Raw genomic sequence first — 69544 nt, 5'->3', positions numbered from 1 at the left:
TGGCCTGTGGTGGCACCATCATGACCAGACCATCCATGAGGTTCGCTCACCTACTTACGAGTTTTTTCTTTCTTTCTTTGTTTCTTTCTTTCTTTCTTCTTCTTCTTGCCTATCATTCGAGAAGGGAAATGCAGTATCAAGCAATAGTAACAACAATATAACGCAGGCATCAATGTATTACACCCATCAGTGCTTTTGACAGCCGGCCGCCTACCTGCTCCTACTGCCGGGTCACGCAACGCAACGCAGCATAGCGCGCCACACCCAGCGTGCGACAATGAACGAACTGCTGCTGCGGATGTGTGCTACGTACCTATTTGATGTGCATGCATCCAATCCAGTAGGCGTGGAAGGTTTAGGCTGTGAGAGACTGAGTGACTAACTGACGCTGGAAGTCCTTCGCTTGTCCACCCACCCCCCAGGGCTTGAGTGCAACCACTGACAGCCCCAGACGGTGACAGTGACCAGGGTCAGTCACCAGCGGGAACTATCTTAGCCTGCGATCCCGAGTCTAGTGAACAGGTACCTTTTAAGAGTCAGACACATGTGCAGTCTTCCCACCTCACCCTCGGACCCTGGAAGGGCTGAGTCCAATGAGGGCCCGCTCCGGCTTTAACTCGCAGACGTGGGCGAACCGGCGGCCATTCGCGGGGCACAAATGGCAATGTACTCATCCCATCTTATCCCATGTATGATGTACCATTGAACATGCCGTCCCCTTTCCTCCAGGTAGCAGTAATAGATGCAGCATATGCGGATAGCGGACAGCCACTCCCAGTCAGCGTCCCTTTTTCATACATCAGCAGCTCCCTGCCCCCTAGGAAAAACCCAACGTTGCCCGCCGTAAGTCCACTTCGACCACATTATTAGTACATATGCACATCCAGACTCCAGTCGCTTTTAACGGACCTCGCCCATCAGAATCGGGACCAACCAAGTCCATCCCAAAACCTGATACCTCTGGTCTTGTCCACATCCAGGTGTTTCATCCCGCCCCATCTGCGGTGCAAATCCCCGTCCGCCAGTTCACCCGTCACCACCATACACACCACCACAAGCAGACAAGGCACAAGGCACCAACCCGTATATCTAAGATCTATCCTCGGTCCCAGTTCAGGCTCCAAAAGCTATAATTTCCCCCAGTTCCACGCGCTTACCGCTCCCTTGGGACTCTACACGCAGACCCATACCCGTCCCACCCCAGCAGAAATACTTATTATATATCTGCCCATGAGCATCCCGCTCGCTCTCGTCTTCCAGTTGCGCACCGCGAAACAAGACTCCCTCCTCACATGAGCCCCCCCCCTTCCAGATCTCATCAGCCACAATGACGCGAAGACAATACACCAGCTCCTCAAATCACACCACCAGCACTCGGGACTCTCGGAGGAGCACCGGCTCTTATGAGTCTCAAAGTACCGCGCCTACCTCTTTTTTCGAAAGCTCCAGACCGTCCACCAAAAACTCGATATTAAAAGCGTCCAGGCAGCAGCCCGAGTATCAAAAGCCAGACCTCTCGCCCTCGACCAGTTTATGTTCTCGCTCCTCGGTCGACACGTATTCGTCCCGGGCCTCGTTGGACGAGCTTGAGGATGTTGACGTGTCGGATGCCAGCGTGGATTATACCGAGATCCCTCCGCTACCCACATATCGGCATGAGATTGTCGACACCACCGTCCGCCCCTCTACGCCCGAGGACTTTGCTGCCCTGTTTCCCTCCATGAACCGCCTCTCCATCCGCCATGACGACTTTACCTCCGACGGCAACATGAACTTGCGGGTCGACACTGTCGTGTCGGGCCGCCGGAGGAAGACGATCCAGCTCTTCCACCTGCGCATGCACGATCTCAACAAGCGCGAGTTCTCCCTGAGGAGGTACTGCCGCGACTCGGGCCGCGAGGTCTGCAACTCGAAGCGGAGATTCACCGAGCCCGCCGACCAGGGCCGCCCCAGCCTGCAACGCTCCGTCTCCACGGCCATGAAGAGTCTTCCGCGGCCCCATCTCGCGAGGACGGGGACTGCCGCGTCCTCCTCCTCCACCAAGAGTCGGCCACACACCAGCCACTCCTACTCAACCGCTGGCGCAGAGGATGAGTTCCAAGCGGCCTGCTTCAGCCAGGCAAGCAAGCGTCACAAGCCGCACGGCGTCGCCACCAACGCCATCAAGCTGGAGTTCTCCAATTACGCCAGAGTCGACATCGCGCGCTGTGGATTGGCGGGCTCGAAGCGGTACGATTTCGAGTGGTGGGGCCACAAGTACACGTGGAAGAGAGTCACGGACAAGCTTACTGGCGTCGTGTCTTTCCACCTCTTCCGAGATGGCCAGAACAAAGCACCGGTAGCCCACATTGTGCCCGAAACCCGCTCACCCACTCAGGTTGCTGCCGATGAGGAAGCCGGCGGTTGGATACCGCCATGTCACATGTGGCTAAGCGACGACGAGCTCGTCAATGCCATGACCGATGTTGCCGAGTGAGTGGTAGCCCCTTGATATCTAACCGCATCCTATCCGGCTTCAACAGACTAACAAATGTGTGCAGTGTCGTGGTCTCAACTGGTCTCATGGCTCTCGTGGACGATTGCATCAAGGAGCGGTGGGATGCTCGCAAGCTTCGCCGCATCAGCATGCCTAAGGCGATGGACTTCGAGTACGTCCGACCCAAAACCTTTGTACAACACATGTTCGCCCGCCGCAACTCCGCCCCACAGAGGCCGTTACACTGGACGACGCCCGTGGCAGCGTATTAGGTGGCGCTGGCAGGGCGCCTGTGACGACGGAATCGTCCCAACCTATTTTGTGCTACCGGAGCACTTGTTTACTTACGCCTTTTTTTTCGTCGTCTCAGAAACCTCTGTTTCGATTCCCATCTACCGACCCAACACGACCCGCCTCCCACTCAAGAGTGGCTTATGACTGATGATACAATACCATTCCCGACTTTGCAATTTTTTAAAAGCTCTCCGACCTGCGCTGTGTCTCAGTCTCGGTGCTCTTTCTATCACTTCATTACATCTTTTTGCGGCGATCAATAATATATATTTGCGAACAACACAGGACCTGCATGTTTTGAGCAGGGCTATATTACAGCACTCACTTCGAAGCGTGGCACTTTTCATTGTCCTTTTCCATTTTCCTGTTCTGTCTGGCGTTTGAGGGGTACTGGACATGCATGCATCTGTGTACAAAAGGCTTTTATCTCGTGTATATATAAATATGGTCCCATGACGACGACCTGGGGAAACAAGATTCTCGCTCGAAGGTTGATTCGTTTTTTTTTGTCTGGTTTTCTTTCTTCTTCCATGGTGGCATTGTCGACGATGGGGTCTTTGATCGATTTGCATTTGCGCGGGGAATTGGGCAGGCGGCTGTGCCACTAGGGCATAGCGCCAAGAATAGGAAATGTATCGAACAACAACAGCAGATTGACATTCTGGCGCATACAGATACGAGCTACAATTAGGCACGCATATCCCATGCTAGTGATATCTATTTTGGTTTTCGTCTACCAGCGGTACATGGGGCTGTGTGACAGATATAGGTGCTGTTGTTGAGAGCTCGCTGTAGGCGGTGTATCGTGATACTGGCATACTCCCAGCCCATCAGGCATGAGAAGTGGACATCAAGTTGGCCTACTCGTGCTCGGCGCCAATGCCACTATTGAACCATCCTCCAAAGTCCAATTTCATCAGGAGCCGATCAACGCCGCCGACTCTTTTTGGTATGTACCGCCCCGGCTCATCGTTCAAGAATTCCTGCGCATCCGAGTATAGCTCTTCGCCTTCCATCTCCGCCAGGAATTTGGAGTCTATACTGAGATTACGTAAAACCCCAACCACGTCCTCCACTCCCTTCTTGACCTTGTTCTCCATCTGGCCGATATGCGCCTTGACTTCGATCTCTTCGGCCTCGAGGTTGGAAAAGGCGTCCACGACGCCTTCGTCCGCCTCAAGATCCAAGGCGGTCCAGATGCCTTGCAGGCGGTGTACTAGAGCGACAAGACGATCTATGTGAACTAAGAGCCGGTAAAGCGGGTCGATAAAGGTCGGCTGTGTAAGTAGGAGACGGCGCGTCAATGCACCGAGATACATTCTGTGTGCTATGGATAGGGTCTGCGGATCCCGGTGAGCTGCGAGGTTCCCAGCCGAGTGGGGATACTGGCGAGACGCAGGTCGGGTGGCTCGGCTGTCCTTCAGCCATGAGTCGTCGCCATCACCGCCTTCTTCAGCCTGCCGATGCTGTTGGGATGTGGCCGGTCGACTTCCGGATGCTTCTCGACCGACAAGCCATCGTTCGAAATGCTCCCAGAGCCCTTCGACAATTTCAACTTGGAGATACGCCTCGGTTTCGGCGAGGAAGAAGATGGCCGCACTACTCGTCGTCCAAGTGCTGCGCATAGTCAAAGACCGCTCTTGCCAGCGCTCCCTGAGAGTTTGTGTCTTTTTCTGCCCGGCCTTCTTCATGCTGAAAGGCGGCCTCGGGGGCGCCGGATGATGGCGACGAAGAGATGTGATCTTCCACAGATCTGTCAATCGAAGATGTGCGCGCCGGATAGAGAGCAGGTATGAGTTAATAGAAGAGTACGTCGCCACGTCCCCAGTCGAGAGAAACAAGTCCAGCGGCGAGGGGATATGCAAGTTCATGATGACAGGCACTGAGAACAGCAGGTTGCCAAATGGCGTGGGAGCTGTAGGGGAGCTGTCATGCTTCTCCGCGGCATGTGTTGCGCCACTCTTGGACAGATTGAGTTGGATCAGATCCCTGGCACGTTCCAACTCTTCGTCTTCTTCTGCGTGTTCACTCCGCATCGAAGCAAGTACAGCCCAGGCCCGGGAAAGGACCGCGGCGACTTCTCCTTCCTTGACGACCGCGGTGCCAAGTTTGTCGCGCTTTTCGTAGGCCAAGTTATCTGCTCGATGCCACCTGTTCCTCAGCTTTTCATCGGCCTGTTGCGTCAGGGCCATGGCGAATTCACCACGTCCAAGTAGAAAGAACTCGCGCAGGAGATGCAGCATCTCTACTACCTTGTCCCGAGGGGAGAAGCTTTTGCAGCGTAGTCTGCGATAGGTATTGCCGGATACTAGTGATTGACCTCGAAAATGCTGCCGTATCGAGAGGGAATGATAGTTTTGATAGCTCCTGCAGCTGTGAAGAAAGGTGGCCGAGACCCCCAACACTCGACTCAGACCCGGCTTTGCTCCGTACATGATTCAACGAAGTACCAATAAATAGCATCGATGATACAGTAGACGCATTGACGAATGCGGGCAAGAGTCTCGCGTCGACACGAAAGCCCTAAATATTTCAATGTCAGCTCCTTGCTTTCACGAATTATCGACAATGCTTCTCAAGAAGGGATGTTGCTTACATGGTCACTCTCTGGATCCAGCTGGATGAAGAAGTCTTGGGCTCCAAAGCTGGGGACTCGACCGTAGAGAACCCAAGCGGAAACCTGCTTGAGCCATGCCGTCTCCGCCACCCTGGAGAGACTCAGCGCCGCCTCCTCAATATCCGCATACCCAGTCTGGATCTCACTCCGCAGCTTGTCCATTAACTGTGACCCTGTGCATGAGCCACCTTGGTCCTTCTTCAGCATGAACTGGACTATGTCCCAAAACCATTCCATCCTCATTGTCCAGTCTGAGAATGCGCCCACCACGGCTGTAAGAGGCACAATGTCGTAGGCCCCGACGAGAGCGGCATCCTTGCGGAGAATGCTGCTCTCCACTTCTAGTATCTTTCGCTGAAACGCAGCCAGGTGAATAGAGCCGATGGCATTAGACACGGCCCGACAGATGACCGAACCATGCGACGCGTTGATCTGGGCCGTAGCCTTGATGAGACTGCGGTGAAGCTCGCTCAGGTGGGCGGCAGTCTTTAGCAGATCCCGCTCCGGGGGCGACAGGATAGGCTGCGCAGTTTCGGCCAATCGTCCCTCCCGCAGGAGCGGCGATGAGTGCCCAGACAGCGACAGTAGGATCTCGTGCAGCATTCTGAGGCTGATGGATGGCACACAGATCGATGGCCAAGCAAGGGAAACTCAGAGCCAAACCTCGGGGGCTTTGGGTTCTTCCAGGTCACGGGGCTGCTTCCGGAACCAGAGTGCGTTGCTGATATCATGTAAGAGGAGAATGATAGACCCGAGACACTCGTACCGACACATCCCTAGACCCAAGACTGTTGGCGCTGAAGGGTGGTTTGTCTACTGTGAAATGCTCATAGCCAAGCCCGAAGGACACAGCACAAGATGTATGGATGCGGGCCAAGTGTTGCGTGGTTCCCCGGAGGCGGTTGCGACTTGAGAATTGCCAGGCTGAGGTCGTGGTTTATACGCGATTGATTACGCAGTGGACTTGGGAAGAAATATCACAGATGAAAGGCCAGCAGCGCCACCGCGGCCGTGAAAAGCATGTGTGACCACCACAGAGCGCATGAAAAAAAAAGCAATGCCTTAATATAATTAGTAACGGCGGCAGTTTCTCAGGCCATAATGTAGCATGGCACCTGCCCGAGTTTCGGACAGAGGGTTTGAATTCGCTGCCTTTTCCTCCCAACGGTTGGCACAGACGCGTTGCCGTTAAAGCATGAATCACGTGACGAGATATGTAGTAGCAGCTACGAGAAAAGTAAACATGTCTACAAAGCCCATACTATACCCCAAACCGACCCAACTGTGTCCTTGTTTCTTTTATTATCCTATAGAAACGCTATGTTGTGTTTACCTGGATGAAAGGCGAACAATGCTCGAATAATCGTGGCCAGTAACCGGTATCCCATTAGAGAAGCGAGTACTGAAATCCGAGTTGCTCCAGTGTCAGTGCACACCTATACACCACAATACACGGCTCGCTATCGTGTTAGAATGCCCATTTCAGAATTACGTCAAAGGCGAAGGCTTCAAAGAAAGTTTCTCATTTTATGAGTCTACCAAATATTAAATATAAATAGCCCTATATAGCCCTTTGCCACCGCTTCAGCTTGAAAACCCAGACCATGCCAGCTATCATTCGCAATACTTCTCCCCACCAGCCTTGCTGGACTATTTTCCGCTAAATGGGCTCCTCCCCTTCACACTTCCAGATGCGCTGCTGGCACCGGACAGATCGGGGCTCGATTTTGTCTTGGGAGCTACCTGATCCCCATCGCCACCCATGCCACTGGTATCATCGCCAACCACAATTTCACCGCCTCCCTTGACCCTACCTACCACCATGCCCTTGCCCACGGCCTTGACAATCGCGCGGCGTGAGACTCCCGTCACGTCAATGTACACCAGTCCGACGTTCTTAACGCTCCCGCCAAGGTGCTTCGACAGCTCGCCGGCCTCGTTGCCCCACTTGTGCGTCACCACGTTGGTGGCAGCGGACGAGCCCGAGGCCAGCAGATTCCGCCCAGCGTAGTCGATGCCATCGGCAATGGTAGAAAAGGCCATCATGCTCTTGTTGAGCAGGCCCGGCTTGTAGGACTCGATCGGCTTTCCGTCGGCTCCAAAGCCCCGGCTGCCATCTTTGCCCTTCTTCCTAGCCAGAGATGCCCCGAGATTCTGCGCAACCTTGCTCACTTGCCCCACCGTCTTGGACGACAGGTCGGCAACGTTTCCAGAGAACTTGCCTATGCGGCGAACGCGATCATGGGTAGTTGGCGTGAACGTGACGGCTTTATCCGCCGGTTTGGTCTTTTGCGTGAAGCTGTCTGCCGAAGTCTGCAGGCCCTTGGTGATCAAATCCGAGGTGGTGACTATCAGCCGCGATGCATAGGTGGCTTTGGAGACGAGGAACGACTTCTTATAGGCAGGGTGCAACTCCATCTCCAGAAACTCCGGGGATGCAGGTGCGACTGCTAGCGTACCCTTACCACCCTCGGTGGGAAGTGTAATCTCGACAGGTTCTAGTAGCTTGCGTTAGATAAGAGTTGCCATCGGTGCCTCTGCCAGCTTGACTGACCTTTGGACCCTGGCTTGATCGCATTGTCGTCGATCTGATACCCTTCACCGAGCTCGCCAATAACACTACCATCTTCTTCGTCCACAAGCACGATCTGACCACCTTTCCCCGGCGCACTGTGACTTCCTTGCGCATAGGCCTCGCCTGGGGCGAATGAAGCCGGGTTGTAGGCCGGCGGAGGATAAGGAGGGACTTCTTCTTTAGTTGCCATTTTCGACTTGCTGCTTGTAGGTGACCCAGCTGCCGCAGAAGTGGCAGCTGGGGGGCTTTTGGCCTTCTTGGCCGCATTGGGGGGCGGCGCCCTCTCCAGGAATGCAGTGCATTGTGCCAGGATGGTTTCAAAGGTATCCACATCCTCTTGGAGTCCCTTGCGGCTGCCGATCTCAGGAAACTCGAGTCTCGTAAAGGCGCCGCTCTCTGGGCCAAGATCCCATCGCGGAATAAGGTAGCTTCGCGGGGGCTGGTGGTAGATCTGGGTAGTGGCCGGGAGAGGAATATCCACGCTCTCGTCAACATGCAGGTGCAGGTAGAAGTCGGACGGGGACTGTGCTTCTCCGTCGATAGCGGCCGGGTCGGCGTAACTCGAGGAGGTAGGCACCATCAACAGGGACAGAGTCTGTGGCCCGGTTGGGGTGAGAGACTCCTCCTTACCGGCAGTTACATGGTAGGCAGACACGCCCTGGATGGCATACTGCGCAATTGGGGTTAGAAGGAGCTGAGGACGGGACGATAGTGACCAGATCACTTACCAGCAGCTTCGGATCCTGGCAAATAGGTCAGTAACATTGTTCACGCGGGAATCGAGCGACAGAGAGTGTGTGGGTGTGCTATGCTCACATTGTGTCCGGACGCCATGATCTAGAGCACTTGCAGCTGGGCAGTATTGTTGCGACAGTTCAAAAACACTTGGAATGCGATCGTTCGTAAGGTTGAAAATAGCCAAGGACGAGATTACCAAGACAAGAAAAGACCTATTGATTCAAGAAGGGAGGGATGGTGATAAGCGCCCTGGTTTGCCGGGCATGTCGCTTTCTATTCCGGATTTCAGACGCTGCATCATATGAGCCAACCATTGATCAACCTCATACGTAGCGAGGCTACGACTCTGCGCATCATGAGAGGCCTCTTTTGCCCGACGTCATTGGGCGCTTGAGCTGTGACAGCCAGCAAAGTACCCCGCGCAGGTCTGGAGCGCCATACTAAAAGGTTGACGTGCGTGTGTGGGATCCCTCGCCTCACAAGGGGTCAGAAGCCTGTTTGATCTGTTTTGGGCCCAGGGCCCAACGCAATGTTTTGCGACGCACCCTCTTTTTGGGCTGTTGGTCCACTGGCCAAACGCCAAGCAAGCATGAGCATGAGCTTGTGGCAGTGCTGACTGAAGTGCTGGGCACTAGGCGCCGGGCGCCGGGCGCTGGGCACTTGTTTTCGTCCATGTGCTTTCTTTCTTCCTTGTCTTTGTCGCTTGCATCTTCTTTTCTCCCACCAGAAGAGGCCAGAAAACGAGAAGCTGAGACATGCATCAAGGTTGCGAGTTGTGTAAAGCTTTTGACACGTAAGAACGTAGGTAGTGCAGGCAATGTTCGTCTCGTCCAGCCTGCCAGCTGAGAAGGATGGTGGTACGCTGTGGAAACATTCATCTTCTCCAACTAACCACATGAAATAGTCTTGGCCCATTTCACTTTTCAGTGGTCTGCCACCTTACGTAACATCATCACAGTTGTAGACTGCATCTTTGCTTGTGCTTGATTCACAGCAGGTCGTTATCAAGAGACTTAAGGTTTAATGATAATGTCGTATTTATTTCAACATCAGTGAATACCCATGCTGGTGTTTACCGGTTCAAATCTTTGAAGAATTGGAATCCCTTCGTAGCAGCCCTTACATAGGGCAACCCGGAACGTCCTCATTTTCCCATTACATCAGCAGCCCGTTGGTTTGGAATAATCACCTACTCTATTACCTTTGATCCTACAATTTCCCCCTTGAATTATTGTTAATTGGTGGATATCGTCTCACACTTCGGATGAAGTATTGACAGGCCATTTTTGTGTAGGGAGTACATCGATGCCTTATTTGAAACATAAAAAAAGAGAAAAAATACCACCGTAGAATTCATGCCACCACCGATCTACGAAAATACGTTTCAGCACGATAAAGGTATTGGTGACGCATAAAATACCTATACAAGGGCCCTTGAACGAGCTTATAGGTCCAACAATAATTCAAGGATTAAACTGTATGCGGCAAGGCTGAATACTTGCTGCACCATGATAAGGTGTGATTTGTTTCCGTTTCACTTTTTTTTCCTCCTCTTTTTTCTCTTCCTTCTCTTCTTTTTTTTTGTTAATCCTGTAATTCAAGCTCATGGTATGTAAGGTACTTGATCATCCGGCAGCCCAGACTCAGGGGCCAGCCTTGAATAAAGCAGGATAATCAGTGCTTAATCACCGGACTGAGGCCATTTAAGGTGCATACTCGTTCATGCTATGGCGTTCGTTCAGTATCAAAGTCCTATATTTTGAAGGGTATCGCTCTCCATGTGTGTGTGTCATGGCAGAGCTGCGAGCCTGGCTGTGATGGGCTTGAATAGATTGCTTCATTGCCAGATCCTGCCGCAGGGTCTCATACTTTTTATACTAGGAAACATACAGTGAGGTAGCAGAAGTATATATTGATTATTATCCAGTTTTGTGATGCGATAACCACTTGGTCATACTCTACCTCGTCTCGTCATACCAAGCAAACAAGGGGACCAGACCGTAAGGGGGCAGGGACACGTCGCGGCAAGTAAACGAAAACAGAATCAAAGTGTATGGCTGAGGGATGATGCGCTGAATCCGTTGTTCGTTTGCTAGTAGAAGCTTCAGAGTCTCGCAGCCAGCCAACACACGCCTATTTGGTTCATATTCACTGGTTCCGGAGCTCCTATTCAGAATTTAAGAAAGTCCATTCACCAGAGGAACTACCAAATGACGTGTCCCTAGCTAGGACCTTGTTCGACCGTTGTGAAGCATTGTTACCAACTGCGTGGCAATACATGTACTAAAGAAGTGTGTATGGTAATTACGTGGTCATTTGTAATATATCGACTGTTGGGCAGCAGAGGACGTGTATACAGCCCACCCCTGAGCCGCGGCAAGACCACCCCGTGATGATTGGTGGCCACAAGAAACAGAGAACAACGGGAACCCATATTTGCCTGATTTTGATTACATCATTCGCTCGCCGACTCGGCAACCGTTCGGGACCGCAGCGTAAGCCATAGCCCTATGTATGGAAGGGTCCCATGGGCCGTAGCGTACCAAGCTGTCGGGACACGATATCCAAACAGACGGGGCTTTGGCAACTGATTCGTTGCCCATACACTGGTAATGGCCCGGTATGTATGGTGGCACAGCATGAATGGAAATTGGCGTTTATAACTCAGTTCCTCTTCACCCTGGCTGTCATGTAGTACTTGCCAGGTCTGGGCATAGTGAGTTGTCACTTGAGCCGCTTTGCTCGTGATACCGTCTTCTCAAATGACATCCAACAAGTAGAATAGGTTATAGTATGATTAAACATATGTAATGAATGTTGCGTCGTTGTAGGAAGAGTATCTTTGTTTCAATGAATAAGCGAACCAACCCCTCGAGCTATCATTGATGCCGTTTGATCAAGCAGTACGATGGCATTAACCCTCGTAAGTACCCTTGGTACCGTAGCGTGAGCATTACCACGGCTGAAACTACAACTTGCCAGCTGGTGTTTGCACCCAAGGCGAACGCACAGTCAACATAGATGTAGATAGTATATTTCTTTATCGGAATGTAGATTCATGACCCCGATGGCCAGGGTAGAATCATATTGATGGCCTCACGATGGAGGCTCTATCCGGGAGTGGGCTGCTTGTCCAGAGCAAACAGAGATTACATACTGCAAATATTACAGTTATTCATACTCAAAATGATAAACCTAGCTTCCGTCCAATCCACAGCTTCTGCCAGTGCCTCGCGCTGTTTGTGCATGTAAAAACCGCCATGGCACCTGAGTTCCCACAACTCGATATATATGCGCTAAACATAATATTCTGTAGATAGGAGCCAAATTCCAGTTGACAACGCTGGGGTCTGAGATCAACCATGGTGCCAAAAGGAGGAGGAATTGCTGTAACCCCCAAGAGTATCCCCTGGTATGATAAGTGCCTTTGGGGATACAACCACGGCTCCCGATACGTAATACTTGAGTGATTTGTCAATCTTGATAATGATCATCAACGTGGATCACCTCAAACATATGATGGGATAGCAGACGGTGCTACTTTAATTCGGCTTACCTACCTACCTGCCTACCGGTATTATCTATTTTGAAGACATCGACCGTCATGATCCCAGGGTAGCTGGATGGCAAAAGGCCGATGAGCGCCAAAAAGGATTGGGGGGTGGGGGTTACGACTCGTTTCTAATAAAAACAACGCTTGCAGGCCGAAGCCGCTGGATTTTAGCGCTCCGGGCACAGCACAGCCCCCAAAGATTACCGTTGATGGCAGGGGGGACAGCGGCTAAATCTGAGGTGTCGGTACTCCGTAGGCTGGGTAGGATTGAACAAGATGTTTTCATTTGGGTTGAGCCATGCCAGAGCCCGAACTGGCCCCGAAGCATCTGTTCTCTCCTCCTTTCCAGCTTCGATCGCATGCATTTATGGCCTGATGGAAAGAAGAGAAAATGTGGTTCTTCCTCACGTGAGGAATGCGCCATAAATACCTGAGACTCGCGTACTGCAAATAGAGAATCAACGGCCCATGATTGAGCAGACCGGACCGAACATGGTGGGTTAGGAAGATAAGCCAACCACCAACCTACAGCGCTGGTGGTGTAGGGTAGGGGTGCACTGCAGCACTGCTGCTACCTGCATCTGCATGTACTTGAGTACCGGCTACGTACGGTACCAGCGAGCGAGACATGGAATGATGCTGCACATGAGGTATCTATCAGCTGTACTTTTTCATTGCGCTGTAAGCGCATATGTACGCGTATCGGCCAGCCGAATTACATAGTCGGGCTTGCGCCCGCCCGGGATGCTACCAAGGTTGTATCCGCACTGTCTCTCCAGACGGACGATTCTCGCACGTTGCGCAACGAGGTGGTTGCGCCTCAACCCATGTTGGAGAGGTTCAGGAGACAAGTGCATAAGTGCATGGAGAGAGAGAGAGGTGGTGCCTGGAAACAAAGAAAAGGTCGAGTATTGATTGACAAGATCCCAGTCTGCAACTGGGCTGCACTTGGCAGAAACCTGTTTACCTTTCCCGGCCAATAAGTCTGTAGGGAAGTCTGTAGGTAGGAAATGCAGTATATGTAGTCGGTACATACAAACGTCCATACTACGTACGGGCTCCCCCTCAGCTCAACGGCCGCGGGCCGGTAATCGACAAAGTACCATGTTCCTGCTGCGCCGCGGACTAAAGTGCCTGACCCTGACACCCTGACACCCCAAGCAGCACCTTACTTTTAACCTCGCCCTAGTGAGGATGTGCACTGGAGAGGAGACCCGGCCCGATTCGGTCAGCGTTGCCGTAGTGTCAGAGCTTATGCCGTGAAGCGTGCTCCAGCGCGATGGTTGGTTGTCCGAATGCGATTTGTCCATGGACAAGGTTACCAATCCTTCGGTTTCCTCTAGGCGCATACTGCCCGTCTTTCGCCTGTCCAACACCGACGAAACAAACATAACAGCCGTATTAGCAGGCTGCAGGCAGATGGTGGCGCAGTGTATGTTAGTAGGCAAGGCATTGTGCCAATGTGTATATACAAGTACCCACCGTACCTACAGGCATCTAAGTAAGTTCTTTTGGGCTTGCGCGAACATGCAAGCACACATACTACGTTGCAGGCATATGTTTTGTTACCCTTGTTAGGTAGAGAATTATCGTTTAGTGGCCGCGATACAGGTGGCGGAAGAGCAATACCTCTTATTTTAGACTGTGACCAGAGCGATAATTAACTTTGGTACTTAATAAGGATAACTAAACTTACCCCTAAGACGTGGTAGACAATAGGCGGATAAAAGACGGCCAAAACACGAACCTACCAAGCTACTGCACCGTACCTCGAGTCCATGTACTGTATCGCTCGCTAACGGGCGCATCGATATATCCTCATATACCTAGCTGCCTAGTTAGGTGCATCGCATAGCGAGCAAGTCCTTGTATGTACAAGTACTTATCCCCTGTGATGGAACCGGAGAACACACCAGCATGGCAAGGGTGTGACGGTATGGTGGGCAAGGAGTAGATTGCATCGATCCCCACCTGCGCGCGTCTGCAGGCAAACACGTACAATGAATGTACGCGTTCCCCAAAAGGGTTACAGAAAGGGCATCTCGGCAGTCGTGGGGTCCCAAGAGCGCCTGTCGCACACATCAATCAGTAGATAGCTGGCTGATGAGAGCAATTGATGCTGAAGCGTCCATCCATGATTTGTTCACGAGTGCATGCCTCTGCTTACCCCTATTGACGAATGAGCAAGAAGATACTGGGATGCCTTTACCCTCCCTTTGGTTCGGATGGGGTTGCTTCATCTATCAATCATTTCTACCCGCTGAAGATTTCTCGATCCGACGAGGTTCCCGCTCTAACCGGCTGAGGATGGGCAAAGTCGGGCGGGAGGAACAGTCGTACCTGTAACTTGGGATTCTCCCTCCTCTTTTTCTTTCTTTCGTCACGTTCCCCTCGGGATGGCATGCCTTGTCATCTCCGGAAAACAACTCCTTGCAGGTCTGTACCTCCACCCCCCCCAGTCCCTCCAAGTCCCTCCAATCCCTTCTGAGAATGGACTGGGGAGGAGTCGAGAGGACCGCCGATCGGGCCACTATCATGCTCACGCCGTCACAGCGACCCTCCTGCTTGCTGTTGTTGCTCCTCTCACGTACAGTGCTGTTGAATACCTACCTACCTACCTACCTACTTACATGCGGTACCTAGCAGGGCTACAATAGTCCTGCACCTGCACTGCCAACGACAACTTCCTGTTCGGTTGAGATAAGAGGGAGCGCCCAGCAGAAGCCCTGGTTGCCAACAACATCCATTTGTCCTGTAGGTATCCAGCCACCGCATCACGGAAGCTAGGCTCCCGATCATTCACCATTAGCACCGCGCCATCGCCTACTTTAACTGCCCAATGCAACACCGGTCAAACAGACCTTATGTGGGGAGGGCACCGTCTTTTTCTTCTTCTTTATCGATTTCAGAAAGGCTCTATATAGGTGCCGAGGCTCCCCAGGTGTCAAACAACAGACATATTTCTACACATCTCCTCCTCTTCCAACGGCGTGCTGTCAGACCAGTCATGCCACGACACCATGGATTGCCCACAGCCGACGGGCGTACTAATGGTTTTCGGTTTCATACGCTCGGCACCCAGCAACGTGGGTTCAAATTTGCGGCCTGCGCGGGCCTGGGCGCCATGGATGGGCCGAGCCGATATGGGCTCCAGCTTGGAACGCTAGGTACATGTACATCTTTGTCGTCCTATCATGTTGGTGGTGAAGGGGCCAGCCAGCCAGCCAGTCTGCCTGCCTGCCTGCCTGCCTGCCTGCCTGCCTGCCTGTGGACCACCTATCAGGTAAAGCGTGCCTAAGCTACATTGGCATTAGCACGCTAGGCCGCCTGGAGGTTCCCAGGGTGTGGTTGTGTATGCTGGTCTATCCGACCCGTCCGGGGAACATTGAATCGAACCCTTGCGAGAGAGCCTTCCTTTACCGGTCCCCAGTCCATGCAGTCCAAGCATGTACATATCAAAGTAAGCAAGTACCTCCTCGTAGACGCAGAGTCGGTCCCATGTCGCCATGCCGTGCGTGTTGGACCAGACAGGACGGACCAGACCAGACGTTCGCAATGTTGGCTTCCCAAGTCCTGCTCCCCATTTGATGCTGCAATCCACCACCATACATACCATCGGGCATTCGTAGCTACCTCGCGTGCATTTTGTGTCTGTCGATCGTACTTCCCTCCCTCCTCCCATTTCCCAACCAACGTCGCCTCCCCGAAGCACGCTATCCGACGAAGCAGAACGAGGACAGGGACAAGACAAGAACGCTTATCGCCAGACTTTGACGAATTCGTGCCGATTTTCTTGATACCTACCTACCTACTCTGCTGCGTTCCATGTCACCTTCAGCCATCTTCGCCGCGCATTTCCTTTTCCACACCAAGCCTACGAGAGCCCGTGTTCACCACGACATCTCATCTTTCGACCAAGCTCGCGTTTCGACGGGCGGATAACCACTCGCGTACCCTCGGTCGTGTCTCTGCTCGTAGACTTGCCGTCCAGCTGGGCTCTTCACGGGTAGCTGCAGTCCCCTTGATGCTGTAGCACCCTCGCTGAGTCCTTGCATCCATCTTGTCCGAGCGCTCTTTGACAGCGGAGCCTGGGGCACCAAGTGCACAAGGAACACGGCTGTAGACGTCGTCTTCAGGATTCTACACCGCGCGCGCCTGTGCCAAAAAGGGAGCAAAAGCCCAGACGCGGCGTTACAGTAACCCAACACCACAGGGCTTATAGCACGAGGCCCAGTCGCCGTTTGCCCACGAGTCTATTACACCAAGTTTCACGGGTCTGTGCCAGACCCAAGCCGCCACAATTACCTCTCCACTCCGAATAGCTTCAATCCTCTCCCCGCCCGACCCCGAATCGCAGAATTCCGGCAGCACGTCTTCTTATCATTCTACGCCCAAGAGGAGGTTCGAGGACGCCTTCGTCCCTCCCGATGCCCACCTGGCCCCGCCTGCCCACCTAGCTCCTCTCGAACACCGACAACACTCGGCAACCACGGAGCGACCGCAGAGTGAAGGGCTAGGGGGTGTGGTGAGGGGCTATGTCGTGAACGATGGCAAGGCCGTTCTGGCGGGGGGTTACGAAAGCAAGAAGCAGCAGGCCAAAATGCGCCCGCCAATGCGGTCGAGCATTGCCTGCCTGAGATGTCGAAAGTCCAAAATCAAATGCGAGAACAATGGCGGGAGCAGCCCCTGCGACAGCTGTATCAAGACGGGCAAAGAGTGCATCTTCAAGCTTCCCGAAGCCAACCCGGCGCCGACTAAGAGGACCGAGCCACCCGCCGGCGTCAAGCAGGATAGGGACGGGGGCTCTGATCGCAAGAAGCTGAAGCGGATCGACGATATCTCCAAGATGGACAACCAGAAGGCAGCCTTGTATGCAGACGACGTTTTGGCCGCCCCGTTCCTTACCGAAGACCTCTGGGAGCAAGTCCTTGATCTCTATAAGCTTCATTTCGCGCCAGAGCTGCCCTTCTTGCATCTGCCGACCATGAAGGACAGGATCGCTCACAAGTTCAAAACATCGCAACCGGACCCATCCCCGGACTTCAACTTGGTACTTCTCGGTGTTTTGACGCTCACTGCCCGGTTTCATCCCGACCTTGTCAAATACCTTGCTCACGTATGCAGCTCACAGAGCGGCAACGCAAGGTCACGGCCAGTTCAAACCCACATCGACCCTGCCGCCGCGTCGGAGTATTATGCCGATACACTCACCATGGCTCTCGGCCCGTTGCGGACGACCATGAAAGAAGCTTCTGTCGAGAGAGTCCAGGCTCTGCTGATGCTTGGCTTATACGAATGGGGTCAAACCCGCCCTCAAAGCGGCGGCTTAGCTGCTTGGATGTACGTAGGTTGTGCTATTCGCATGGCACAATTCCTCAAGCTGGGATTCGGCGACAAGCCGTCCGACAGGCGCTCAGGGTCTGAGGAACCCTCGCCGGGCATCCTATCTTCCGAAGTCATCCAGGACAAGGAGGTGAAGCGGCGTACCATGTTCAGCTGTTTCATTCTAGACCGAATGCTGGCATGTGGCAAGGAGAGATCGTCGATTATGAGAGCAGAAGACTTGCAGATACAGCTACCTTGTCCCGAGGACAGATTCGACTTGTCTGTACCTGTGAAGACCTTGTTCTTACACCCACGCAAGTTTGGTGAGCAGCGCCCTGGACAAGACGATAGTGTTTTGAGCCGTTTTATACAATTGGTTGATCTTTGGGGGGATATCTCCAAGTATAGCGTTGCGGGAGGCCGGCTGGTAGAAGTATACCCGCCCTGGGACGAAAGAACGACCTTCTATAAGCTGCGGGAAGCATTTGAGGCCTTTGATGCTGGTCTGCCAGACACCTTCACGTTCTCCCGTTCCAATTACTTCAAGCATGAAAATCACCAGGCATCTAGTGTATATGTGCTTTTGCATATGCTTCGAAATGTGTGCCTCATTATGCTGCACAGAGAGTGAGTCGAGTCGACGGCTCATGGCCATGTGTTTTGGCTTGACTGGTGTTAACTTGATTCTCAGGTATATTCCGTTCGTTCCAATCCGCTGCGATGGGCCCGTAGGGCCCCTTGACAAGCCGATATTTCCAAAGGATCAAGCACCCGAATCGTTCTGGCTCGAGAGTGCGGAATATGTGTTCAAGGCTGGCAGAGAGATCATCGACCTGATTGAAATTTGCCAAAAGAAAGATAAGCTGCCCCAATCTACCATCGTTCTCTTCGCCATCTGGACCGCGGCATTCGTGGCACAGTATGCCAACCATTTCCCTCATATGGATACGAAACGACACATCCTCGACCATCGATGGAACGAATCAGACGCAGCCGAATCTGAGTTGGATGATTTCCAACGTGGACCGACAGGTCTCACATTTCATACATTGCTCAAGATGAAAGTTTGGTTGAAGATGGCATCGACATATGTCAGTGTCCTTAAGCAGATGGACAACTACTTCGTAACGATAAAGCAGGATGTCAAGAGGCACGAAGAAAAGAACAAATCCCTCAAAGACAAGACCAACCTTCCTTTCCGCGAAGGCGGAGATGGTGCTGGAGTAGAGGAATACACTAAACTCACACATGTCTTGAAGGACTTTGGTCAATTACACCCTAGTGAGCCAGGGCGTCGTATTGAGGGGTTCAATCGATCTCGGGATAGCCCCTATGATCGCGGCTCACCGACTGCAATCGAGATACCGGACACCTCCGGTCCGGATCGCATTTTCTCGAGAACGGTCCAGTCGGGGTCCTTCACTGCAATCAACCATGCGCCTATGAGCGCATCGCCGATGGCACACGCGGAAACCAACGGTCCCATGGAGCTCAAAGCGGAGGCTGGATCTGGGGCGCCTAGTGACAGCCAAGAGGAGCAGTGGCCGCATCGTTACTCCGCTCCCATGAGTTCAATGCAGTCTCCTCCCCAAGTCTACTCCTCGACAGGCGACATAATAGATCCGGCGGCAGCGGATGTGCAGGCCATGGCCTACAGTGGTCCTCACTATACAATTGATCACGAGGAGAGTAGACGGTTCAACGTTACGAACGACCTTGGGATTCTGACGCAGAACAACGATCCCTGGGATGGGATTGATGGGTTTTTCGGTTTATCGTCAGATGTCTCGTACCAGCTGATGCCGCAGCATGGAGGATTCGCTTGAGCATGGAGGACTCTGCGAATAGTAGCGGGGGCTAGAGGCCTCTCGGGAAACTTAGCGAGGGCGGGCGTTCGAGGAGTTGCACAAAAGCAGGAAGATATATAAAGTGTTGTTGTTTTTTCTCCGAGTTAGCGATACGGGCATTTCCTCTTTTCTTCCACCTCATGCATACACGCCTTTTTGAGTGTGTTGTAGGCCTAGCAGAGGCCGAGTAATTTAGTGACATTTTCTCCCGCAGATATCCCAAGCATTTGCGAACGCAAATGTAGATTCAGGCATACGGCCTACCTTGGGGGCTTTCTGGAATGCGATATCTACCCCCCTTGCTTGACGTCGCCATCTATTTTGCGTGAGGGTTGCTGGTGTACGGGGGACGCGTGAAACCGCCAAGGTGCTGCTAACCGATCAGCTACATGGCTGTATATCTTAGTACACATGATGGGCTTGTCCTCACATGGGGGCCTACGTTATCCTGCATGTGCCCTACGTGTCACTTGTTTGGATTGCAGTACTAAGAGTTGGGATATATGCCCAGTGTCTCTCAAAGTACGAGCAAGGCTGAACGGTGACGAAGTGCACTAGCTGGAGTAAGCCGGAGCTCTTGTGAAGCTCAAGATAGTAATCACAGGCCCTTTGGTGGCCCAGTCTATATCTTGCCTGAAACCCACGGCCAGGCTCGGCTGGCTGTCGATTATGATTGACAGTCCCGGCATAATAAGTCAGAAAACAAGGGGTATTTTGAGATGGTCTAGCATGGCCCGTATCGTTGTGTGATGGCATTCCAGTGTGCCCATAATCTTAGGATAGGTAGAGCTCGTGATGCATATCACAGTGACAGTTCTGATTGTGATAGTATGAAGAGATAGTTCGCGAAATAAATTTTGCATCGTCAACATGCCCTGGTGTAGTCGCGGGGAGGGGCGGTGGATGTGAACTTCTTCCTCTTCCTCTGGCGGCAGCCAATACGCGATATTTCGGCAAGATTATCGCCCGTCGCTAACATCCATGGGATACTCGTGTTAACAAGATGGTATGGGTATATCACGAGCAGACAATCAAAGTCACTGGGCTTGAAGTTGGAGATGGCCCTCCTGGTGATGTGCAAGTAGTAACTTATTACACAAACTGCTACCCATATGCAGACAACATCGGCCACACTGCAACGGCGGGCAACAGACTGTATTCAAGATGCCTTTTACGATTGGGTTTCCGCATATCTCACAACCCCTTCAATATGATCCATAATCCAAGAAGAGCCATGGTTGAATGGAAATTCGAGACGCGAATTATCCGAGAGGGGGTGGGCATCACCGTCAATAAAAATAATATCATAATCAGACCACGTAAGTAAGCACTGAGAATATCACGTATCCGCGGAGGGAACAAGTAGTTTGGTTTAGGCGACCATTTTCCAACAAGACGGCAGGCATTGCAGTGGCATCAAATGGAGTTGGTCTCGCTGTTTCCTGCCTCGGCAGCCCCACGGGGAAGCGAACGAATGGAACTTGGCATCTTCCCCAGACTCGCTGCCGTCAAGGTCATCAGTCCGCCTCACAGATGCATACTTGATAGAATTCTCCGTGCAGCCAGCATAGTCGTCGTCGGTCTTCTCCAGGTTGGACCAATGGCCCGCGTTCCCTTTGTGCGTTCCAACTGCAATCGTCGTTTGCAAGTTCCCCGCATTTTCCTGCTGCAAGCCAGCGGCGATCAGAACCCGATGCGCGCCATCCATCGAGCTTCCTCGGGACCTTTTCGTTTCTTCTTCTCCTTCGCTTCTTCTTCTAGCTCACTCCCTGCGCCCCTTTTGACTTCCACTGACGGGTGGAAAAAGCAGCGATGCCTTTCCGCCAAGGATCACATCACTCGCGAGACACCTCCGCGTGCGACGCAGTCCCATGCCCCGACATACAGGCCTACATAGACAAGAGCGCGTTCCCTTTGGGGACTTGTAGAGAGGGGTCCCTATTGAGGACTATTGAGGAGGGGTAATGTCCGCCCGTGGCCCCATTCTACGTCGAAATGACGTGTATGCATGCTATCACAGGGGCAGCAAAACAACAACCACGGGTTACGGAGTGCGCTTAGATAATCGTAGATAATCGCCATCGACTCGTCCTCGTCAAGCGATTCATACAATCATCTTCCACCACGTGCCCGCCAATACATACGTTTGGTTTGGCGCTCGCTCGGCATCCCCGGAAGGGAACTTTGGCCTGGCTGCGTGAGGTCCGGTATGTAGGAACAATCAAGATCTGATTTCTCCGGACAAGGTCTTGCCTGCTATTACTGCTACATAATATGGGAACTTGGGAACTGGTGGTGTGTCTAGGCGCGTGGATCCCATCCAGATGCCCCGTCCCAACGAGCCCGCCACTCGCTCCGCACCAGTCATATCGGGGTCTGTACACATGCACGCAGTGTGGATGGGCATCCCACTCACCACTCTCGCTTGTCGCTTTCCATCCGATTCTTGGTCTTGGTCATGGAAACAACCCATTCAAACATTAGCGTTGTCCTTGTCCTGCGTGGCCGCTGCAACCAGAGAGTGATATCAAAGGTAGCGATGGTTCGAATGGGGGCCATCTGAAGCCACCTGGTCACTGGCGACAAGCGCTGCGCAAATCACATGGAAATGTTCTATAGTATGCGTCGTGAAACCAACGTACATGCAGCGACTGAATTGCAGTCTATTGTCCCAACGCGGTAGGTAGTGCCGACACTGCAGCGTGTAACCTACATTCTGTTAATGCTGGCTGGCTACCTCATAATGTACTTGAGACGAAGAACCATGATGACCAGCAGCTGCAAGCTGCAAGTAGGTGCAAAAGCCTGGTTTGCGGGGCGTGGGGCGTGGGGCTCAACTAATAGCTTTGGACCTTCCTACAGTAGACCTCGCCTGATTTGTTCTCTTCCAGGCACCAAAGCAAAGTTACCAACATGCTTGCCTTCGACTCCTGGAGGCCCTACATACATGGATTCAGCTCTGCCAACAAATCTGAGTCCAAGTTTAACTAACCCCCAAAGATCGCGGCAGACCATGACAAACCGATTCGGCTTTCCCATTGCGGGGGTGGCCGGCAAGCATCAGCATCCATTGATGGGCCAGCAAGCCAGATAGATGCCCGCTGCTCAACGGCTAGTCCTGGTCCCGTCCGTACCTGGGACGCTTGGTTTGCACAGCCCTATTGGATACCGAATGGAGCCAGAGGGGAGACCTCGGATGATAGTTGCACCCAACGCACTGTAAGGCGACATAGCGGGTTTCGACCGAATGTAAATTGACATCATCATCCCGAGTCGCCCTAACTGTTTATTTACTGCGCCAGCGTCAGCAAGGCCCATTAAGGTTTCGGCCAACATCGCCGTACTAAGCTTGTTGTATCCAGGCACTCGCACCCGCGTTGCATATATACCTACCTCGTCCTACATCTCTCTACCTGATCACCTGCCTCGGAACCCCGTCCAATCAAGCCTTCATTGCCACCTCTCGAGTTATCGTTCAACACGACTCGACCTGCTGCATTGTACGGCAAAAAGAAGAACAAAACAAAATGCAGTCTCACGCTGTTGACGTTTTCCCCGACTCCCAGCCCTTTGCCTCGGGCCACAAGGCGGGAAAGAGCGGGGGCTTGTACAAGGAAGTGGATATTATCGATATCCGACAAGCCGCCGTTGAGATCAATCTGAAAGAGGAGATACACAAGCTGTTCCGGCCCGAGGAGGGCCCTCGGAAGCTCCCTACCTTGCTCGTTTACGACGAAAAGGGGTTGCAGCTCTTCGAACAGGTCAGATGAGCTCATCAGCGCCACATCTCGCGTGCTGGCATGCTGACCATGCATAGATCACATATCTGGAGGAGTACTATCTGACCAATTACGAGATCCAAGTCCTGCGTCGTTCGGCCGCCGCTGTTGCCAAATCCATTCCTTCTGGTTCTATGGTGGTTGAACTTGGCAGCGGGTGAGTGGACGTGCCATCTTAGATCCATGGTATGCGATATATAACCACCTCAACAGCAATCTGAGGAAAGTCTCTCTTCTCCTCCAGGCTTTGGAAGATGCCGGCAGCGATGTCGACTACTACGCCCTCGACTTGAGCCGGGAGGAGCTGGACAGGACGCTCCGCCAGGTCCCAACGTTTCGTCATGTGCGGACTCACGGTTTACTTGGCACTTACGACGATGGCCGCGAATGGCTAAAGAAACCCGATGTTGCGAAAAGGAGAAAATGCATCATGAGTCTTGGCTCCAGCATTGGTGAGCGATCCAAACGATACATATTGCTTCACTCTGACTTGTGATGTGTACAGGCAACTTCCATCGGCATGAAGCAGCTGAATTCCTCAAGGGGATCACCGAAGTCCTTGAACCGGCCGATACCATCGTGATTGGGCTGGACTCGTGCACCAACCCATCAAAAGTCTAGTACGTACGCTTGAAGCCAGATCACTCGGCATAGAACTGACTTTGGTGGCAGTCATGCCTACAATGGTCAGTACTACTAACCTAGCTCTGGATCCAAACTAAACGCTGCCATACAGATCGCGAAGGAATTACCCACCAGTAAGTCACGATGCGGATGGACTCTGTGGGTTCTGGCTGACAGTGTCCCTCCAGGTTCATTCTCAATGGCCTCCGGCATGCCAATGAAGTGCTGGGGAGCGAGGAGTTCAAACTTGAGGATTGGGAGGTGATCGGAGAATATGTATACGACAATGAAGGTGGGCGGCACCAAGCCTTCTATTCGCCTGTCCGTGATACGACGGTATTGGGCGAGACCATTAAAGCCCACGAACGCATCCAAGTGGAACAGAGTCTCAAGTACTCGAAAGATGGAATGCAGAATTTGTGGAGAGCTGCCGGGGTGGTTGAAAGTGACCGATGGATGGTCGAAGGCGACGAATACGGTGAGCTACTCTTTTTCCTTCCCGTTCTGCTGTCCGACCCGAGGCAAGCTTGGGCACAAATCTCTTCGAGGGACGCCTGGACGAATAAGCACCCTTCCCCCACATTTCCCGTGGGAGTAGTCAGACCACTCGGGATGCCTTCTTCAAGTAGTGCATATTGCGCACTTCACCCGGTTTCTTCTGCCATCATGATACCAATAAAACGTGGCCGGGCTCCTCCTCCCTACCATCAACCCATTTTTCCACCTGATTCCACCGAGCTGACACGTCCAACTTGTAGGGTTGCACATACTGACTAAGCCCACCACCATGGAGTTCGGCCGGAAGCCTTCTCAGTATGCTCAGACGACTCTCCCGTCCCTTGACGACTGGAAGAACCTATGGTTTAGCTGGGACACCGTCACCCAGCGCATGCTGCCAAATGAAGAGCTTCTTGACAAGCCTATCAAGCTGCGTAATGCCTGCATCTTCTACTTGGGCCATATCCCTGCGTTCTTGGACATCCAACTCGGCAAAGTAACCAAACTGGCTCCTACGGAGCCGGCATTCTACCATTCCATCTTCGAAAGAGGCATCGACCCCGATGTCGATAACCCGGATCATTGTCATGCCCACTCAGAGATTCCTGATGAGTGGCCTGCCGTCGAGTCGATCCTTAGCTACCAGGAGCGAGTCCGGGCTAAACTCATCAAGCTCTACGAAGATGGTCAGGATTCTATCCCCAGGGATGTAGGGGAGAGCCATATGGGTTGGATTCGAGCACGAGATCATGCACATGGAGACACTTCTCTACATGATGTTGCAAAGCGACAAAACCCGGCCACCTGCTCATACACCTGTCCCAGACTTCAAAGCTCTTGCTGAAAAGGCCTACAATGAGCGAAAGGACAACGTTTGGTTTGACATCCCCGAACAATGCATCGTCATCGGTATGAACGACCCCCAAGAGAAGCTTGACTTTCAGGGGCATTTCGGCTGGTATGTATGCATGATTCGTCAAGCTTTGGGCTGCCACTGATGGTCATTGCAGGGACAACGAAAAGCCTGCTAGAGAAGCGAAAGTGCATGCGTTCCAGGCCAAAGGACGCCCAATCACCAACGAAGAGGTAAACTCGGCCACCGACCTATTACGTACAGAACTGACTTTGACAGTATGCGCAATACATGTATGATACCAAGGCGACGAAGTTGCCCGCCTCGTGGGCAGGTAACAAGCCTAATGGGAATGCAGACGGCCACACTAATGGGCATGTCCAAAATGGCTATGCGGTGCCCACATCCTTTTGGAGGGCAAGTCTGTCCGGACTGTATACGGGCTTGTACCCCTCAAATACGCACTCGATTGGCCCATTTTTGCTTCGTATGATGAGCTAGCTGGTTGTGCCGCCTGGATGGGAGGTCGTATCCCGACCCTTGAAGAGGCCCGGAGCGTCTACACCCATGTTGACTACATGAGACAGGACCAGGCCGAGCGTACGCTTGGAAAGACTGTCCCGGCTGTAAATGGGTGTGTACTCTCTTCTATCACCCTTGTTCACCACCATAAGCTGAGATTGAGAGCTAACACTGGCATGACCAGACATCTCGTCAACAATGGTGTCGAGGAAACCCCGCCATGCAAGGGCTCAACCTTGGTCAGCAGCAAGTCGTCCGAGAGCGACGGTCTTTTTGTTGACCTGACCGATGCCAATGTCGGTTTCAACCATTGGCACCCAGTCGCCGTGACGGCCCACGGCGACCAACTCGCGGGACAAGGCCAGATGGGAGGCGTCTGGGAATGGACCAGCACCCCCCTGGAGAAGCATGAAGGCTTCGAGCCCATGGCCCTGTATCCTGGATACACCGGTATGGGCTCTTTTGCAACTCCCGCCTGTCTATTTTCCCTTTTTTACATATCCAGCTAACTTCAAATTAGCCGACTTCTTCGATGGCAAGCACAATGTTGTCCTTGGTGGGTCGTGGGCCACACACCCTAGGATCGCCGGCCGGAAGTCATTGTAAGACAAATCCGCCCGTGTACCCTTGCGTTATTGCATGCTTACCTAACTAATTTTTCCACCTTCAGCGTCAACTGGTACCAGCGCAACTACCTGTATGCTTGGTGCGGAGCTCGACTGGTCCGAGACCTGTAGAACAAAGTGTTGTTTACATCAGGACGGGATGAACCGTAAGCAGTGGTGGCAACCAGTATTCAACCCTGGGCATCACAACCGTCGGACAGCTCAAGCAGCTCTCAACCCTGCTTTGCCTGACCGGCGGCGCGGTCATCACTCCGGCCCCTGTCACGGCTCCTATATGCATGGTTTCATAGGGGTTCGAGTTGTAAATACCTTTGTGTGCATTGAAAAGGTCATTGGGGCTGGGTTTTGCTGTAAAGGAAAACTGTTCCTTCTTCGACACTGTTTCCATGATGTTTTATATATAGTCTGATTGGTCAAGATGGGTGTGGCACGTTTTTATGCTTATTACGCCGTGGAAAGCCAGGCTGGATATGTCCAACGCATGTAATAACTGTTGATCTTATATCGGTGGTGTCTCGGATCTTGTTCAGCAGCCATCCCTTTGGCAATTATCGAATCGCTACCAGTCCTGGAAGCTGCGGCTTCAGATCACGTAAAAGCCTATATTGGGGGCTTTTCTGCACCATACATAACTAAAAGCGCCCATTCGTCTCGTTCAGCCAATAGGGATATCTCTTTCTCCTCCTTTTGATCTAAGTCCTATACCTGTAACGCCGAGCGATGCGAACCAACAGACTGGCCAAGTCTGATCGTATAAAATCAATAAATACCACGTGTAGCTCTTTCTAAAAACCACCGTCATATGCCTGCCGTACGCCTGCGACGCCCTCTTTCATGCTACCAAGCTCACCGCCCTACATCAACATGTCAATAACCTCCTTAGCGACCTCATCAGGGGTCAGCACTTTGTGGTCGGCGAAGAAAGCCTCGATAAGCTCAGGGGGCTGTGGGACAGCATGCGTTAGTTACGAAACCCCACACAACAAGAAGTGAATCGAACATACCGTGAAGTCGATAGGGCCAGGCATCGGCACCTTCTTGGCCTTGTCATCTTTGTTGTTGTCGGAGGAGAAGTTGATGACTTCCTGGTCGAAGCTGAAGTCGAAGTTGTCGACGGGAAAAGTCTTGCCGAACTTGTGCTGCTCCGCAGCGACGTAGAGGGGCTTCCGGCTGGCCTTGGCGAGGATGGCGAGCGAGTAGGTGCCCATGCTGGAGATGATGCCGCCGTTGGCGGTGACGGCCTCGGCGCCGACAATGACTTTGTCGACCTGGCCCATGGCGTAGGCGAGGGCGGTAAAGGGGATGGTGGCGACCTGGATGCCCTGGGCGCGCAGCGACTGGACCACGCCGTCGCTCTCGGCCTGGAGGGCCGGGTCGACGGCGTAGAGGACGCGGAAGCGGCGGGGCGGGTCCGTGTACCAGCCGTAGTCGTGCTTGGCGGCGGCGCGGCTCAGCAGGTTGCCCACGACGCGCGAGCCGCCCATGGTCAGGATGGTGGTGTCGTCGTGCAGGTGCTTGCGGCCGTTGGCGGCGATGCGCTCGCGGGCGTTCTTGGCGCGGGTGGCGAAGAGGCGGCTGTTGCGCAGGAGGTGCTGGCGGACGACCTCGAAGCTCTCGTGGGGGTGGTCGAGGGGCGGGGAGGCGAGCTTGCTGCTGCTGCTGTTGCCGTTGGGTGCCGATGACGAGGATGCCGGCTGCTTAAGCGACATGATCAGGTACTGGCTGAAGAGGTCGGTGCCGTGGCTCAGGGCGATGGGGTTGCGGACGGCGGCCTGCAGCTTCTCGGACTGCGTCTTGACGAGATCGATAGTCTCGTAGACGGTCTTGACCTGCGAGTGGCCCAGGAACTCGATGAGGGCCTCGATGGCGGCCATGGGCATGGTCAGATCCGGGTCCTCCTTGAGCAGGCGGTGGTAGGTCGCGACGATGCTAAACGAGGGGGAACGAAAGGTAGGTCAGCAACACGGCTCGAATCGGGGGGGGACAGACACATTGGCGCATCCGCGCAGCCGTCTCTGGTGCGGATCGGAGACGTACTCGAAAGACTCGGCGTCGGCATTGCTCCCTCGTAGGGGCAGGCCGCGCGTGGCGGCGCCATCCTGAACGTTGGCCATGTTGCAAGTTCAGCGTGGGCGGGAGGGAGGGGAGCGAGACGTTCGGGATTGAGCTCTGTCACTGCTGAAGGAGATCTACGAATTGGCTCTGCCCCTCCAAGATGACTCAAAAAACGTCACGCCCAGAAATAGGTTAGTAGGTTAGTACGGCCAGCCGTACAGCCCACTTGCTTTTTTCGGTGACCCCCTGTGGCTTTTAGCTTTTAGGTTCGGAATCTACCTACATGTACCTGGTGGGCAGAGCCTCAACCACCAAAATGCCCTGTCCTTGTCCTCAATTCAATTCACGTAAACCGCGGGATAGCTGGTGGCTAAATCGGTACTTTGCTACGTAGCTGCTAGCTGGACTACCTGGATTACAAGGTTGCGATGTGATGTATGCAGAGTGAGATAACAACGGCACCTCCAAAGACCAGCAGTACGGTTAGCACTTAGATGGACAGCCGAACTCGGCCCCACCTAGCACAGCATACTTCACTTACACATTTCGATACTAGAGTAAGGCCAATGAAGCTTTTACAGCCATCACAACAAAGTGAAGGGTAAATAAGAAAAAAAGAAAAAAAAAGAAGAAAAAGAAAAAATGGAAAAAAGAAAAGAGAAAGAGAGAACAAAACAGCAAAACATACAACACCGAGGATTCCCAGGTCGTCACCGACCCTAGTACTAATTCGGCTCTCTGCTGTTTATATATGGGAGAGCGGACGGGATCCCTAGTATTCAGCAGGATATGGTCGTATGTGGAAGAATCACCTGTTTTGGTGGCCTATATTGTGCCGATCAAGCTACAGGTGAGGTAGGCGAGCACTCCATCAACAAGAGGACCCTCGTACATGGCTACACCGTACTACATAGATGACATGACCTCCTGTGTACTGCTCGAAAAGGACAGGCATGGCTTGATTACAGATCACTGGCAAACACACTACAAGGCTGAATATGCAACACAATGCCACTGTTTGTGAAGTCCACTGCAATCACGCAAGGCGAGCAAAACGACTCGTGGCATGTGTACGTGGGATGCAATCAGAAAGGCTCGTGCTTTCTTCCCCAAGTGCAAACAGTTGTTGTTACACGAAATTAAAAGGCTTCTATACAAATCCGATCTGCCTCCATGAGCCTTGGAAATAGAGGCGTCTCATCTCGTCTTACACCATCTCATGATGCCACACCAAATCCTTGTCAGATGCCGCCGACAGCCTCATCTAACTCGCCAGTATCCTCTGCCGTAATCGGCAGAAAGCCTTCCGTTGGCTCGCCCTCATGCACCTGGTTGTCTTCATATGTGACACGCTTCCATCCGTTGGGCGCAGACGCGTCCTTGATCCATTCCATGGTCGGGAAATAGTGCTCATTCTTCTTCATCGTGATCATCCACGGTACATTATCGAATGTCATTGCCTTGATCCGGAAATCTATAACTAGGTTAATATATGTCCTTGCTCCATGTACCAGCACAAGCTGAACTTACAAGTATTGTCGGGAATTTTGACGACAGCCTCCAAAAACGACTGGAGATCCGGAGTCGGCTTGTTGTTGATGTGCGTGATGAAGTTGGTAGGTGCTAGCCCGTATTGATACGCCGGCGATCCTCTAGTCCGGGCCGAAACGTATACTTCGCTGTGTAGCTTGCTAATCTGCTGGCGAACAGCATGATGCGGTGCATGCAAGATAGCACCACAGAAGGAAACAGCGTGGTCAGTTTCCACATCGTCTGTGGTGACAGTGGGCACTTGGAGGTGGAGCTCTTTGCTCTTCCGCACAATGACAGCGTCGAGTATGTCATGCGAGTACATCACATCCAGCTCCGAAACACGCGTGATCATGTTGCCGTTCAAGGTCAGGATGATGTCCCCTTCCAAAAGCACTTGAGGCTTGTTGCCACGCTCAAATGTCCGCTTGGACACCATGAAAAGCTGATGCGTATGCTCGTTGGCTTCAGAGACCTTGTGAAGCCAATCCTCGCTAACCCCCATCACACGTGCCTGAGCCATGTGGATCGCCCTGAATTCCATAGAGAGTATGCGAAGTTTGGGGACCTCGCCTTTCTGGATCTGAGATATCACAGGCAAGAGAGTTGGCGTGGCAAGTCCAAGGTGATACTCTTCATCTCTGGAGCTGTGTGCGGATCTCTCCCCTAGATAGGTGAGCCAGAGTGCTTGGACTGTGCCGTTCTTGTCAACAAGAACACCGCTTCCACACTGGCCACTGAGGTTGGTATCGACTGTGATAGCGTCGACGTTGGTAGCACGATACCTCGGTGCCCCGGAGTTAGCTGGAATGGCAACGGCCGTGATTTCGGTGACCGTAGTGGCGGTGTGGACAATCTTGCCACTGCGGTTGTATCCCAAGAACGTTGTGGGGGCTCCCTGAGTGAGGTATTCGGTACCTAGCTTGGCACTCTGGACTGGAGCATCAACCAGTTTAGGGTCGTACTTGATGACGGCATAGTTCTGCAAAGGATGCAGAAACACTACCTTGCCCTCAACAACGATCGAGTCGGCAATTGTAATCCAAATATCGCATAGGTCGTAGGGCACAATGGCTCTCGAGATCACAACGAGGCCTGCTTCAGCATCAATCACGACACCCATCCCCCATTTCCGATTTCTTGGGAAACCATCCAACTTAACAGGCATGGTGCAGCTGACGTGTACGAAGCTTCGCACTAAATCAGCGACAGCAGGGTGCGACGTGTGCTGAAGACGGATGAAGCTACCTTTGCGGCATTCGGGAGGCTCTTGGGGCAGAGCGTCGGCCAGATCAGTGAAATCCCATAGACCGGAAACATCGTTACGCACTGCAAGGCGCATCTTGGTCGACCAATGCCTGTCAACATTGATGATTGTTGTGTTGAGGCTGTGAAGGTCTCTTAGATGCTTGTATGTGACGACCACTCGCTTCTTGTCGGGAATTTGCTTCATAATCTCGATGAAGGATTCAAGATCAGGCGTTTCCTTTTGGTCGACAGATTGAATCATCCAGCCATTATCTGCCGATTCAAAACGGAAAGACCCGGTAGATTCGCATACGAAGACACCTTTGCAAGCAACACCGTAGAGGCGCGCTTGCTGATACGAAAGGCTGTGGAAGCTTGCACCAGCAACTGAGACGAACCGGTCAGGCGTGATCTGGTGCAGATCTCCAACTTGAACCTCTACCTCGATCGTCTCACCTCCTCGAAGGAGCAAAAAGCGGACTGTCTTGCCCACATGGGAATCGAGAATGTCATCAAGGCGGATGAACTGGGTCAAAACCTCGTCGTTGACTTTAATCAAGACATCACCCTCTTCGATTTTGTTGTGCGATGGACCTTCCGGTAGAACAATCTCAGCCACTAGCATATTGGTTTCCTTTGGGAACTGCTTGCGTACATCAGCCTCCCACTCTGGCGTGAGGCCAAGTCGGCGACATTCATCAAAGGGCTTCAGCAGGAACTGGCATTGAATCGTGCCCCGTTCAACGGGCTTTCCCTCTTGTATGCACTTGAGGGCCCGCAAAGGTCGATCCAATGGGAGGAAGTAGTCGGTCGAGGCACCATCCGATCTTCCGCCGGCTTGAAGAGCTATGGCAAATCCATCAATGTTGACCACGGGACTGCCGGAGCTTCCTCCACTGGCAGCAGCATTGGCTTGGTAGTAGCACGTGTTGAAGTCACTGTATCCCTCGCCGTACTCTGGGGCATTACGATCAAGACGGCTAATGACGCCGGACAGAATACTAAGCTTCTCGCCGGCATCATTTCCAACAACACGGATCTCGACGCCAACTGCTATTTCATTAGTGAAGCTCAACGAATCGACACGAACATTGTTCACGCACCTTTGGCAAACTCAGGCCGGAGCGTCAGGGCTGAGACAGGCATGTATTTGATAGCCTTTGGATTGAACCTCAGAAGACCAAAATCATGGACCGGATCACGGTAAACTGGATAGGCGTCTACTTCCTCGTGATTATCAAACACGACGTAACCCCAGAACGGGCCAGAACCAACAACGTGTCGGTTGGTCAGGATGTAGCCCTTCTCAGCATCGACGACGAAACCGGTGGCTTCGCTTGTCAACGCAGGGTCTGTGTCGAATGCGCATGTTTGGCAGAAACGAATTGAGACAACATTTCTAATGACCTTTTCAACGGTATCCTGCCATTCTGCGCTTTCGCCCGGCTGGAGTGGGTAACATGCGCCATGCTCTTCCCACTCGTCAGCCGTCTCGTGGGCATCTCCCATCACCAGCTCAGGGGTGTTGTCTCCGGGTGAAACTTTCCCGTTGCTGAGACGATGTTGCTTCTGTGGTCGCTCGTCGGCTAAGAACGAGCCTTGTTTGCGCTTCGAGGAGCGCGTTGTTGGTCCAGAACCATTCATATTCACGACGTGGTCTGCTTGCGTTTCTCCTTCCGGCGTTTCGAGTTCGGAGTATTTAGCGTGATGCGATGCGAATCGGCATTGAGCAGGAACGGGATATCGTTGCGCGAAAGCCGTTGGTAGAAAGGACCGAGTAATAATTAAAGGGAAGACCGAAAATCGGCTAGCAGTTGTCAAACGAAGGTCGTCTGGCTGGAGTAGTGAGGCGTGACGGTTTGCGATGCTTACAAGGCTGATGAAGCAGTTACGCAGACGGAGGACGGAGCGCCTCATCCAGCGCAGTAACAGGAAAGGGAAAAGACGACACAGAGTCAGGACTAAAGCCTCTGGGTATAATTGACCAACACCAAGCTCCCCATTGAAGGAAAAAGGAATGAATATAAAGTACACTCCAACAGCATTCGAAGCCGGACAAATTTTCAGGCCAATCTCGAGATGTTGGTTGCGACTACGAAGTAGGCCTGCAGCCTCTTGTCATAGAACCTAAGGTTGAGCTGACTGGATCAGACTACTTCCTGACCTAATCAATTGAGCCCACAATCGGGGTACGGTACGTACCGGAGGACTAAGCCACAAGTGAGAGGCTCCTTTGTGGCTAAGCTCATACGATAAGATAGCTAGCCGCTCTAGGACTCCACTTCTATCAACGTCACTGCCTCAAGGGAACGCCTTCACTATGCAACTGCCTAAGCACGCCGTCAACATCTCCGAACGAATTGAACCTTTGCAGAAAGGTGCATCAAATACATAAAGGCTGCTAGAGTTCCCTAGTGCATCCGGCCATTTCCTAGACCTTTGGAAGTAAACCGTCGACTCATCAAATTGCCGGAAAAAAACACGTTGCCATTTCACAGGTCATCTCAACCAACATCGGCCGGACCCCACTAACGCCTCAACATGACCGAGATCGTGATGAGCCAGACACCCCCTATTCTCCATGGACCTTCCGACAAGGAAAAGAAATACGATCGACAATTGCGATTATGGGCGGCCAGTGGCCAAGCAGCTCTGGAGTCGGCGAATATCTTGCTCGTCAATTCAGGCTGCGGCACTGTCGGCGTGGAGACGTTAAAGAATCTGGTACTTCCAGGTAAGCCAGCATCCCAGAAGGCGACCAAATGGGTTATCTTGTGATGAATAGCTGACACGGCCATAGGCATAGGTCGATTCACCATAGTGGACGAGGCTGTCGTGCAAAATGCCGATCTGGGTGTGAACTTCTTCCTGGATGAGACTTGCCTTGGTAAGCTGCGATCGAAGTGCTGCACAGAGCTTCTCCAAGAACTGAATCCTGACGTTCAGGGGGAATGGTTCCCAAAGCAGCCGGTAAGTTAGGGGTTAGGTTTCGTAAGAACGCAGGCGTACGCTAACTGTGAAGCAGGGAACGGTCGACCTGGACCAAATTCTTTTGAACTCGCCGACTTACACACTCATCATGTACACCATGCCTATCAGCTCCAAAGACCTGGCTGCACTCAAGGAGTATGGGCAAAAGCATCATACCCCGTTGTTTGCTATCCATTCAGCCGGCTTCTACTCCTACTTCAACATCCAGCTGCCCGGCACCTTCCCCATAGTAGACACTCACCCTGAGGCGGAGAGAACAATTGACCTACGCCTGACTAAGCCTTGGCCAGAACTTGCACATTTCGCTGAGTCAATGACCAAAGACATGGATCAGCTTGACGATCACGAGCATGGCCACTTACCTTATGTTGTCCTACTTCTTCACTATCTCGAGAAGTGGAAGGAAACCCACGACGGGAAGCTGCCGACAGAGTACAAAGCCAAGCTCGAGTTTCGGGAAATGGTGGCAAAGAGTGCAAGGACAAACAATCCCGAAGGGGGGAGGAGAACTTTCAGGAAGCTGTGGCGGCGGTGAACCGGAACATCAAAGAGCAAACGCTCGAGTCTACACTGGGGGAGGTTTTCTCCCACGAGGCTTCTGGTAACGTACGTATATATTGGTGAGAAGGAGGTTGAACCTTACTGACAACTTCACAGGTTGATGCCAAATCCTCTTTCTGGGTGATTGCAAGAGCCATCAAAGAGTTTCACAGGAAACACGGCTGTTTGCCACTTCCTGGAGGCTTGCCGGATATGAAAGCGCAGTCCAGCGTGTACGTCAAACTGCAGGGTCTTTACAAGGCTAAAGCCCGGAAAGATTCTCAGGAGGTACTCGAAATAGCAAAGTCTCTTTCGGGTGGCGAGGACGTTGACTCTGCCGAGGTCGATCTGTTTTGCAAAAACGCTTCCTTCGTTAAGCTGGTCAATGCTACGACTGGCGACCAAGACCTAACCAAGACTTATGGTACGCGCCGCCCCCCATATGTCACATATTATTGTGTGCTGCTAACCAGTATTCCAGAGGAGCAAAAGGAAAATGACAGCCTTGCCGAAGTTACCATGATGCCCTTATCCCTTTTCCCGATATATCTTGCGCTTTCAGCAACCACCCACGAGCCTGCGGCTTCTGTCGACCAGATAAAGGCATCAGCCTATAGCCGTCTTCCTGCAGCAGCCGACGATATGCGCATCTCACAGGCCTGCGAGGAGGTTGCTCGAGCTGCGGGCGGCGAATTGCACAACATTTCCGCACTTACAGGAGGCATGGTGGCGCAGGAGGCCATCAAGATCATCACGAAACAGTACATACCAATCGACAACACCTGCATATTCGACGGCATCGCCAGCCGGTGCCAGATACTTAGGTTGTAAGGGTGTACCATCGATGGGACACTAGGGAGCCAAGGCCTGTATTAGCGTGAGGTAGAAGCCCAGCGTTCATGATTGGTGATAGGCGTCCTTCGTGGAGAAATTGGAGTTTAGTGGGCCCTTCTGGGAAGACCTGGAGCTTGGCGGGTATTCTGATGATACTGCGGCACACCATCCCAGCCGTGGTTGCAGTGACTAGGACCTTTTTTCGGACCGCAGGCCGTTGCAGTAACCTTCTGGATGGATGCAGTTACATGGCTTTGGGCAGGAGTAGGTAGAAACAAGAGCAGCGCTGATCTCAGCAGCTCGAGACTCCCATTCTGGTAGCTCGCTCACAAGACATGAGAATGAGAATAGCCATGTTCAGGGACCATGGATACTCAGAATTTGACCCCGGTTTCCTCCTTTTAAAGCAAATGTATCCTTGCTGTCGACTCCATCCATTGCGAGACCGAAGACATGCAATGTAGATCTTGGCCTAGTTTTCCCGTGCTCCCCAATGGGCCAGCCACGTAGGCGATGCTCATTTCTGGCTGGAGATTCCCCTTTCATCAATTATTGTTGTGCAGAATAGACCATTTTGCGTCCTGCCTCCAGGTTAATAGCTTCACTGCTCGGGATGGTCATCGCTGTGTTGGTGACACTACATAGTGTACGTTGCAGTAACCCTAAATGCCCATGGGGTAAGTTGCACCGCTGGTTCTCTATTGAGATCCCTAAATGAAGCTAAACAATCCCAACATGTTCTCCACGCTTTCTGGTTGGCGGTGTAAGCGAAAGACCACCCTCGACTGCCAATTCGGCATACATGGAATTCAAAGTGCACGCCGACGATGGACGCGGCCAACGAGGCATATGATGATATCTCTGGTCTTCTTAACTCGCTTGTTAGATTAAGCCTGCGGGCTTTGCGGTACTTGCCTTCAGTATGACACTGCACTCGATCATCCCCGTTACAGCTATAATCTTGAGGGTCAGGTGGTCCTTCTCGCTAAGACGTGAAGCTGCGTCGCTTGGGCTCGTTAAACATGAGCATCGTGACAATGTGGGTGGATCTCAGGGATTTTCGGGAACCCAAGCCAGTCAAGGGCCACAATGGGCGAGACAGGCAAGAAGCAGCGTGAGTTTGCTGCATTCCCCAAGGCCTCTCCCCTCTTCACTCAGCACGTTAACAGATTGGTCCGTTGACGAAGATTTACAGATACTTAGATTGTTCTGGCGGCAGAAAAAAAGGACCCCAAAAAAAGCTGCATAGGCACCTAGTCTTGCATGTTCCCCAGACCCAGCTATGACAGGCTCGGTCTATCTTGGCCTGGGGTGGTAACCACCCCTCGAATGATCCTACACCAGTGAGATCTCTGGTCTTATATGATGGACCCAGGGCCACGCAGTTAATTGGGGAACGTGGTCTTGTACGATTAATATAGAGACAGGACTATCAATCGCCAAAGTTGTGATGCGGAGTTTTGGCCACTCGCCTAATAGACACACGTCGTCATGTGTCTGCAAACAAGAAGTAGTCATCACACACAGGCTCTCTACCTTGGATGGCCTACGAGGCCAAGCGAGATACGAGGATGAGCTGCCGGGCAAATAATTCCATGGAGTTTGCCCGAGGTTAGCTGTCGTAGCCAAGTACACAAGTATTTGCGCCTTTTTTGTCATGGGTGGCTTTTTGTTTCTCAGCGATCAGGCGGCTGGAGTACATAAGTCAGATACGTCACCCCTCTAAGCGCATAGTCTCCGACAGACATGCCCACCGGAAACGTACTGTATGGATAGAATCTCGAGGATTCTTCCTATCATTTGGTGGGAGAAAACACTCGCCAAGGCCGGCGCAGCCTCGGTATAAGCAATTGGCATGCCCATTGGTGGGTGCGGCCTATTGGGGGCCGCTCGTCAAAGGAGCTTGAGCATGAAGTGTCACCTGTCGAATTATGCACTCCGCATTCGACTACATGCAAACAGCAGCATCTTGCCTACATACAGACCACATGTGAGATGCAGCTCGCAGCGCAGCACCAATTCCCATCTGGTGAAATGAAAGAATGTGGGGTAAAATGCGAGTGAGCGGCCATGGATAGCCAGAAGCGGACAGGCAGAGGAAGAGAGAGCACTTGACTGGACGGGTAATCGAGCGGCACGCAAGAAAGACACGACAGGTATTGGTCCAGGAGTATCCGGGCTAGTTCGGTTGTTTCGGAGCAGATCAACAGGGTTGCCGGATCCCAAATCCTAGGGCCCCTTGAGGGAAGAAGATTTAGGCCTGGCTGGCCTGGCTGAATATCAAACCGCATGGAGGGGGTGGTGTCGACTCCAACTTTATAACAAGCATATCTTACCGGATTGGAAGCATGAGGTTTTCCTGAAATGTCTTGGGTTACCTAATGCAGCCGAATGGCTGGGGCGGATGGTTGCGTTGCCACGGGGTAGACAGGGCTGGCCCATCTGTACCCGAGGCCGAATGCATCAACACTGTCCTGAGTCAGCCATGCCCTCGATATCGTCCAGGGTGATGTACTCGCATCACCGTCGAAGCTGCAAGGAGTCAATTCGCTGATCTTGGTAGGTAAGCAGGCAAGTATGGGCAGTCGTGCAAAGCCTCTGTGACATCAAATGATATCCAGACTTCCAGCATCGAGTCACTTAGGACCAGTCAGTACCTACATACATAGCCAGGTAGCTGTGTAAGTAAGGTTCCTACATACCTTCCGACCTGTCTCGGGGCAAGTGCCCCAATTGGGCGGGCTGCCTTTGGGAATGGTCAAAAACATGCAACATTGAACGAAGTCGGTACGAGGTGTGCACGTAGCTACTGCAGAGTATCAGCGCTAGAGCGTACCTGCCCGTCTCCAATAATGGTTCGGCGTCGTGGAAAAACTGGATCGGCCGAGCCGTCTAGCCTAGCCTCGACATGGACTTGACCTCCAGTGAATCATCCCAAAGGGTCCACCCTTCGAAATGAAGCGACACACCAGACACACAGACATACTCACGATCCGATATCCTCTATCCTATCTGGCAACCTGTGTCTGCTTGCCTGTCTGTCCGTCCGTGTACATGCCTCGCCCCGTCAGCCATGACAAAGCAAGGCTCACGGTTAGCAGCAACACAATCTCCTGCCTGGCCGGACTGCTCGGCACGAAACCAGACAAGCCACCCGGCTGCCTACAAACATCATTGCACGCTCTGCAGCTCCTGCATGACAGCATATCGCCGAACAAGTCGGCGTACTCGAATCTGCAGCGCCATGGTAATTGGTGGCATGGACTTAACAAGACCCGCTAGATGGTGTTATTCGTGGAGTTAATTTATTCAGTCCTTGCCTCTTGTATCGCTGGTGGCCTGGGCGACCTGGGCGACCCGGACGGTACTTCACGTGGAGTCCGTCGCTGATCGTTCGGTTTCTCTATGCGACTTCTGATGCGACAACAGGTTTGTTCTCCCCTCCATAGTGCGGATCTAATCATAGCACGACCGCAGCAGTAGAACTCTCGTGTCCGCGTCGAGGCCACAAATCAGTGTTCAACGCCGCTTGACCGGCCCCGTTTGCTCAACAGTGAGATCATGGTCTGACGGACCACTTCGGCGTGGGATCAGCTTTTTCACAGTGCCTACGTACGATGCACCAGAAACCGCAATCCCACGCCGCCCATTTTACCTGCTTGCTTTCTCGGCTTTCTGGCCGACAATAACCTTGGCACACAGCGCATCTCGCCAAGCTAACGAACGGGTCTTGTTCTTTAACAACTTTGGAGGTTGCAACCTTTCCAGGCAAATTTTGATCGAGGGGTTCGCGGGGCCTCGTAGAGAGACTCAATGGCGGGACAGGGGTGGGAGAGAGACCAGGAATGAATCTCCAGCCAGTCGTATCGCAGCATACAGGTGTCTCTCGATCACGCCGGCCACAGCGATTTTATCCGAGCCTTATAGTCGGACGCTCAACCGTCAGGGGTGGGTTATTATGTGGACTAGCACCCGCGGCGATACTAGCCGCCATGGGGAACTTATGGGGTTCCCAACCGAGGGTCACATTGCAAGCATTGGCTTGTTACGGTACTCAATACCACTCGTGGTGGTGAGGTATGTACCTTGTTGCTTGTCGCTTTCGTCTCCTCCTTTACCTAGCCTTACATGTTTCCCCACAAAGCTACTTCCAATCGTCCCAGTGGGTTGTGGGATTTCCCGCTGCAAAGAACACCACCAAGCGTCACCCCCTGTCCCTGGCAAATGTCTTATGTCAGGTCGCGACTCGTCTGGTGTGCCCTGGAACCCTGGATCGGCAGTAGCCGTGACCCCTGCAACGAACCTACGCCACTTCACCCGTGCCTTTCACCCTTATGCAATTACTCTGATCTCGAATATACTATCCTGATGAGACAGGTTGTAGGCTACATGTGCCCATATTCTCCGCCAGCAAGCCACTTGGCACCGCGCTAATACCTGCACACACCACACATCCTTCACCAATATGTGCATCATGTTATCCTCTGTGAAAGGGGAACAGCCTACCGCATCGTTCGCCACAGGCTGGTACCTGTTCAAGGCGGATGTGGGTGGTGCTCGGAGTGGTGGGGCTGCGTGTGTACCCTATTGCGCCCGCCCAGTGTCTCTGCCACGTCGTATATCAAGCATCTTATACAAAGTACTCATGATCACACAGGTTTCTGTACCTGAGCGGGAATGAGGGCCTCCTACCCAGCCTACTCCACACGGTTCAGACATCCATCCCCGGATTCTTCAGATTTCCCATGACCCCACATCAAGGTGATGCAGGATGAGGGCACTATATAAACAATCATCATCTTCCGTCTCCCAGCTAAGGCATGATGTCTGGCAAGCACGCCCAGTCTTGCAGATCTTTTAGATATCTCTGGTAGGCTCTGATCAGGCTTGATCTTCGGTCTATATTGCTGTACTCCACTCGACGCCAACGTCAAGGACATGGCGCCGTCCATCCCCATCCCCACCCAAGGTGGCATGTTTCATACCTGTGAGTATAAGCATAACGCCTTCACGCCGTTGATTATATGCTGATGCCTCGCAGTCCAGGGCGTCACTCCTCGAAAGCAATCAACAGACTCTTCAGATGGCACCAAGACCAACAGTAACGGCACAGCCAAGCGCATCACCACACCACATGCCTGCGCCGAGTGCAAGCGTAGAAAGATGTAAGTGCTCCTGGAAGCCATCAGACCTCCAACACAGGGCTGATACCACCATAACAGCCGGTGTGACGGCCAACAGCCCTGTGGGCAATGTCTTTCGAGCCGAGCCCCAAAGCGCTGTTTCTACGATAAACATCGCCAACGTGTTATTCCTTCGAGGAAAACACTCGAGGCCTTATCACAGTCACTCGAAGAATGTCGGTCTATCTTGAAACGATTATATCCCAACCAGGAAATGCAGGCACTTCTGCCTCTTTCGCGTCAAGAACTGCTCAGCCTCCTGGATCGGCCGACATTGGATGCCACGAATGGATTGCCGTCTCCCCCACTTCACACATCACCCATGTCTGCGGAGATGGGTTCGCCTTCATTGTCGGCAAGCGAAGGCATCGGAAGCCTGGAGCAGATCCCAGTACGAGATCTTGAATGGGACGAGGAACGCCGTGGCCGGGACCCGATCCCAGCCGAGGCGGACGACGTGAACGCTCTGTCTCTCTCGGTAGATCGCCAGGCCTCGTACTTGGGTGCGTCATCCATCAAAGCTGCCCTGATGGTGATGCTGAAGGTGCAGCCGGGCTTGCGCAATTCTCTCACGCCGCCCCTCAACAGCGTCGAGATGGCACACAACATGCCAATCCTCAAGCAGAAGGTGTCGACCTCAAAGGAGCCACAGCGGGTACCGTGGTCTTGGAAAGGTCAGACATTGATCGATGCTTACTTCAAGAGAATTCATGTTTTCATCCCAATGTTGGACGAGGCATCGTTCCGAGCCGATTACCTCGAAGGTCAACGCTTCGACGCCCCCTGGCTTGCTCTTCTTAACATGGTGTTTGCTATGGGAAGCATTGCAGCCATGAAATCAGACGACTATAACCACTTTAACTACTACAACAGAGCCATGGAATATCTACCTATGGATTCTCTTGGGAGCAGCCACATCGAAACTGTCCAATCCTTAGCTCTGATTGGTGGCTACTACCTGCATTATATAAACCGCCCGAATATGGCCAACTCGGTTCTTGGCGCTGCCATCCGGATGGCCAGCGCCCTGGGGCTTCACCGCGAAAGCCTTGCCCATGGTCCTAGTGGCAGTAACAACGAGTTTGCTGCAGCTGAGACGAGAAGGCGAACATGGTGGAGTCTATTCTGCCTTGACACTTGGGCTACAACAACAATGGGTCGACCATCGTTCGGCCGCTGGGGCCCTGCCATCAACATTCGTCCCCCCGAAGCCGGCATGAGCTCAGGTCGCGACTCGGCGCAGCACGCAGGGATTCTTCCTTTGATCGAGAACATCAAGTTCTGCAAGATCGCCACGGGTATCCAAGACATGCTGGCAATCACTCCACTTCTTCGCGCCGAGGATCGTTGCAACCTTGATGGACAATTGGTCAATTGGTACAGCAACTTGCCTTGGCTGCTGCGGACCAGCGATCCTTGCGCTGAGCCCCTTTACATTGCGCGCTGCATCATGAAATGGCGATACCAGAACCTGCGTATGCTCATCCACAGGCCGGTTCTGCTGAACCTAGCGAGTAGTGGTGCGTCCCATGCCCCGGAACACGACATCGCAGCCATTGAAGCGTGCCGCGACCTAGCAAAACAAACGATTGAGGATAGCGCCCGGGAATGGACACGCAACCAGATGAGCGGCTGGAACGCAGTCTGGTTCCTATACCAGGCGGCCATGATCCCATTGGTCAGCATATTCTGGCAGTGGGATAGCCCGCGGGTGGCCGACTGGCAGAAGCAGATTGAGACGATCCTCGAGCTACTGGACTCGATGCAGGACTGGTCACTCGCAGCCCGGAGGAGCCGAGAAGTTGTGTGGAGAATGTACGAGGCATCACGGCAGCTGGAGCCGGATTTGCGGGCCCACAGCCCCCTGCAGCGACTGGTGACGGATCGCAACATCCTCATGGCAGACGGCTCAGAATTGCACATGTCCCCCATCGGGCTGGAGACTGAGAGTTTTGGTATGATGGGCCTACTGGACCAACATGGACTCTGGGATCTGGATGGAATGCTTTGGGGGCAGCCCCGATGACGTGGACTTTGGACAATTTGGCAACGTTCAGGACGGGATGATGCACCTAGACTATGGTATGATGGGGCATCACCAGGTAGCCGCCGGCATGGACGGGGCGGCTTTCACGTTCGCTCACTGAGAGTTAACGACTATTGGTCGACACGGGGGAGGCCAACCTGGGGGGGTCCTCCCATAGAAGTGTATACATAACACCAAGTTCTGGGGTTTTATCATTATTCTTTTTTTTCTCTTTTTTTTCTAGCAGTGGTAACCTAGGGTTGGATGGAAAGGGATACATGGCATTGGCATCGAGGACCTAAGGTCAAAAGAAGGTAAGTGTCAAAGCGCTGCAGGAGAAAACAGCGAATGAGATAAAACGGTGTTTACGAGGCATGATCTACTACTAGTTGTACATTGGATAGCAGGCTGGATGGATACCCAATCTGAAAGCTCCTTGCCATAACCACGGAACAGGAGCCTTCGTTCGACCTTGTTGTGTTCTATGAAGGACTGGTGGGGTGCGGGAAGGGCCCGTTTCAAGGGCCAGCTGGGGGCCACTGCCGCCGACTTCCCAACTCGGAAATCGACTGATGCTGGTGGCTGCAGGTAGGCGCCCAATGCGCCAAATCGAACAAGGTGCTACGTATACCGTCGCTTGGCCTAGTGCACATGAGATGAGGTGTGTACCCCATATATGTAAGTAGCGGGCGGGCAGAAGCGGGTATGAGCGGGTTGGTATAGCCATGATGATCATATCGATGAGGTCGTAGGAGTTCGAGAAAGAGGCTGGGTGCATGAAGAAATATAAAGGACCAGTGACTCAAGGAGGTAAACAGACAGGCAGGCAGACAGGCAAGGTGCCGGTAGTGGGTGGATGCCTCTGTATGTGTGTGTGGTGTGTCTGCCAGCCTCTTGTCCAATAGGTGTCGTTTATTAGTTCTTAATGTCTTGCATAAAGGCCGGTTTGTGGGTGCCAGACCGCCAAGGCTGGATGCCATTGGAAGGGGTGAAGAGAGCTATAACTTGGCCCTTTCAAAAGGGCAGTAAGTAGCAAGCAACAAGGGGCCCTGATGCAATATGGACTGTCGGGCCGTAGCGAGAGACAGCCGTGCGCTGTTGTTCCCCGTACCAGTACCGCAACTCCGAGGCCAACAGGAGACCCCCGACCAAGACTTTTTTTCATCTTCCACTTCTTCTTCCCTGGCACGATGCTACTTCGGGTACATTAGTCGGCAGCGCAAGCATCGTGGCGTTTACAGGGCAAGGCAGGGCAGCAGGGGCAAGCAGGGACAAGCAGGGACAAGCAAGCTACATTTGCATACGTCCGTACCGTACCGCCGCGACATGTCCCAAGGTTCGTCGCCAAGTGGTCGGCCCAGCAAGGGAGTCTACAGAAAACGTGATGGAGGGTTTCGATTCCGATTCCGATGTCGGCGCATCAGACGATTTAAACATGAGATGCGATGCGGAACAGTGGAAGCGTGCGTGGAAGCTGAAAAACCATGAGAAGGAAAAATAAAGTCCGTTGGGTCAAAGGAAAATAGAGTCGCCGAGGAAACAACACACGACTGTGGAGATGTCGTCGAGAGGTGCATTGCATCTAAAGTAGGTATCCTGTGCCCGATTAAAATCTGCATGGCACGTTGTTGTGGTGGGTGTGGTGGGTGTGTGTGTGCGTGATCTGGCCAATGCGGAGTACCAAGAGACGATCTGGAGATAATGCGGGGTACCTACTGTCGAGAAGAACAACGTGCTGATCCCTGACACTCCCTCTCCCTCTCCCTCTCCCTGTCCCTTTCCCTGTTCCTCTCCCTCTCCCCCTCTCTCCCTCCCTGTCTCTCTGTGCCTCACTCATGCCGTCTAACAGACCTAACAGTACCGGCTCTGCTGTGCGACCCCGACAATGCCATGCTCTCCACACGCAGAAGAAAAAAAAAAAACGCCGGCAGTGCACAACATGCACTCTACATATGTACGTCAGGAGCGGGAGAGGATGAAAGCGAGCGAAAGGAGAGATGAGATGCTGCTGGCTGCTGACTAGGTAGCCGAGCACCTCGCTTCAGCTCCCCATGAGCCAGCCATGTGTCCCGCCCCCCAGCCGTGTAACCGATGCCAAATTTATTCATGACACTGGGATGGCTTGGTGGTGAAGCACGAAGCAGCCATCCGTCGTCAGCTTCCAAACAGCAACCATCTTGTTTTTTTTGTTTTTTTTTGTCTCTTCTTTTTTGACTTTTCTGGTCTGGCAATTCCCCCTTTCCATCCAAGCACCAATACCAACAGCGAATGCCCTGGATCCCATGGTCCTAGCCTTGCAACATATCAGACAGAGACAGACCTATACCCGGACGGCATCAACCTAACCCGGTCCGGACCCTCCTTACTTGTCTTGGATTGATTCCACCATCGCGGTTGATATATGACGGGCTCATCGGCAAGCCTTCCGTTTGTGATCTGACGTCGCATCCGAGGCGTGGCATTCCCTGATTTCTTCCCCGTCTTATTCGCCTTGTCGCCGTTTCGGTCGGAATGCTTGGATGGGAAAGACGAAGAGAAAGGGGAGGGGGAGATGAAGCAATGAGCCGTGGTGTCGGTCGCCCATGCGAATTCCTGCTTTGGCACGCCAAGCAAAATCGCTTCCCCAGACTCTTCCCAACGAGCTTTTGCCGGCATGAAGAAGACGATGAGGAGGGAAGCAGAATGGTTTCGTCACTGCCGTCCAATCTGCACTTTCGCCTCCTCGTCTATCCTGCCCTGCCCTGCCCTGCCCTGCCCTGCCTCCCTTCTTGCTTTTGCCTCCCAGTGCCCCTAGTGCTATAATAAGAGGCGGGCATATATACACCAGGCGGCTCGCTTAAGCTTGCTTTGCGCTTGCTATAGCCCAGGGAGCTCTTGATTAGTGTAGACAGGCCAATAGCTTTCCTTTTTCTAGAGTGCTGGTCTCAACTCATCACATCCAGCCATCCAGAGTTCGGTGGGCCTGCTCCTCAAACGCGCTAGATTCCAAGACAGGGAAATGGGAAAGAAAAGCCTACACCGGTCCGCATATGAAGACGAATTATGAGACTACGCCGAGACAGCTTGACGTATAGGACCATCTGCAGACCAAGAAGAAGAACACAAGCAGCAGGGAACGAATCAGCTAGTTGATCTGGTCGACAGAATCAACCTCTACAGTAGATTCTACTTTCTCCTGATTGTCTGCGGCCTAGGGTTCCCGCACACCGGCCCACACGCCCCCTTCGTGATTGTGACTTGAGAAAAAGCTCGCCCGATTCGTTCATCCTTTCTCCTACGAAGCAGGTACGTGCCGTCATAACTATCGGGTATCTTTCTCCTTTTGGAACAGCGACTGCATACTATGCCTTCAAGTGTTCACCCCTCCCCCCCCCACACGATTCGAAAAAGGTGTGTGTATATCGCGAAATTTACCTAAAAAGTCTCTGCTAGCTCGGGGGCATACATTGGGTTCCAAGAACGCGGTGCCCTTTTAGTTGCCACGACAGGTGCTATCATCGTTCATTTTCCTTCACATCGGTAGGCGGCGTAGGTTATATCGATATCATAATACGTATCATCTCATTAAGTCAGCTAGCAGTATACCATTTGCCACTACATATGCTCCCACACTCATGCAGCAGCAGTAGGCTTCGCGGCGCCATTGTAGAGGACGACGAACGGTACCGTCTCCACGACATCCCAGTCCTCCTCCCGCGCCTCGTCGCCAAACACCCGGAGCGCGCTCGCCACGACCCGGTAGGTTCCCGCGGGCAGGACGGTCCCGTCCGCCAGCATGCCCTGGAAGAAGGCACGCTGCTCGCTCTTGCTGACGTACGTCTGGGGGTACCCGGCGAGGGCGCCGCGGCACGGACGGCCCGTGGGCGTTTTCTTCCCGTTGCTGTCGCCATTGTCATCCGAAACGACGTCGACGTATAGGGCCCGCGTGCCCAGGACTGGCTGCAGCAGCATGTTGGGCGTCTTTCCCTCGTCCGGGATGTGGATCGGGTCCTTGTTGGGGTTGTTCAGGAAGGGCAGGTCGGCCGGATCCGGGGGCGGCAGCGTGTAGGCGCGGCCGGCCTCGGCGGGCGTGCCGAAGTCGGCCAGGTAGCTCGAGCTCGCCTGCAGGATGTGCACGGAACGCATGGCGCCAGCGACGCCGAGGTAGGGGATCACGAGGTGCTCGTCATCGCGCGTGCTGTTGACGCTGATGTACCCGCTGTACACGGGCAGCAGCGTCGCGTTGACGTTGTTGCCTTGGGGGGCCGTGACCGTGACCGTCACGTTGGCCGAGCCGCCGGCGGGGACGACGACCGAGTCCGCGTCGAAGCGCAGCTCACCCCAGGCGTCGACAATGGGGTTGGGATATACGGCCTTGATGGGCGAGGCCATGCCGGGTTGCAGGGTGTACATGGTCTGGGTCTTCATGCGGCCGAGCACGTACGTCGCCTCCTGGTCGCCCGTGTTCTCGATCGAGAAGGTATGCTCGCCGGCAAAGTGCTCCGTGTCTTTCAGGCTCAGGCTCTCCACGCCCAGGATCGTCTTGGTGAAGGCCGCGTCATAGGCCTGAATTATGCCGGCGCCCTGCTGCGAGACGGGTGCGAGGGTGCCGGGGTAGGTCTTGGTGCCGTCGAACCAGATCTTGGGCTCGGCCGTGGCCGAGATTAGTCGATCGATGAGGTTGGTGTCCTTTAGGGAGCCGCGAGCCTCGCCGATGAGCGCGAGGGCACCGGCGACTAGAGGGCAAGCTATTCAAGGTATATGTTAGTGAAAATACAATGCTACAGAGAGACCATGGGTTACCGCTTACCCATCGAAGTGCCTGTCATGATGCGGTATCCGCCAAGGGGTAGGGGGTAGGTCGACAAAATCTTGCCACCGGGTGCCGTCAGCTGGGGTTTCGGAAGAAGATCCCAAGTCGGCCCCCAGCTGGAGAAATCGCCCGTGAAGCCACCAGTGATGTGGTCCTCGAGTTCCATTAAGATGGTGGCCGTTGCGTTGGCACCTGGAACCGTTACCGTCACATCCATGCCCTTATTCAAGGCATCGATCCACTGAGCGCCCTGGAAAGGCGCCACACTGATGACGCCTTCGATGCCGTCGACGTAGATGTACTGCTCCTCGAACGTGACGTTGCTACGGACAATGTACGCCATGTACTTGCCCCCCTTGGCGGCGATATTCTCACCCTGGTCAATTGGGTAGCACCGTGTCTTCTGAGAGTCGGGCACACGCAGGAGCACTAACTTGTCCGACAGGTCAGGCGTATCATCAGGCAGCGAGCTGCAAGCGTCTTCGATGGAAGTGGTGTTGTTGCCCATGCCAGCCCAGAGGGACAGCTTCATCTCCCTGGGGAAAGCTGGCGTGCCGGCTAAGAACCCGTAGCTGGTGGAGCTGGTGGTGCCGTGGTTGGCTGCACCGCCGCCAGATTGTTGTTGCGAAACCCCGTACTCGCCCTCCGCGACGAAGACGGGGAAGACGGCATTCTGCACCGCCCCCACGCCAGTGACGCCATGGGCGCCGGCCGGCGACGAGGCCTGGAAAATGCCAGCGCCGCCGTCGTTCCCGGCGGCAATCACCACAGGCACGCCGGCGGCGGCGATGCGCGAGGACACCAGACCCCAGGCGTCGTCGGACCAGCCGCTGAGCAGGCCGTCCGAGCACGAGATGATGTCGTTGCCGTCCTCGAAGGCCTTGATGAAGGCGGAGATCAGCACGTCGGTCGTCGCCTTGGCCGGGCAGCCCCAGGCACGATAGGCGGCCAGCTTGGCGCCAGGGGCCGCGCCGGTGAAGCCGTACTCGTTGTCTTGCAGCTGGGCGGCAATGGTTCCCGCGACGTGAGTGCCGTGTCCAACACAGTTATCGTAGGGGTCAGAGTCGGGCTTGGGCAATCCTGGAGGGCTGTAGTCGTCGCCAACGAGGTCCCAGCCGGTCTCGATCAGACAGCCGGGGCCGAAGCAGCCGCCTAGCGCTGGGTGATGCCAGTCAATGCCGCTGTCGACAATGGCGATGCGAAAGCCCTTTCCGGTGACGCCTTTGGCGTGCAGCTTGTCGATCTGGGTCATGAGGTGCGGCGAGAAGGTGTCGCTGGTCTCGTTGGCCGCGTCACGTCGCTGATGGACCCCGCGGGCCCCCGAAGAGGCAGGCGCTGGCATGTCATGGCGAGCTGGCGTGCCCACGTTGAGGCGGACGGTGCGAACCGGCCAAACGGCCCTAACTTGGGCCTTGGTCTTGACGGCGGTAAGCAGGTCGGAGCGGTCATGGGTCGACGCATTGTGTACCTGGAACGAGACCCCGTGGAACAGGTTGGAGCTGGCCAAGTGCATCCGATGCTCCGCTTCGATGCCGTGGTCGTGCGCAAGCTGGGCGTAGAAGACGTCGGGGCTCTCGTTGGAGTCGAGCTCGACAATGTAGGCGCCCCGGACCCAATCCGACTGGTCCTCGGGCTGCTGCTGGGCGATGACGGCGGTCGCGGCCCCGAGCAAGGCGGCGCAGGTGGTGCTGGCGAATTTCATCCTGGCCGTCTGGTAGTTTCCGTGTAAGCCTGGGAGACGGAGGGTGTGCACATGTTGGGCATCGCGTCACCAGGCATGGCGACCTTATATAGACCACCGTGGCATGGCCGGTCGCGCATCGTTCGATCTTGAATCTGCATGGAGGTGGAGTTGGAAAGTTGGGAATACGAGGTCCCAGCCGATCAAGCGGAAGATGTGGAGAGCCGGCATGAACGGGCAATTGGCTTCTTTGGGCGTGCACTTGACTGTGTCTTCTAGACAAACCATTTTTACTTTATATTGACAAGTACATGTACCTGACACATCCAACAATCCGACACGCCCCGGCCAACTACTGCAAAACCGCTGGCAAGGGCGGCCCGAAACGCGGGCCTTCTAGCAAGCCTAGACGGAACCATGGCAAGTGGCATCGCAGTCAAAGCGATAGCCGTCATTGCAGTTGGAACATGATCTGGGCGAAGCTATCACGTCGGCATTGGCGTGAGAGAGGTTCGAAGCGACAATATTCGCATTTCAGTCAACCATGCTGCTTGGCACTGTTCCAAAGAGCGACGACGAAGACGAACCACCAGGTTTGCTATGATGCTCCTTTGTCAAGGTGAATCCTGTCAAACCGTGCAGCGCCTTTGTCGCCCCCTTGTTTGACGGATTCATAGCAACAAAGCGAATCTATTTAGACCAGCCACGCCAGTGGCAGTACCGGATGCAGACAAATATAGCCTACGAGCATTCCGCGTGTCAACGAATCGGATCCATGTTGAATGTATGCAACAGAGTGACTTGCCACAAGACAGTTTTGCCCCGTCTTGTTGACCATTCTCCTGGATGACGACCAGCCTACATCTCCAAATCCAAATATCACTTCTACGTCTCGAAATAACACCAGAGAAATACACCTAGCACGAGCATTTGTGGAAGATTTGTATATACCAATCCCGCCTTATGCCAGCGAGCACTTTCGCATAGACGCGCACTCTTATTATAAGACCCAGCAACCAACCAAGGGGGCCTCTGGCCGACCAGCTTCCACCAAATCAATAGTCACCAAGGAGAGAAGCAAAGAAGGGAAAAAAAAAAAAAAAAAAAGAGAAACTGCAATATAGACATGTTATGGAGCGGCTTCCGGCGCTTTCCCAACAAGGGCGACATGTCGCTATTCAGGAGGTTGTCGCCGCGGCTGTTGGAGCTGGCCAAGTGCATGTATGGCGAGGACAGGGTGGGTGGGGTGCGGTTCGGGCGGATCAAGGAGACGGCGTACATCTTGGTGATCCTGATCAAGGAGCCGGCGGGCGCCGAGGGCCCCGCCTCCGACGCCATCATGGAGCTCAATGCGCGCTTCTACGAGGTGCTCAAGGACGGCCAGGCGGGCGAGGCCGAGGCCATCGAGCAGTGCTACCAGCGCCGCCGCCGCTACCGCCGCCACTGCGAGGCACTGAGGGGAGGACAAGAAGGTTGGAGAGAGGGGCGAGAGGGAGACAAGGGAGAAGATGGACGGGAAAATAACGACGAGGAAGACTCGGACGAGCAGTACGATCGCTGGATAGAACTGCAACAGGAGGGGAAGAGCCTGGTGGATCTGTTCGAGGTTCAGGTTCACCATCCGATTAGTGGGAGGCTGCTGGTCGGTCCCGTGGAGAAGCAGAAGAACTTCACAAAGTCTTGAGAAGGGGTCATAAGCCCGAGAGGGAGAGGGGGTACTGTCGGGCTTAGGGAAGGGAAGCAAGGGCTTCTGAAAACGATGGCAATGTCCAATACACAGAGGCTTACTACAATGCAGAATTGAGTGGTGGGCATGTGATATCCGTATGCACCATACTATGCGCTCTGGTCGAGGGATTCGATGTGATAGGAATCGCGAGTTGCTTATACTCGTCGTCCAGTCATAAATTACCTACGTAGTCCCGGTTGTCGACATATACCAACTCTATCTTATTCATGCCATATTGCATTTGGCTGGGCTCTGCGACCGACTTCGCAAGCTTACATTATCCGGGCCGTACGCCCTGAGCACTGCAGTGCGTGGCAAATGAGCCGCACCATACACGATATATACAGAGAGGAGCGGAGACGCGTTTCCCAAGTTTGAGAGTGTATCGCTCCGTATGGGTTCGGGCGAGGCCTAGACTTACAGTCACGCATCTTCGGCGGCGACAACTCTGAGACATGGGTGGCTGTGCACGCAAACGTCATCTCGATTCGAGGACATTGAGCGTGATCGTTTCTCGAAGAAATGGAGGCACGACCACCGGGAGATGCTCCCTCCATATTCAATGCATGCGGGGCTCTTTGGAGGTTTTCAGGATTGGGGCTTTGCTACGAGGATGGAGTCTTCACCAACCACTACCCCTGAGCCTGTTTAAGCGGGGTGGCCACTATGTTGTCATGTCGATCTTGTTCTGGTATCAACACTCCGTCTCGTTTGAACGACTTCGTGTGTTGGAAGGCAATCAATAGTGAGGCGAAGCTGGGCCGTAGGACAACCGGGCGTAGATTCTAGGCGTAAGCCGTGTGACAAGCGCTGCATGTTGAAGAACGTATGTAAGGACCTACCATCTGAGCATGCGTTGCATTGATGCGGTCTCGTGCCCATGGCCTGCATTATCTCGAAACCAACGACGAGGCAGTGCATGGTTGGGTTGGCTGTCATCACTACATCCGCAAGTTTTGTGAAGGTAAAGTTCAAAACGGCCTTTGCGATTGGGGGCCGAGAGGTAGGGATGCACATTGTGGATGGTTTCCCACAGTGGGCGGGCGATACGGCCAGCTTCTTGAGACAGCCTGTTGATCTACTAGAGAACCAACACGGATTAAAGTTTTGAGTGCTGGCATGGCACGAGACAAGTCAGCCAGTAACCTGGAGACCACTCTGGGCCAGCCTTTATGGACGATATGATACAGCTCAGGTTGTGTATAAAAGCCCCTTGACCAGCCATTGGAGACAGTTTGTAAAGGGGTGTAAGAGGACGAAACATCTATGCAGGCGACCATTTTAGGATTCCGTACACCGGTCGGATCTGCTGTTGATACGCCCCTCTCAATATTGAACACACCGGCCATGTTAAAGAATGGGTGTGCAGACTGTATCACGTTGGTGTGACCACGGACTTGATGCCGTTCCCGGGCCGCGAAAACGGCTTGCCACGATGAAGAACCCAGACAAGGCTATCGGGATGGGCCGCAGCGCTTGTATATCATCATGCTGGAGTACATGCGCCACAGTTGAGATTCCTCGCCTGCTTGTTAGTAGTATTCTATCATTGAAGCTCGAGGGATGGCCTTGCCAGCATTTCCTACAAGAAATCTCGTCCATTTTCGGAGGCTTTCGAAGAATATGTATGGTATGGGAAGTTCGAGGGGGCGCGTTCCGGAGGCATCTAGGCCATTACTTGGCTTGCATTTGTTGAAGAAATGTGTGTGCTAATGCACAAGAGGACGGCACGTTAGTATGGTGACCAATCATCTTTGATACCCCTGGCCTTCTCGTACCCCAACCCACAGTGTATCTCTCATCCTCATTGGCTATGGGTCTCAGGTAGGTACAAATATGAAGCCGGACGAGTCCTACGGAGAGTGATGGACGACCTGCACGCGAAGCGGTCAGAGACAGTTGGCCCACTGAGCCCTTTTACTAGTATGCATCCGGCTAGCAATTGGGCCGGCTGTCACAAAGCCCTGAACGTTGTCCCGCTCTCCAATCCCATTGAGGCATTCGGATGCGATGAGTCGATGTAGCCGAACTTCGGGATGCCGACCTAGCGCTGACCTCCTTTACCCCCTAGCCCTATGATTGGACATATTGAGTAAGATTCACTACCCTGGCCTTTATCTCGGAGGGTCTGAGCTTGGCATTCTAGTTCCACAGCTTCCGTGTGACTAGCTCTGCGCTGTCATGGATGGCTCCTCGAGACCTCTTGTGTCGGCCGTATCTTCCGATGTTGAAGATACGCAGCGATGACAACATCCAGTCGGTGAGCAAGGCCTCCGCCACATCAACAAGGGCTCTTGTCCTGCTACGCGAATTATGTTGCTTGAGTCGAGATTCCACTGGGGGTAACCTGCAGCGTTGACTCCCTTTACCCCTGATGCCAGCAGTGAACAAAACAACCACCCCGCAGAACAGACAGGCTTACTGGAACAAATGGTTACCGGTGATAAGGATTTCGTAATGGATCAGTCGGCATTCACACCGGGGCTCCCCCTCATGGACAATCTGCACGGGGCGGCAGATAGAATTATCCCCACACAGCCCTCAGCTTGGGTACAACGGCTGTTGAATAGAGCCGTTGGCGCTTTCTCGGATTCCAGTACTCCATTGCACGAGGTTGATAAACATGAACCCATATATGTTGGATCCAGGCTTTTTGTACAAGTACGGTTCGGTCGCCTCATGATCATCCAGTTTTCTAGAAACGACCATACCCACAAGTCAGATCGTACTCAACAGATCAGACATGGATAGCTGTGAGAGCTCGGCCGTTCTTTATCGGGATTTGAACGCCCAATTCTTATCCCTCGCTAGAGGGAGAGGGGGTGTTTCTCGAGCTGAAGAACGGTCTTTCTGTCATCGATGCCTCGGGTGGTGCTGCTGTTGCCTGCATAGGCCATGGCGATGAAAGGGTCCGAGACGCTATCGTGGAACAGCTGAATAAGGTAGCATATTGCTCTACACTGTTCTACACGGCTGATGTGTGTGAGAAACTATGCCAGGACCTTGTCGATTCAACCAACGGACACATGTCTCGTGCATATATTGTCAGCTCCGGTGAGGTCCTCGCCAGTATAGTTGCCCGAACCTAAGCCGCTGACGTACTCTTCAAAAGGTTCTGAGGCCATGGAGGCTGCCATGAAGCTAGCCCGGCAGTACTTCCTTGAGAAAACGCATCCCGAGCCCCAAAGAACAAAGTTCATTGCGCGAAACCAATCCTATCATGGCACGACCCTGGGTTCCCTATCAATGGGAGGTCATATCACTCGACGAGCCAAGTTCGAGCCGATGTTGCTGAGCAACGTTTCCAAAGTCTCGCGCTGCATGGCGTACAGGGACCAGGGACCCGGAGAGGCTGACGACTCTTACGTGGCAAGGCTTGCAAACGAGCTTGATGAAGAGTTCCAGAGGCTTGGCCCGGACACTGTTTGCGCGTTTGTGGCCGAACCCGTGGTGGGTGCGGTAAGTTGAGGACTTCGTGCCTACGGGCCACAGTGACTAAGAAGCTCGCAGGCCCTGGGCTGTGTACCAGCCGTCCGGGGATATTTCAAGGCCATGCGAGCCGTCTGTGACAAGTATGGAGCATTGCTAGTCCTAGACGAGGTGATGTGCGGGATGGGCCGTACCGGGACTTTGCAGTGAGTGTACCTCGGGTGGTCTCTCCCATTCTTTGAGACAATAACTGACATATATGCCTATTCACGTAGTGCCTGGGAACAGGAAGGCATCGTGCCAGACATCCAGACCCTCGGAAAGTGCCTTGGGGGTGGGTACCAGCCGATAGCTGGTGTTCTGGTGTCCCGCGACGTCGTCGATGTCCTGCTGAGGGGCAGTGGGTGAGTTCAAACTTGTGGGCCTTGCGGTTCAAGTACTGATTGGTGTTGTTTTCCCAGCTCCTTCGTACATGGCCACACCTATCAAGGTCACCCGATAGCTTGTGCGGCCGCGCTGGAGGTACAAAAAATCATCCGAGACGAACAGCTGCTCAAGAATGTCCGCAGCATGGGCGAACTCCTGTCCACTAGGCTGGCGGAATCGCTGCAAGACCACCCCAACGTCGGCAGTATTCGAGGACGCGGGCTCTTTTGGGGCATCGAGTTTGTCGCAAACAAAATCACCAAGGAGCCTTTTCCTGTCGCTGCAAATGTGGCCATGGGCTTGGCTGCGTTAGGCCTTTCTAAGCCCTATGGGATTGCTGTATATCCGGGAACCGGAACCGTTGACGGAGTCAAGGGAGATCATGTCATCCTTTCACCGCCCTATACCATCACCGCTGCTGAAGTCGAGGACATCGTGAAGATCATGCAGCGGCTTGTTGGTGATTTCTTCAGCAGCAAGAAGGAGGCCTCGTTGTGAGACCAGGATTGTCGACGTCCCTGGGAAGTGTACGTGGGGAGACCCAAGGAAGAATCCTTTGAGTAGCATCGATTATTATACCTACCTCGACGTAACATTGTAGATCCTGAATCTGAACTCCACGATCAGGAGCAAATAAGGTTATGAAGTTGCCAGGTCAACGAATATGTCATCCGTTGTTGCAAGCTGTGCACCGCAGCCAAAGAAAAACCATGCGATGAAAGTCTCCTGGGTCTTCTTGTGATATGCTTCAAGGGAGAGATGGATCAACATCTGCTCAAGCGATTGGCCAGGCCTGGGTTGACGAACGAGAAGCATTGAATGAAGTGACAGTTGCCTCGGGCGGGAAATTGGTGATTGGTGGGGGTTGGGCCAGATAGATCCGTCATTCCGGGGGTGGGCTGGTGGATCCCTTGATCCCTTCCCTTAACAGCGCCTGCGCCTTCCCCATAACGCCTCCTTCTTGGTCAACAGCCGACCATTACCAAAGGGGAGACGTCAATCGAACAAATACCAAAGACAGTCGGCCATCTCCCACCTCACAGCAGCACCGCCATTCCGATCATCCGCATCCGCCGATCCGCCGATACGATGGCGGTCGGGCTGGCCAGCAGTCGTCATGGCGCCGATGAGGAAGCCCGCGCCGAAGTCGACGTCTTGAACTCGCGACTGGAGAAGACGGCGCAGCTGACCAAGAAGATACAGGCGTGCCTGGGGCGCCTCGAAGCCACGGGAAAGAGCGTACGCGATGTATCTGGCCCGCTCAACGGCGAGACCAAGAAGCTGCAGATTCTGGGCAACAGTGAGTGGCAGATCCGGTTTCGGGCCCAAAGGGGTTGCATCGCCAATTGACAGGACAACTGCAGATATCGAGGGCGTCATCTCCGCCATCGAGCGACTCCGACAGCCCGCCGATTCCAAGAATGACGAAGAAGCAATCATCCGCCAGGGCCCCGATAAGGCCGGCCTGTCCAACTACCTCAATTCCATACAGCGTTTGAGCAAGGCCCTTGCTGAGATGCAAACGTCGAACCTGCGAGCGAACCAGCAGACCATCTCTGACCTCCAACGGCTGATCAAGAATGGAAACGGACAGCTCGAAAACTTCTTCGATAAACTCCTTCGAGACGAGACGCCTCCATCACTTGAGCCTCTGCATTACATCACCAAGAACCAACCCTTCCCCATTATATCGCAAGACAAAATATCCCGCCTAAGTCTCGTCAACTCCTACGTCGCCCGCAACGCCACATCCGAGAATCCCTTGGTGAAGATATATGCAGAAGTCCGGGGCCAATATCTAAACCAGACCTTGGTCAACTTGGCTTATGCCAGTGTGAACACGGCCAAGAAGAAGAGTGAGGCCATCTACAGGTCCGGTACTAATGGTATCGGCATGTATGCACAGGCTCTAGAGGGAATGATTGGTGCCGAGTATGAAAATATATGCAGCATCTTCCTACGACAAGATTGGGGTGCAGTCCTACAGTTGTCAAGCCAAATACCATTGTCGGAGCTTGCCCGCACTCTCCGCGAACTCAACAATCACATCAAGGCGCACATGAGCACAGACTGTTATCTTGCATACGAGGTCACCGAAATTATGTCAAACCTGGCTTCCAGCATTGAAGAGCGTACCGGAGAGCTTAAAGGGACTTTGGCGGCCGCATTGAAACCTGTCCGCGAGACGGCCAAACTATCACTCGCAGAGCTCCTGGATGATACAAAACGCAAGATTGCGGCCTTGCAACTTCTACCCTCGGATGGTGCACCAGTACCCGTTGTTTCGGAGACAATGCAACGCTTGCAAGCCATGGTAGAATTCCTGCGGCCTATATCCAGCCTCATGATTTCGTTGGGCGACGGCGGCTGGAAGTCCATGACTACTGCAAACCGTAGCACGGACGCTGTGCCGAGTCTCGCATCGTTCGATATCACCGCCGATGGAAATGAGATCTTCGCGCATTACTGCACCGACACCATCGACGTGCTGTTGTCAGCCCTGGAGCAAAAGGCTAGGATGTTGCTCAAGGGCAAGTCAGTCATGGGTGTTTTCATTGCGAATTGCGCCACCATTGTCGAACGAATGATTCGGGATTCTGGGCTCGCTCCATTGCTGGAAGGCAGACTCGGTGTGTTGGATACTTGGCGTAAGAAGGCTACGGCTTTGTACACCGATAATTGCAAAGAGCTGTCTTTGCATCTGTTTGACGTTATTCACACAAACAAGACACAAAGGCCTCCTTCCGGCACATCAGAATCCACAGCAATCCTCAAGGGACTCAGCAGCAAGGACAAAGACAGCATCAAGAGTAAATTCACGGCCTTCAACACGGGCTTCGACGACATGGTGGCCAGACACAAACAATACAGCATGGAACGCGAGGTTCGTCAGATGTTTGCCAGGGATGTGCAGCAGATGCTCGAACCACTGTATAACCGTTTCTGGGATCGTTACCACGAGATTGACAAGGGCAAGGGCAAGTACGTCAAGTATGATAGGTCATCCATTGCGGCGGTATTTCTCACCCTATACTGAGCCGAGCCGAGCCCTGGACCCAAGTGGCATGGCTAGCTTTGATGGCACTAATAATTTGTACCTTCGCCCGTTCAAGTATGGCTAGCAATGTGGCATGGTCTGGCACGCGCACACACGTACAGATGGCCTACAGTTGGTGCTCACGCATGGCTGGGCCATCATATCCTACTTGTTGATCCCGGTGAACATATATGGCCCGGCGGCCCGGCAAATGACAGGTGGCGAGGGTTGCACACCCAACCACGAGGATGATGGGAACTCCGGTGCAGATGATTAAGATAGCGGTGTAAGATTAAAGCTATCGTACGCCATTGAACATGCTTTGGTGAGCAGCATCAACCGAATGATGATCAGGCGAGAGAAAGGCGGTAGATGGATTGTTTGTACCAAGATACCCTTGTGGGCAGGTTTAGGCGTTCTGGGATTTTGAGGACTGGTTTCAGGCACATTGCCTACGTTTATGCCAGCCCCTATAGCAAACCCGCTTAGCATCATTTAATCACTAGATTCGATTCGAAGCAGCTGCCTTGCCAAACTACCAACAGCCCCTTCAGATAAACCATCTTCCCCACGTGGTCGGAGTCTACGCCTTTGGCAGTGCCACTGGGACTATTGCTGCAAGCCGGCGAGGTCTCCCCGGTTGGCCTCTCCGCCGTTCTACCTAATCTGGACACGTGCATTGCCATTTATGGGCTTCGCTGTTGGTCGGCAAGGGCCTTGTCTATCCCACATAGCAGGATACTATTTCCCGCTAACTTCTGGGCTGAAGTCAGGGGCTTGGATGAGGAAAAGAAAGCTCTGCCCCACGCCCGCAGACTGTGGCACGCCCCGTTGTATCTGTCGACCTGCATCTGATATACATGGATAAGGATAATCCCCCTGGTCCTTTGGATTAAGAACTCCATCTAACACTTCTCATGCAGGCAGACTGCGACGACGGCAATGGCTTATCAAAGCTGCCATGCATAAGTTGCCGGTATATGGCCGGCCGAAAGAATCCTGCTTGGCTGTTCATCTTGGCAAAGGAGATGCCAGTGTAAGCCCACCGGTTTTCATCCCCCAGAGCCCCAACGAGCGATACAGGGGTGGCACGGTGACACAGGACCCACCAAGCATTGACTGCATGCTTGATTGATTTCAAATTCAGATTCTCAGCAGCCGTATGTGCAGGTAGTCCGTAAAGTGGAAGTTGGGTAACCCAAAGGGGGCAGTTGCGTTAGGGGGGCCGTATCAAGGGGCGAGCTGGTCTTATGTTGCTTTGCTCTGAGATGGCTAGCTCGTGCTGTACGCCCGATGCAGGAAGACAACAAACTACGGATGCTGGGTAGTGTTCTTTGGGGATTTTTGTCTCGCATCGGCCTGCTTGCGACCAGGTCCGCGCGGCGCGGCCTCCAGGAGACTGCACGGTGTCCACGCGGCAGAAACGCCCGTTGCATGGGATAACCCGCTGGCCTGCCTATTCTACCATCGAGTGGTTAGCGGCAGCAGCAAGCAGGAACGAAACTTCGTCAAATCGTTGTTGGTCCTAAAACATATCGATATGTATGTAAATAGAGGTCCCCCCCAGGATGTAACAATGGCAAGGATGGGGGCGAAATATGGAGAGGTACCAGAAATATCACCAACCCACCTTGCCGTGAATACTACCCAAATGACCCCCACTGATACGCCAGGCCGGAGGGAAACCCGGTGTCTAACCGCATACGAAAGGAGGGGAGTTGACATGTAGGGCTCCAGGGGGGGGGCACTGACGGGATCTTAGGTAGTTATTGCTTACCCTTGTGTGCTACGAGGGTGGTACTCTGCCCTGCACAGCACAGACTGCGAATCTCTAGCTACTGTCAGCCCGCATTGCAGCATCGCTGTAGACATCCAAATCACATGGCTACATACTTTGCAGCTCCAAGCTACTAGGTAGGTGGTGATGCGGTGGCATGGTCCTGTTTTGGGGGCCTGGCATATTCTCTACAGTTTGTCCTTACATGTCTGGACAGGGCAGAACAACGGGGAGCCGGGAAGGAAGCCTGCTGCTGCAAGTTAGTAGTCCTCAGACTGGACGGCCCCTTGTACATACAGATGACCATGGGATAGTTGTACATGGAACTTGGCGGTTTTTTCTCCGTGCATGTACGAGAAGGAAGAACATCAAACTATACGGGTAGGATAGCAGCAACATAAACCATGGCTAATGAGCTGTTAACGACGACAAGATCTGATCATGGTGCAATTATGGGCTGACTTGCCGCCTTGTCCCTGTATGTATATCACTCAGTTGCTTCGTTACTTGCATTGCGTGGAAATTAGGTCAAGTTCCTAGGCAAGTAGGTGAGCAATGAAATAAGTTCGCCTATATTGGCTTTAATCGGTCAGCTGCATGCATACCTACCTAGGCAACGAAAGAGTCCAAGACGAGGATGGAGCGAAGAGGCTGACGAACCTTGCCACGCGCGCCCTGAGAAAGCAGGCTGGCTGGCAGGCACACTTGCACTGACCGCCGCTCTAGAGAGGAAGCCCGGAGATGAGGATGCGGGAAATATATACCGGCCGCATGGCCGACAAGGCAGGATGGAGGAATAGTGTCTGTGTGTCTATCATGCGTATGCAATGGGACTTTACTGTACTACATAACATTATGTAAAATAATGATTCTTGGCTCACTTAACCAGGCTTCTGCTTTCCTCGTTTCAAGGCTTGGCACATGAAGTTGAAATTGATGAGCCGTACATGTTCGCGTATCAACATCCTCGTATAGACTACACAGCATACATATCATCCCTAAGTCTCTACCTGGTCTTGGGGGTGCAAGGATCAGCAGTATGCATGCATTATAAGGCCATATGGTCCGAGGGTATTATTGATCCAAAGTGGGCTCATCCATGGTTGAAATGCATGCAAGCCGGCGTCGAGGAGAGAGCAAGACGGATGTGGTGCAGCCCGAATGGTGATTGGCTACCCAGCATCTGCAACGATGATGCTTCGTGCTATTGAAAGAGACAAGTGCATGCGTGCCTGTAGCCCATGCGGCGCATCATCTCGAACTCTATGACGATTTCTCATGCTGGACAGAACCAATTACCTCTGGGTTACACCGCAGGTCTAACCCACATAGCACGAGGAGACCCAAGTACGATAAGGAGGATTTGATGTGGTATATACATCTTATAGATTTTGTATCCGATAGATAGCCAAAGAGCTAGTCAATCCAGAGGACAGGAAACCGACTGTGCCCTTTCGAGGTCCAAGCGAGACGGGAGAACCCCTGTGTCTCGATACACCATTATCACCTGGTCCGGCCCATTTCCAGCCCATTTCCAACTTGATCGACGCCTGCCTCGAAAGAGGTCTAGCTGAGCAAGTAAGCAAGCAGGAAACCATTTGCGTCGAACTGCGAAGGGGCCATGTGCCCGCAGGAAGGTGGGGGTCATGCTGTAAGTCGGTAGCGATGGTGAGGAGTGTTGGAAAAGAATGAAGAAACTCCCAAAGCGCCCGCCCATATATCCTTACTGGTATCAAAATGCTGTTCCTGGCGCTGATCCCTTCCCCAAAACGATAGGTACTCCAAATGTCCCAACCCAACTCCCAACGGGTTGTCCATGCCAGTGCAACGAGCGTAAAATTCATGGTTCGCATAGCCGTAGCCAAGAGTACAGGAGGGTGTTATGAGTACATGAAAATTTGCAAGGGGGGTAAATCTTTTTGGGTGCTGTGATGAGAGGTCAGCCCTTGGTGCGAGGGTGACGGAAGGAAAAGAAGAAAAGAAGAGTCTTGTATGGCGCCCGGGCTGATCTGATAGAGTGCCGACCACGGGGCGCGGGGGGCAGACATGTATCGGGCAACGCTGTCAGCCTCGCATCGTGGGGCCTCGCAGAGCACAGAAGGGTTCGGATCCAACGCCCAAGGCGGGCGAGAGGAAGAGGAAGAGCAAGAGCACACCACCTGAGCCTCGGGTGTCGAATAAGAGGAGCCAAAGAGGAGCCCGAGCCATGCAGCTGTACGAATGGGGTTCAAGCCATGCAGCTGCGTAAGGGTGGTGACGAGCAAGGTGACGCCGCCAATGATGAAGGGCGAGGTCGAGGCGACATGTGTAGTGTGGTTCTAGAGCTGCCTCGTGGCTTGCAGGTGGTTCAGGCAGGATATTGCCGTGCTCTAGTTGGGGCACCGGTGGCAGGCAGAGCTGGTACCGCAGTAGTCATGGGTGCCAAAGTCGACGGCCTTGCAGCAGAAGGTGCAGCAGTGGTTAACCAGGGGCTGGTGCTCTTTGACGGCCATCTTTTCGATGTTGTTGTTGTATAGTGTAAGTGGTAATTGATATCCTTTTGGTGTGTAAGTGAGGTTGTTGCAAGAGCCAATGTGGGGCAAGTGTAGAGATGCCGAGAATAGGTAGTCGTGGGTGTGAGTGAGGCCTGGTAGATATAGATATGTAGAGGTCTGGTTTGCTGGGGCCTGGGTACAGAGACAGAAGCGGGATGCTAGCAGGTGATGGATATGACACTGTAGATGCTGTTTGAAATCAACGGGAATGGGGTGAAGTGAAGGGGATATCCGAGGCTTAAATAAGAATCGAGGGTGTGGTGAGCTGTCAGTGTTGCTTAAGACGTGACGATCACCTCCCGGCAAACCAAGACGCCCTTGGATGGGACCAACTTTATGTGTCGGGGCCAGTTGCATGATGAATGGGCCATGCGAAGGGCCCATGGCAATGGCGCCCATGCCCTGCCCTGCCATGCCCTGCCATGCCCCGTAGCCCCCCAGCAGGCAGGGGATGGAGCTTCTTAGAAGAAAAATAAAACACCCCCGCTGTAGGTAGATAATTAAGAAACTCGTCCAAATAAGACCAGCAAAGTATAGTGGCCCAATCTCCTCGATCGATCAAATGCATGCAGGTAGACCTCTAACCTGCCTACTACTACAGCATGCCAATCGATCCCAAGCGGTGTGGCACCTATGGTCACGAGGATTGGGAGGCGAACGAAGCTGCCGCCAATCAGCATGGACTCGGTAGCCAGAGATCTGAGACTTGATGATCCGGGATTTCGCTCTTCTCAAGAGACTTCTAGAGATATCCATCAATCAATTGATTTACTGGTTCCCGCAGGTAGGTGGTCCAATTGTACCTACTGTACCTACTTTTCCGAATTGAGCCTCGTTGGGCCGGAGGATCTTTCACAGTAATGAAACTGCTTGGCTTCCAGAAAGCAACCTCGCGGGTCGGCGCCGGGTGTAACATACCGCGCAAGGTACATTCTTACTATGCATCCATCCATCAATACGTCAGATATAGCGTCCCCGTCAACCCTGCACTAAGCACTAAGAGCAGTGGTGCGTCGAAGGACACAGCATGCCTAGCTGCCTAGGTACGGTTAGTTGGATGAATGCCAGGGCTTCAAGTATCAGCAGTAGCATGCAGATAGGTAGGTAGGTAGGTACATGTTGATATCTGTCACGGCCTCCCATGTCATGCCTACATGTATTGACGCCAGACGCACCTTGGTAGATTTGAGCCTCTCTCTACCTAACAGGCTGCGCGACGCCACCCAAACCCCAAGGCCAAACAAATCCCTGGGTACGTTTCGGTCAGAGAGGGAGAAAGAGCGCAAGTGCAAGCGGCATACAGTCAACGCGCGCGCGTGTGTGTGTTCCCTGGAACAGGAGCGGCCAGTTGGCCCTGAGTCACACACACACACACACACACACACACACACACACACACACACACACACACAACCACACTGGTCACTTCGACGCAGCCAACAACAAGAAGCAACAGCGACATCCGAATTATTCGGTAAAGGCTGTGTCACCTGTCATGTGGGCTGTTGTATGGCCTTTTCGCAAGCGGTGTGCCGAGTGAGCAGCCAATTTCCAGTTACGAGGCATTTAGGCGCTTTTTACATGATTCTTGACGCTTGCGCGGGATCGATGAGTGATGATGCATCGAATAGCACTGTCGAATTAACCCTCGACTGCCTGGATGCGTGGGCTTGTTTCGGCGGGGGGGGACGTCCATGGCTCGTATGGTCAACCCACACGTGGGCGCAAAAGGCGAACGTTACATATAGTAGTTACCCTTGTTAATGGATAAGACTCCGGTAAAGAAAATTTATTTATTAATTTTAATATATCCGGTTTTTAACTTATACGTAATTTTTTATAGATTTATTTTTAAGCTTATTTTCCCGAGAGGTTTACGGTTATTTTCCCGAGAGGTTTACGGTTATTTTAACGAAATATTAAACCTTTATTTTATTTATATAATATATATAAATTACGCTAGTTAAGTAAATTATTCGAAATATCACTATTTTACTTTTTTTTTATTAAATCGTAAGTCTCCTTATTATAATTAGTATTTTTAATATTAATATTAAAAGGTTAAAGGAAAAAGTTAACCGATAATTATTAATAATTAAAGGGTTATATTAACCTTTAAAAAGTAGTTTTTACATTAAAAATCGGCCTTTATAAAAAGCCGGTAACCTTTATAATAAACCCTTAATAACGTATATTTTTAAACTATATATCCGATATTTATTTTATTTATTAACGCACTAAAAATATATACGGCAGAGGATAAATATCTATTAGCTTTAACATATCCGCTAAGGGGTATATCCGATAATAAGGGTAACCACTGTAGAGCCCTTGAGCCCGTACCTACCTACCTCTTTAGGTACTTCGGCTGCAGGCATGTTCGCTTCGCTACCTCGCAAACCCAGTCAGTGGAAGAACATTCGAATCTTCCACCATGCTTCTCTCGGGTGAGTCGGCATTCTGCAACACCGCCTTGCTACTTGTAGTAGAGTGTGGTCTCATCCACCGGTGGCCCTGCTTCAACGGTCTGGGGGACTGCTCAAAACGCAAGTTCTGCTGCCCATCAATGTAGTGTGATTGGTCTATCCTGTTGTCCAATCACTACAGTGCTCTCCTGCAACAGAGATCGACATGTCTCCGCGAAGCAAGGTTGACCTTGTCGGTAGCACGAGAAACGTCAATTCTCCGGTTGCCCATACCTATACTAACAACAACTGGCAGTTTGGCAATAGATGACACCCGTTCAGCCTCAAGAGGACCTACAGTCAGGGGCCAGCAACGGAAGTGTAACACATACGAGCCTTCGATGTCCCTCTACAGAGCGAAGCGAGGGCATGTTTGGGGGTTTGAAGCTTGCCAAGAAATGCAAAATAATAAGACTGTGCGGAGAATATTGATTGAGATGGAAATATATTCAATCAACGACACAGGCGTTGCAGCTGCAGCGGAGTGCATTGCATGCAAGTGTGATAGGTGCGATGATTCAGCATATCACCGCACAAATCTCTTCTCTTGTCATAATCTACTAACCAGATCTCCCGAACCGCATGGGGCTCCTGCAGAGCGGCAGGGCCGATGGACGACTCTCTTTTTCTTTCTCTTTCCCCTCCCTCTCTTCCAGCCCTCTTCCAGCCCAAGGAATCGATGGTGCGCATCCAATCATTTGTGTAGTCGGCGAGTCGGGCATCATTTGGCGGCAGAGCCAGAAGCTCCGTTCCTCTTAACTGAATGCTCGTTAGTGCCCCTCCCTGCCGCTGCTGAACACAGGGTATACTGTCTTAAAAACATTTTTTTATTAAGTATACCCCTTCTCTACTATACCTTCTTACACGTTTAGTTACTCCCCTCGGTTAATTAATTTTTTTTCGGCGAACTATTATTAAAAATTTATTTATTAATATATATTCCCCTTTACTTTACTATTTTTAATAATACGTTTAATTTTAAAAGGTTTTTATATTATTTCTTTTTATTATTAATTATAATATTTCTATTAAAATTTTATTAATTATATATAATTAACGATATTTTAATAATATTAACGTAGTTTATCACTACGCGACGTATATCACTTAGCGACGCACTTTAATTTAATTTTAATATAATTAAACTTTAACGCGTAATACCTTTATAATTATAATACCTAATTAATCCTAAAAAGATCGGATAGTTTTAATAATTTAAGCGATACGAAACGGACCGAATTAAATAAGCTAAAAAGTAATAATAAAAGCTTATAATATACCCGAATTAATTTTACGTTATCGAATTAAAGGCCGAACTTTAAAACACGAAATCCGACCGAAACAATATAAAATAAATTTAATTAAAGAGGAGATATTTCGTAAATATATAATTAATTTAAATATCTGAGAAATATTTTTCGATCTCGTTAATATAAAAAATATAGCTAATTTTTTTACCGCGTCGGTAAATATTAAGTTAAGAGTTTTATTAACCGTAACCTAGACTTAAAAACTAAAATAAATCGTCGGTATAATTATTAAAAGGCTTTTTATAAGGATTTTAAAATTATTTCTATTTAATTTACGTTAGTCGCGAATATAAAGGCGAAATACGGGATCGTTAATAAAAATATTTAAAATTTTAACGAAACCGGCTTTATAATAAATATAATCGGGTTAATACTTATTATAACACGCGCCGAGCGATATAAAAAAACGAAATCGGTCCAGCCTAATAATTAGGAATAAGTAACGGCGTATTATAGTTGCAGTAATTCGGGAGGTAAAGCTATAAGTTATTGCTTTATTGTGAAAAACCGAAAAAAATAGGGAAAAAAGGAAAAGGTTTAGCTTTACCGGGACGATTTCTTTATTTAAATAAGTAGGGAAAAGTTAAGTAGCGCTCGGGCTATCTCTTATACGCCCTTACCCTACTCTAGTTAATAAGGCTATTAAAAGCCTATTTTAAAGTACACCGTAATATTACCTCCTTTTTTAAAATAGCTCGTCCCGAAATATATTAAGCAAAAAATTAATACTATAATTATTTAAACTTATTCCTTTATTTAAATTATTATTTTTTTCGACCTTTTCGTTATACCGGTTTTTTTTTCAGGGGCGGCCGGTTTATTATTATTTTTATATAGCTCGTTAAACGTATCGTTCTCGGCCGCTTATAATTAGTACTATAAATATATCGGGGGACTAAAAGCTTTAAGATTTTGCTCGTGGTAGGTTTATAATTGCTTAGCCGTATTTTTTAAAGTTTTTTACGGGATATTAGGTTAAGTTAAGATTTTATCCTTTCTATTCGACTTAATATTATAATTTCCGATAGTAAGTTTTTAAACTAGTAATACGGTATACTTTTTTATTTTATTTTTTTCGCTTAGTTCGATTACCTCGCCGTTAGGGTTTTATGCCGTTTATTCGATTAAAAGGTTATTCGGGTATTTCCTAAGTCGATTTATATAAAAGACCTTAAAACCTATTTATTTTTTAAGATTTTTAATAAATACGAGTAACCGATTTTTCGTTCGATTTTATAGTGTTATCGGGTTAAAAGATAATCGAGCTTATTAGTAAGCTTTATAAAAAACTAGGTTTTTTTAATAATAAATACCCGATCCCTAATATCGAAATCTAGTTACCGTCGGTGTTTATTTTTTTAATTATATATTTTTTATTAAGCTTTAATTATATTTCCTTTAGCTATTTTATAGTAATTAACGATTCGCTTTATCTAATTCTATACGGTTATTCGGCTAAGCTTCTCGCGTTCCTTTAAGTTCGTTATATTTTTAATCCTAGCCTTTTAATCCTAGGTAAATTTTATAGGGAACCCTATTTCGATCTCGTAGGGGGAGTACCCTATTAAATTTTAGGGTAACGTAATTTAAACGGTATTTATAACCGGTAAAGCTTCGTCTTAATCGTTTTAAAAATAATTAATAAATATTCATAGCCTTTACTCGAAGTATTAAATCGCTACTTTAGTTTATTTCGCCGTTTAAGAATAACCTATCGAAAATAGTTTCTACTTAATTCCTAGGATTTTTAATACTTTATTTATAAAGGCGGAGGTAAACTATAATCCTCGGTTTAAGGTTACTATTAAGGGATAATTATACGTTTAATATAGTTTTTCGTAATATAGTTAAGTTATTTCGATTACGGTAATAATTATTTAATAAGCGATACTCTATATTCGCTTTTTTAATTTATCGATTATTAGCATAATATTATCGTTTTTTTTTTTACTTTTAAGCATTATTTTAAAGTTTACCGCGATAGCGTCTTAAGGTTATAATAGAATTAATAATAGGTGTAAAAGGCTTAATATTTTATTACGGGGAATTTTACTCGGCTTATATTTTATGTAATTAATTATAAATATATTATAATTTTTATTTAATCTTAGCTATTAATATTTTATTTATATTAGCCGTTTAGTTTTATTCTTTCCTAGGTGTACTGTAAGGGTTCGAGAGTAAACCTTATCGATTATAGGGGTTTAAAAGTCGCTTTCGTCGGGTATAATAAGGCGGTTTTAAAATAGGATAAACCGTTTATTAATAGTTTATTTTTATATTTTATCTTCTCGGGCTTTTTATCTATATATCTCTAACCCCGGATGTATAGTATTCTTATGTAAGAGGGTATCGGTAAGTTTATATTTAAAGTGTTCGGGTAACTCCTCGATTAGGTATAATTAAAAGCTCGCTTTCTTTTTAATCAGGTAACGCGTTTCCTTTAAAACTTAAATAACGTTTAAAGAGGCTAGCTTAAATAGGGCTATAATTTATTAAGCGTCTTTTTTATCTTTTTAAGTTTTAAGATTACCTGTTTTTTTAAAAAGTGCGTTAACGAGGACGTTTTTTCTCCCCGGCTTATAAGTAGTTATAAAATTATACTGTAATAACGTGTCGGCTTAAACTATTTATTTTACGTTAAATAATCGTTTAATATTAAAATATTAAAGTATTTTATAATTAGTAATTATAAAAAATAATTAAGATTATTATAATCTTATTAGTTCCGCTTTTTAATATTTAAATACTCTTATTATTATTAGTATTTCCTTATTTTAAATAGGGTAGTTATACTCGGCTCTTTATATTATTTCGGAGTAAAAGTATACGAGATGCTATTTATTATTAGGTCCCTCCTTTTAAAGTAAGACGCTAGTTAGGATACTATTTAATATATCGGTCTCGACTCGGGTTTTTTTATCGTAAAAAAAGTGTACTAATACGGGCGCTTTTAAGAATAATTTTTTTAACCTTTTAAATACCTTTTAATATTCGTCGGTTTACGCGAAAATAAAACTTTTCTTAGTTAAGTTCATTAAGGGCTTAGCGATATAGCTGTATTTATATACGAAGCGTCGGTAGTAATTATAGAATTTAAGGAAGGATTAAACGGCTTTAATATTAGTAAAGGCGTCCTAATTTTTAACGGCTTTAATCTTTTCGGGGTCGATTTTTATACCGTTTATACTTATTATAAAACCGAAGTATTTAATCCTAGTAACGTAAAATTCGCATTTTTTTATATTAATTTAAAAGCCTACTTCCTTTAATTTTTATAATATTTTCTTAATATATTCCACGTACTCTTCCTCGCTTTCCGAGTAAATTAAAATATCGTCGAGATAAACGTTATAAAATAAATCTGAATACTCTATTAAGATCTCGTTAATAAACCGTTAAAACGTTACGGGGCTATTAATAAATTTAAAAGGGAAAACTTAATATTTAAAAGATTTATACTTAATCCGAAATATCGTTAAATCTTAATTTTAAAGTTTTATACGAATCCTATAGAATACTTAGCGAATATTAATTTTAATATATATTTTAACTTTAATTATTTTACTAAGGGTTTCGTTAATTAACGGTAGCGGATACCGGTTTTTTTTAATAAATATATTTAATTTA

At 51.5% G+C, this 69544-nt stretch overlaps 13 protein-coding genes across 13 annotated transcripts; 8 read left to right on the top strand and 5 right to left on the bottom strand.

Annotated features, from left to right (window-relative positions):
• Nucleotides 1-1327: 1327 nt before the first annotated feature.
• On the top strand, nt 1328-2748 carry PG986_006023 (uncharacterized protein; the record flags this gene model as incomplete). The annotated part of the gene is made up of 2 exons (XM_066842245.1): nt 1328-2472; nt 2541-2748. The coding sequence occupies 2 exons, from the start codon at nt 1328-1330 to the stop codon at nt 2746-2748; spliced, it is 1353 nt and encodes a 450-aa protein (XP_066702107.1).
• An 882-nt stretch (nt 2749-3630) lies between these two features.
• PG986_006022 (Gamma-tubulin complex component 4) lies at nt 3631-5990 on the bottom strand (the record flags this gene model as incomplete). The annotated part of the gene is made up of 3 exons (XM_066842244.1): nt 3631-5041; nt 5091-5293; nt 5367-5990. 3 exons carry the CDS (start codon nt 5988-5990, stop codon nt 3631-3633), a joined length of 2238 nt encoding a protein of 745 aa, XP_066702106.1.
• Nucleotides 5991-7037: 1047 nt separating this feature from the next.
• On the bottom strand, nt 7038-8796 carry PG986_006021 (SPG20 protein; the record flags this gene model as incomplete). The annotated part of the gene is made up of 4 exons (XM_066842243.1): nt 7038-7885; nt 7942-8632; nt 8691-8696; nt 8779-8796. 4 exons carry the CDS (start codon nt 8794-8796, stop codon nt 7038-7040), a joined length of 1563 nt encoding a protein of 520 aa, XP_066702105.1.
• Nucleotides 8797-16078: 7282 nt separating this feature from the next.
• On the top strand, nt 16079-19404 carry PG986_006020 (fungal specific transcription factor; the record flags this gene model as incomplete). Its single annotated transcript, XM_066842242.1, has 3 exons — nt 16079-16177; nt 16476-18205; nt 18270-19404. The coding sequence occupies 3 exons, from the start codon at nt 16079-16081 to the stop codon at nt 19402-19404; spliced, it is 2964 nt and encodes a 987-aa protein (XP_066702104.1).
• Nucleotides 19405-22952: 3548 nt separating this feature from the next.
• Nucleotides 22953-26438, top strand: PG986_006019 (uncharacterized protein; the record flags this gene model as incomplete). The annotated part of the gene is made up of 15 exons (XM_066842241.1): nt 22953-23186; nt 23243-23361; nt 23418-23656; nt 23710-23824; nt 23877-23890; nt 23941-23962; nt 24017-24425; nt 24607-25012; nt 25152-25284; nt 25337-25412; nt 25459-25513; nt 25681-25813; nt 25886-26151; nt 26222-26303; nt 26372-26438. The coding sequence occupies 15 exons, from the start codon at nt 22953-22955 to the stop codon at nt 26436-26438; spliced, it is 2370 nt and encodes a 789-aa protein (XP_066702103.1).
• Nucleotides 26439-27181: 743 nt separating this feature from the next.
• On the bottom strand, nt 27182-28441 carry PG986_006018 (uncharacterized protein; the record flags this gene model as incomplete). Its single annotated transcript, XM_066842240.1, has 3 exons — nt 27182-27271; nt 27332-28256; nt 28365-28441. 3 exons carry the CDS (start codon nt 28439-28441, stop codon nt 27182-27184), a joined length of 1092 nt encoding a protein of 363 aa, XP_066702102.1.
• Nucleotides 28442-29623: 1182 nt separating this feature from the next.
• Nucleotides 29624-32804, bottom strand: PG986_006017 (nuclear serine protease 2; the record flags this gene model as incomplete). The annotated part of the gene is made up of 3 exons (XM_066842239.1): nt 29624-29856; nt 29913-32210; nt 32264-32804. The coding sequence occupies 3 exons, from the start codon at nt 32802-32804 to the stop codon at nt 29624-29626; spliced, it is 3072 nt and encodes a 1023-aa protein (XP_066702101.1).
• An 897-nt stretch (nt 32805-33701) lies between these two features.
• Nucleotides 33702-35522, top strand: PG986_006016 (ThiF family protein; the record flags this gene model as incomplete). The annotated part of the gene is made up of 6 exons (XM_066842238.1): nt 33702-33894; nt 33961-34130; nt 34186-34601; nt 34649-34757; nt 34809-35115; nt 35173-35522. 6 exons carry the CDS (start codon nt 33702-33704, stop codon nt 35520-35522), a joined length of 1545 nt encoding a protein of 514 aa, XP_066702100.1.
• Nucleotides 35523-40463: 4941 nt separating this feature from the next.
• Nucleotides 40464-42734, top strand: PG986_006015 (fungal-specific transcription factor domain-containing protein; the record flags this gene model as incomplete). The annotated part of the gene is made up of 3 exons (XM_066842237.1): nt 40464-40512; nt 40567-40690; nt 40748-42734. 3 exons carry the CDS (start codon nt 40464-40466, stop codon nt 42732-42734), a joined length of 2160 nt encoding a protein of 719 aa, XP_066702099.1.
• Nucleotides 42735-46346: 3612 nt separating this feature from the next.
• Nucleotides 46347-49228, bottom strand: PG986_006014 (uncharacterized protein; the record flags this gene model as incomplete). The annotated part of the gene is made up of 2 exons (XM_066842236.1): nt 46347-47461; nt 47524-49228. The coding sequence occupies 2 exons, from the start codon at nt 49226-49228 to the stop codon at nt 46347-46349; spliced, it is 2820 nt and encodes a 939-aa protein (XP_066702098.1).
• Nucleotides 49229-50333: 1105 nt separating this feature from the next.
• PG986_006013 (uncharacterized protein) lies at nt 50334-50891 on the top strand (the record flags this gene model as incomplete). The annotated part of the gene is made up of 1 exon (XM_066842235.1): nt 50334-50891. The coding sequence occupies one exon, from the start codon at nt 50334-50336 to the stop codon at nt 50889-50891; it is 558 nt and encodes a 185-aa protein (XP_066702097.1).
• Nucleotides 50892-53559: 2668 nt separating this feature from the next.
• Nucleotides 53560-57828, top strand: PG986_006012 (Cullin repeat-like-containing domain protein; the record flags this gene model as incomplete). Its single annotated transcript, XM_066842234.1, has 8 exons — nt 53560-53602; nt 53748-53990; nt 54049-54395; nt 54447-54571; nt 54641-54769; nt 54827-55285; nt 55835-56091; nt 56156-57828. The coding sequence occupies 8 exons, from the start codon at nt 53560-53562 to the stop codon at nt 57826-57828; spliced, it is 3276 nt and encodes a 1091-aa protein (XP_066702096.1).
• Nucleotides 57829-61839: 4011 nt separating this feature from the next.
• Nucleotides 61840-62121, top strand: PG986_006011 (uncharacterized protein; the record flags this gene model as incomplete). Its single annotated transcript, XM_066842233.1, has 1 exon — nt 61840-62121. One exon carries the CDS (start codon nt 61840-61842, stop codon nt 62119-62121), a length of 282 nt encoding a protein of 93 aa, XP_066702095.1.
• Between the last annotated feature and the right edge of the window lie 7423 nt (nt 62122-69544).

Source organism: Apiospora aurea (genome assembly GCF_038362705.1).
Source record: "Apiospora aurea strain CBS 24483 chromosome Unknown utg000004l_segment0_segment0, whole genome shotgun sequence".
Lineage (NCBI taxonomy): Eukaryota > Fungi > Ascomycota > Sordariomycetes > Amphisphaeriales > Apiosporaceae > Apiospora > Apiospora aurea.
This window is presented reverse-complemented; position numbering and strand designations above follow the sequence as displayed.